This window comes from Engraulis encrasicolus, chromosome 7 (genome assembly GCF_034702125.1).
Source record: "Engraulis encrasicolus isolate BLACKSEA-1 chromosome 7, IST_EnEncr_1.0, whole genome shotgun sequence".
In the NCBI taxonomy this organism is placed as follows: Eukaryota; Metazoa; Chordata; class Actinopteri; order Clupeiformes; family Engraulidae; genus Engraulis; species Engraulis encrasicolus.
Window position 1 is genome coordinate 55,302,887 of NC_085863.1, and position 72,089 is coordinate 55,374,975.

General features: G+C 44.6%; 2 protein-coding genes and 2 long non-coding RNA genes across 4 annotated transcripts in view; all 4 read right to left on the reverse strand.

The window, feature by feature from the left end:
• Positions 1–2,970: 2,970 nt before the first annotated feature.
• Positions 2,971–8,695, reverse strand: prkrip1 (PRKR interacting protein 1). The gene is made up of 6 exons (XM_063204056.1): positions 8,374–8,695; positions 8,119–8,197; positions 5,375–5,475; positions 4,950–5,035; positions 4,401–4,465; positions 2,971–3,580 (listed from the first exon to the last, which is right to left on the reverse strand). Exons 1-6 carry the CDS (start codon positions 8,494–8,496, stop codon positions 3,483–3,485), a joined length of 552 nt encoding a protein of 183 aa, XP_063060126.1. The 5' UTR covers positions 8,497–8,695; the 3' UTR covers positions 2,971–3,482.
• Positions 8,696–9,706: 1,011 nt separating this feature from the next.
• On the reverse strand, positions 9,707–24,709 carry LOC134453224 (uncharacterized). The gene is made up of 3 exons (XR_010035565.1): positions 24,451–24,709; positions 10,196–10,304; positions 9,707–10,079 (listed from the first exon to the last, which is right to left on the reverse strand). It is a non-coding gene; the product is annotated as an uncharacterized LOC134453224 (long non-coding RNA).
• A 61-nt stretch (positions 24,710–24,770) lies between these two features.
• LOC134453226 (uncharacterized) lies at positions 24,771–27,182 on the reverse strand. The gene is made up of 3 exons (XR_010035568.1): positions 27,049–27,182; positions 26,780–26,902; positions 24,771–24,836 (listed from the first exon to the last, which is right to left on the reverse strand). It is a non-coding gene; the product is annotated as an uncharacterized LOC134453226 (long non-coding RNA).
• A 38,658-nt stretch (positions 27,183–65,840) lies between these two features.
• vps37d (VPS37D subunit of ESCRT-I) overlaps positions 65,841–72,089 on the reverse strand; it is a 34,783-nt gene continuing 28,534 nt past the window's right edge. The window contains exon 4 of the mRNA XM_063204048.1: positions 65,841–67,197. Within this exon, the coding sequence (XP_063060118.1) occupies positions 66,565–67,197 (633 nt within the window). The 3' untranslated portion in view covers positions 65,841–66,564. The remainder of the gene's footprint in view (positions 67,198–72,089) is intronic.

Genomic DNA, 72,089 nt, shown 5'->3' on the forward strand with positions numbered 1-72,089 from the left:
CACAGTCTGGTTGCCAGACGTGATGTTGCTGAAGTAGTACGATGGTGATGCCAGTATAACTGTGTTGGTGGCCAAGGGGTGTGATGTAGTGTGACATGGTGACAAAAAGACAATTCTACAAAGTATTCTATTGAAGGGGATCCAAATAGTGGTTGCCAAGAGAGCACTAATTCAAAGTTCTCGTTTTTCCAATCACGTCTCAAAAAATGTGTCACAGTAACAAGTAAATATGGCATCACTTTCGGTGGGAACAGGTTTTCATGCCTGGTCCCGTCTTGCCAGTAACTGATGTTTTGGCATCAAGTCACAGCCACAAGCCGAATAGTCACAGGTTCACAAGAAAATCGTGTGCAATACAAGTACGAGAATACAGGTTGTTCTGTGATGACTTGTTTTCAATTTGCTCATCGTTTCACATCATTTGACGTCCGATTCCAGTGTTACCATTTCTACCACCACCACCACAAAACTAAACAATAGCAACAACTTAACTTGGGCCTGTCTGGGCAACATTGCCAGTAAGTTTAGTATTGCTAGTTAGGCTAGTATTGTCCCAACCGTATCTCACGCCTTTCATGAAGTTTTCACGAAAAAAATGGGGCAAATAACTACAAAGGACGTGGTGCATTCACGTTATTGCCCATTTTTCGTGGTTGGACAACGCTTCCGCTGCCTATTCATTTGAATTGCCCGACTGCTGCCTAGCGTGCCTAGCGACTCGTGGTCGATTTACAATTGAGCCTCGTGGTTGATTTACGATATGCATGCGTTTGTCATTGACACAAACTCGACAGACAGTCATATGACATTAAATAAACGCTGCACCATTAGCTCCATTGTACCTAACAAGGTAGGTAGATTGTATTGTTACTAAAAAATACTAAAAACCTAACAAGAACCCACTACACAGTTGATCTAATCAGCGGTTACGTGGCGCTATTCCGACATGTCGCTATTCCGACATTGATGTCTATTGTCGGAATACCGGCGCGAGTTATGCAATTTCTTTGGTTTGTGCTACGTTGCTCAGCTTTTACCAGTTTAGGGAGAGTGCATACAGTTACCCTAACCCTAACACTAACCCTGACCCTGACCCTAACCCTAACCCTAACCCTACGGTATGTCGGCTGTCGGAATAGCGGTATGTCGGAATAGCGATTGCCCCCCCTAATCAGTAGAGTCAGCTGATTGCAAGACAAGTGGTTACTCAGATAAGTCACCTGTATTGGAGGGAAATTTAGTTTTTTAACTTTTATTTTTACTTGACATCTCTGAGTATTGTATAACAATCATTGTATTATCATTATTACCACCAGACTATGGGCAATTGTCAGCTTTAAAAGTGATTCAACAAATTGCAGTCCTCTTAAGATGACGGCCCTATAAAAAAGGTGGGTAGAAAGGACCTGGTGGAACTGAAGCAACTACAAGCCTCTTTAATTCTCCAGTGAAAGATCATACACTGTATATGGCAGTAAGCCATGAACCCTTTCGATAACAGAAAAAGTGCAGCAGTGCAGAGTGAGATGGCCTAGAGAGTAGTGGTTTTCCCCCTCCATGGTCTTCAAACCATGTGGTTTCAGAGCCTGCATATCACCCCTAGAGATATAAACCCTACAGACAGAAAAGCAAATAACACTTAAAAAAGGAGACTTTTTTTGAATTGCATATTATGTCCATCAAGTAGAGCATGGTAAAGCTGCTTTTAAATTATGATGGCTGAGAAGAGTAAAGCCCTCCGTCCTTTAAGCAGATCAAGAACAATTTTACAGCTCCTGCAGAGACACAGCTTTTAAATCATGCCAATGCCATCTGAAGTCTCTCCACCTCACTCACAACTAAGACACCCCATTAGTTAAATTAGCAGTGTTAAAAGTCTTAGTGGAGCATAGTGGAGATGTTTTTTTTTGTATTTTGCATAGAAATGTGTTCATTCATAAGCACAGCAGGCAGGCAAGCTGAGACATGCAGAAGAGATAATGGACAACCGGTTCCCTTTTGGCCTCCGTTTACTGCAGATGGCATATTTCAAATGCTTCATGCATGCTACTTTTTTTTTTTTTTTTTACAATGGAGGCCCTCGGAATACATATGTATAACCAAAAAAACAAACAGGTGTTTTTGTGAAGACATTGTAAGGCACTACTGGTGCAGCTGATCGCTTTTTAAATACAATAGTAAAACCACAACAAAACGAACATGCACACCGCAATAGCATTAATGTACAATTCTACTAAAAGCAAGGCCAAGGGCATGGTAGTTATTATGGCCGTGGGAAACACCTTTTGTCATTCGTCATTTTTATTTGGCCAGGGACCCTTACTTGAGCAGTTTCCTCCATCCACCCCAAGAACTCCCCTCATGACCACGTTTACTGTAATTTATGTCTAGGGTTGTCTTTTGTCTGTGCTATGACGGCGGGGATAATGAGTATTAAGTGTCTAAATATCACACAGATCCGTTTCAAACTGCTCTGCGGTAGGTGCAGTAGCATTGCCATTTGTTACATAGTACTGTAACAACCGTTTCAACTTTCCACGTACGCCTGAGAGCCCCTGCTCTACTACTCCCTTCATCGCCACAAGCTACACATCCACATCCTGTCAGAGTACAGCTGGGGGAGACAAAACCTGTGCGTCAATCAGGCTGTTTTTCATTGCACAGTTGGACTATTATTCATTCTACAATTGGACTAGGTCATCTAAAGCCCTGCTTTGGCCGGCTTACATTCAGTGAAAAGTAAATAGATCCGGAAGAAACTTTCAATTTTTTTTTCATTTTTTTTTGCATTTGTCATAATCCCTACAAATAATTACGTCATCCCACGCACTAAGCCTCTGCAGGATGGGGAGGCTTAATACCACACATCGCCATAACAACTAAATAGGATTCCCACACGATGTCTAATAAATTGAGGATGTTCCGCAGTGTCATACATGAAACAAGTGCAAAAAAAATATTACTGTAGCATCCTATTATGCAATCTTATTCAAAAACAATGTCTGCCATGTATTGTTCATACTCCAAAAGGAAACATGAAAAATATGACTTCATGAATATTGGTCTTTTGTTTGTGGTTTATTAAAAAAAAAAAAAAAGTACACACAATTAATATAAAAAGATCAAGTTGACTTCTATGCAAGAAACATATGGTGTTATAATTCCTGGCATCATCTTCCAAAGCCATTCACTTTCACTACACAAGGCAAATGATTGCTCCCACTGTGTCCTACAATTGAAAAAGAAACAAGGCTGTGATGAAGCTCCTTTCTAGACCACAGCTCTGCCAACGGTGAGACTGCTGTTTTTATGGATCTGAGACGAGACAAGGGTCCATTCCCAAAGGTATAAAAACTCTCGGACAGGTACTGAAGGTCCTGGGGTAACCGTGCCAGGGAGGTGGTTTGAGGACAAGCTGTACCCTGGCTGTGTGAAGCGAGAGCTTATCATCAGGGATGGGGGGGTGGACGCCTCGCCTCACATCACCTCTTCCCCATCACAAAGCTGGGCACCTCCGCATCATCATCGGCCTCCTTCGGCTCCGCCTCCCCCTCACTGGACGACGACGACGACTTAGAGTCTGTGCAATAAAATGACATTACATTACACATGGAAGCCCATAATATCCATGACTTTAATCAAACAGAAACGTCACATCACAGTGAGGTCACTTCAGGCAAATAGGGGACGCCTGGGGACACCTGACATGGGTATACCCACAGACTGCTCCAAGCCAGAACAATAAAATGACATTATATTACATTTAGCAGATGCTTTCATTCAAATGGACTTATAACTACAGCTATAAACAACATACAGTGAGTGGGGAGACTACAGAATACATGTGCATAACAAGATTTGTGCAGGTGAGTAGGGTTGTTTGTTGGAATATTCATCTACAATGGCCTTTAAAGGCCATAGCTTGTGGAGGGCCATGCTATACATGAATTTTAATCAAACAGAAACATTTCAGTGAGGTCACTAAGGACAAATGAGGAGGATGGCTGAGGACATCGGACATAGGTAGCCACAGATACACTACATGGATTACGCATTCTCATAAATATTACAATTTAGATAGAAATTAGAAAAGAGAAATGGATTGGGATGGAGGGGAAATGAATTGTCCTGTATGTCTGTTTGGACATGTGTTGTGGGTTTGCTTGATTGAAGAAAAAATCAAATGTAGGCAGTTGTTTTTTAATTTGGGGGGAAATTTTGAGCAGTTGTGACTTATGTTTAGGGGGATGGCAGATCAGAGCAAGAAAAATAGTGCCGTCTTGCATCCATGGTTGATGTGCCCTTGAGCGAGGGAACTAACCCCGCATTGCTCCAGGGACTGTATCTTGTACTGTACCCAAATAACTCCAAAGTCACTGTGGATAAATAAGTGTTCTCACCTTCAGTTTTCCGACTCTCCTGTTTGGCCTTCTTTGCCAACAGCTTCTTCTGTTTCAGCTTGTCCCTAGGAGATAAGAACACAAGACCATTTTCTCACACGGCTGAAATCGCTCAGCTGTTCTGAATCACTGGGTTAGTTAGTGCTGCTACAATTCATTTCATAAAGTTGCACCAAGCAATGTGTGGTAAAATGGGTTGATGCAGACATCTCAGTCAAAACTGAAAATGCACACATCATATGTTCCAACTTGTTCCTGTTGGAAGATGTTCATCAGCTTCTAGTAAGGGAATTAATGTTGATTTCAGCCATGTTTTATACTAAAATGCATTTGTCATGATGGCCCTATGCCAATCTAGCTACAAGGTTCTTACACTCTCTTATATACGGCTCTGACACTCAGTGTTTAAGAGCGCACTCTAGTGGCCAAAAATATGCCAGCACAGTTTTGTTTTGCTACTGGATCCCTTACAAGCTTACAGCACATCAGTTCAAAGAGATGTAAAGTGATAGCAATGCAAGGGGTTTGCTAATGAGACCAATGTCATACCTCTTCTTGCGGCGTTTGGCAGTTCTATCTTCTGCAGCTTGCTTGTTCTCCTCTATTTTGTCCAGGTAGTCCTCATCTTGCTTTTGCTGAGGCCCACCATTTACACCAGGGAGAACAAATAACATTTTAGGTGCCGGATTTACTGATGTCAAGAACATATTGGAACAACATCTTTTCATATAAACAATCACTTAACTTGCCATTTTTTGCAGAGAAATGTAAAAGCTAAATACACACATAACTTTCCATTATGTGTATAACTGCAGGTCCCAATAAAGTAAAATACACTGCTCTAGGGAGCAGGATGATGGTCGAAGACTAAATGGCCCGTTAGCCATCTCTTGGTGAACAACACTAAAATGTGACTGTCATGATGCCAGTTGTTCACCGTTATTGTATAATTGTATGGCACTGAGCTTTATCACCTTTTCTGACATTCGGTCCAGGTGGTCCTGTCTCTGGTATTCTCTTCGGCGTAAATGTCTGTAGACGTGAAACTCTCCACTGCCAGCACCCGCACTGGATCCTAGGGAGAAAAACATGGTGTTCAGACCAGACGCTTTTGCACACTCTCTGCTGTTCACGCTGATGACCCACGACTGCTGTGTCAGATTTGAAACGAAATCACATCATAAAATTTCGAGGTGACGCAACAGTGGTGAGCCTCATCAATGATAACTCAGCATACAGAGAGGAGGTACAGCAACTCATCAGCTGGTGTGAGGGGAACAATCTGCTTCTCAACGTCAACAAAACAAAAGAAATGACTGTGGACTTCAGGAAATAACAACCAACACACATTCCACTCATCATCAATGGCAGTGCAGTGGAGTTCCTTGGAGTGTACATCACAGATGACCTCACATGGACCACCAGGATTTCTTTACACTTGAATGACCACGCTGGTTAAAAAGGCGCCGACACGACTGCACTTCCTGCTGAGGATGAGAAGAGCCAACCTTCTCAAATCCGCACTCACCACCTTCTACAGGGGTGCCATTGAGAGCATCCTGACCAGCAGTGTCTCTGTCTGGCACAGCAGCTGTCTAGATGCAGACAAGAAGGCACTGCAGAGGGTGGTGAGGAGGTCAGCATCCTTACCAGCCATTCAGGACAAGTACACTTCACACTGTTCCAAGAGGGCATTGAATATAATCAAAGACCCCACTCACCCAGCATACAAACTGTTCGCCTAACTACAATCAGGGAAGAGCTACCGCAGTATGCAATGCCGCACAAGCAGATTGGGAAACAGCTTTTTCCACAATCTGTCAGACTCGTCAACTCACTGATGAAAACTACATGAACCTATCAAAGACACTGAAGAGCATGAACATTTATTTCACCATGCCTCTTGCACTTAACTGTCCACACCTTATATACTGCATCGATGTCAGGACATAACCTAGACGACCACCGATTGTACTCTCTGCTGTGTGTGTGTGCGTGCGTGGCGCGAGCGACTGTGTCAGAGACAGTATGCAAATTACGGGTAATGTATGTTCTTACTGCACTGTCTCTGTGTGTGTGTGTGTGTGTGTGTGTGTGTGTGTGTGTGTGTGTGTGTGATTTTTTTGAATGTCTTATATGTATGTTTAGTTTAACAGCACATTGGAGATTGGTCAAATGCAATTTCAAACTTCTGTGCTAACCCTGTTACATAGTTCTTTGACAATAAAGTACACTTAGCGTGACTTGACTAGCTGGACAGGTGCGTAGGATATTATCCCAGTGAAGCTGTCATTCAAGTGTAAAGAAATCCTGCGCACAGTCCATTCCACCCGCAAACATTAATACAATGTCTATCTAATAACTGAAGAAGGTTGGATGGCTGAAACGTTGTATTAAAGTTTGCTGATGTAATGGACAGTGTGCAGGACTTCTTTACACTTGAAAAAACATGGTGTGACACTGAAATGCATAAATGAAAAATAAACACTTTATGAGCATTTCTTGTGTCGCTGATGGTGTTCTGGTAATGCCACTATGGCTTCTTGGGGGTGGACAAATTATCAGCTGACCAGTATTTTAGCCCTGGTACTTCAGTCACGCAGTGTCATGTTTCAGTCCAGTCTCATATCCATCGCATTATTTTTCGATGCCATTTGGCCAAGAGACAATGTTGGACACCAAAAACACCGTTACCAAGACCCTTCCCTAAACCCAACAGTCAGTGAGGTGATGTTGCCATGTGGGTGTAGTTTTGAGTGGAGAGAAAACAGCTTTAGACACCAAATGGCCTGGTGCCAAGGAGTAGAAAAGTGGAATGTTGGAATGATACTGTGTGTGACTGTGTGTAACAATTACAGTAGATGGGTGTGTATAACCAGTGTTGCCAGATTGGGCGGGTGCTCGCCCAATTGGGCTACTTGGGATGAGCGTCGGCGGGCAAAAACGGGAAAAATTGGCCATTTGGCGGTTTTTTAAGCCGTTTTGGGCCCATAGAAGTCAATGTAATCTGTTGAATTTGGGCGGAATTTAGCGCATTTTGGCGGTTTTTGAAAACCTTTTGGGCGGGATTTGGTCAGACACATCTGGCAACACTGTGTATAACACTGCACTCAGGACTTTACTACCTGTCTCATACAGCAACAGTGAAGGTAAAGGTATTTTGGAAGTATGGTTGACACGATTGGGCGCGGAAATTTAATGAAATAAGCAATCATATATCTCAGTAAAGCATCTAATGCAGACCACAAGGTACAGGAATTAAAAGGGTAGAACGTTTGATGGCTCACCTAGACCAAACCAACTGTAGACTGGATACGACACATAATCTCTACCTACTGTCATTCTTATGTGTGACTCCAGTGTGTGTGTGTGTGTGTGTGTGTGTACTAGTCTACTGCATACACTGCACTGTGTCCAAACACTGATGGCTGTCCCAAAATAAGCTTCAAATAAGCATCATTCAAGTAATGTGAAGTAATAGTGCAAGTTCCATCACAGTTTTTTTTTTTAAGAAAGGGGCTGTGGTTCCATAACGCAGGGATACCACAGGCATTGCTTCCTTAAAAAAAATTGTGGGGATATCATGAAGAATGCACATGGTTGTAAACGATAACACAATAAGTAAGCACAATGAGGTCAATGGGTAGCTCTAAGCAAGATGGGCCAACCATGATTCAGTAAACATAGTCCACTAGCACGGTTGGACAGTGAAACCTACCCATAACATCTCGTACGAACTCTGGAGGAGCACGAGGATTCCAATCTTTCGGTCTTTCGGGGATAGGTGCAGGTTTGTCCTAGCAACAAATACGAGACGAAAAATGGACAAGAATAACTTTGGTTAGCTAGAATACATTCACCAGTGTCGTTAGTTGAAGAGTTGCAATGAAGCTAGCGCCGAGGAGTCATGCTATAGCAACTTGTGAAATGAAAACACACTGCTAGTCGGAAGAAATTTTGTTGCAAATCTTACAGGGTTGCGCATAAGCCTTTCCAACTTCAGTCGCTGTTCTTCTGCGGCATTTTTAGCAATAATTAGAGGCTGTGGTTCCTTTCCAGGCTTGCCTGGCTTGCTGGGCTTTGCATTGGCCGCCATGTTTCCTAGATCTCTACTTCTGCTCCTTCACTGACTCGCCATTAAAACCACATCGCCCTCTAGCGCTTAGATGGTGAGTTGACTGGCAGAAGTCACGCCATGTGGAATTCTCAATGGTACAGTAATTGGGAATTCTAGATGCACGCATTTTTAGCAGGCTTGGTTAGGCTTAGCTTGCTTGTGACCATATCTCGATTCTCGAGAGCTCTAAATTAACCTTTTTCATCACCAGCCAAAATGACTAGTGCATGTTAATCTTACTAGCCCAACAACACTGAGTCATGAGCTGATATTTTCTACCTGCCAAACTGAAATTTCACCTGCACCAAATTTCACCGGTTGGCTGGTGTTAATTTAGACAGGGCCCACACATAGGTGACATTTCATGAGGCAAATGTTGGCCGGCCTATATGAAATAAGACAATATCTCTATCCGTTTCTCTCTCTCCCATTTAGGACAGTCATGGGTAAGTCATCCTCCTCCACGACTGAGGTACCCTGAGCATGGTACCGTCCCGCCGCACTGCTCCCTAGGGGCGCCATTGAGGGCTGCTCCCTTGCACGGGTGAGGCATAAATGCAATTTCGTTGTGTGCAGTGTTCACTTGTGTGCTGTGGAGTGCTGTGTCACAATTACAATGGGAGTCAGAGTTTCCCAATGGGCTTTCACTTTCACTTATTAGTCTGAAGGCTACATTGTGCATGTCTGACAGACTGCATTTCACAATTTAGCGTCATTACCCCACTCCACCCCATTCCAACATATATTTCCAGGAATCTTTAAGGAATTAATTGAAATATGATATGTATTATTTAAATGTATATGACAGTCAGATATGTCACTATCATAGTCATGTTGATAATGAATTATAGGCTACTGTAGACAAGGCCTAAAATGCATCCCTACGAATGCGGCACGGCGGTCAAATCTAACTATATAATTGCATCCTCACGTTTCACTGCAGGTTAGGAGTAATGTCTAGGACCAGGGCTCTAAATTAACACAGCCAACCTGGCTGGTGGAGAAAAAAGTTAATTTAGGGCCGGCCCTGTCTAGGACCAACTGAAAGACAAACAGAACTAAAAAAGTTGATGAACAAGAGCAGTAGCACATGGTAGCTCAGTGAGGCATGTAATCTCTCTTTTCTAATTTTCATAAACACCCACTAACTTGTCTGCAATCTCAGTGCAGCTGGCTAGTGTCTTTTAACTTGCTAAATGTGATGGAAGAATTAGGTCTAAGGATGCTCCGCTCTTAGCGTGAGATGAAACGTTCATACATCTCCATACATCTTTATCCCCCATTAATGCACACACAGAGATTCACGTAATGGATATATATTTAATATTTAATGATGAAAAATAAATTATATGGTTGTATATTGATGATAGTAATTTGATTGTGAAATGGTGTGTAAAATCTGATGAGTGTATGTGTAATAATGTGGTGTATGTGCAGTGCAGTGGAGTGGACTCGGACTGTGGACGTGGAGTCGTTAGTGATGGAGATTGAGACTCTGCTGCTCTGCTTTTCCCTTGTCTTTGTCCCCCGAGCAATGTTGTGGTCCACAATGTCATTGAAGTCTGGGGGGGGAGTAAATTAGACTTAAATACACTGAAACAACACTGCACTGTGAAAGCCTACGTATAGGCCTACATCATTCACTTCATTGAAATGTTTCAATTCCAAACAGTTTTACCTCACTTCTTTCATCACACTGATTTGAGACGCGGCGCCACTGCCTTATCTCTTGTCTTTGTCCCCAGAGCCCGTGGTCTGTAAGGCCTCTGAAGTCTGTGTGGAACAAACTGAAATAGACTCACTAGGTTAGGATTGTACAGGTAGCTGTTAATATCTGCTGGGCATTGCTGCCTGTCGCACCTCCGCCGGTGCCCATGGGTCAGCGAGAGAAAATAAATAATAAGACTTGTGACACAAACATCTTTATTATATCAATTACTAAACAAACATAGGGAATACACATTCATAATGCATGCACAGGGGGTGCCTTCCTCAACCACCTTTGCAGGTAGCTGTAGCCTTACACCAGAAGCAGATGTCATCAGGTGGTGTCCAGCCTTCTCTGCTGTGTTTCGGCCCTGAACCACAACACCGCCCACTCCAGCTGGTGGGCCCACAGTGAGTGCCAGTCTCACTGCCCATCTGCTCCTGGCGTACAGCTTTCCTCCTCTCTCTAACACCAACAATACATATGATAAGCATACAAAAAACAATAATAACTAAATAAAAGACAGTTGAGCTGTTTGGTGTTCTTTGGCTGTTGGCTTTAACCCCTTCCAAGCAGCTGTGCTCGGGTGCGTTGGTTGCTGGAGCGGCAACAGTGTTGAGTGAAAGGTGCCAAATGCGCAAGGCGGTTGGGATATAGGCTTGCTGTTCCCTGCAGCTGCTGTCTGGGGGTTAGGTGTTCTTCCCCAAATTTCTGTCCTTTCTCCGCAGCCAGAGCCAAAAGCTCCCTTTCTCCGCCTCCTCTGCCAGTTCCTTTGTTACCTTCTTAAGCCTCCTTCAGGTGACTCCCACGTCCTTTAGGAGGCGTATAGTCGACAACGCCATAAAGCCTCTGCATCTAACCTCCACTGGGTAGATGGAACCTCCCGGCACTCAGCAGCCAGCTCAGAGTACTTGGCCTTTTTTCGCTCGAAGGCAGCCTCAATCCCTTCCTCCATTGGCACGGTGAGCTCAATGAGGGCCACCGCTCTTGCCTTTGTGGACAGTGTTGCCAGATGTAGCTGATGACTACCCGCCCAAAATGTGTTCAAAAACCGCCAGGAGGCACTAAAACCCGCCCAATTTCAATAGGGGCTCAGAAAGTCTTTTTGGGCCGATATATTGAAGTGAGTTGCGTCGGAGGCTGCTAGTACATACATTTAGGTGTATTTATTTGCTTTTTATAGCTTTGAAATGGCTAGTTAGTTGGTCTTTTCATCCAGTCAAAGCTGAAATTTCACCTGTATTTGGCCAGTTGGCTGATATAATTTAGAGCCCTGACGTTTGTAAAACTTGACTCCACATTGCAAAACAGTTGTACTTGTTGCTTGTATGTGACGACATAAGACCACTTTTGGGAATAAAATGACAAAGCAGGCAACAGTAGGCCTTCTAACCCAGTGTTTCTCAACCTTTTTTTTAGACGAGGCACCCTTTCAATTCATGAAACATTTCCAAACCAACTATTGCATCCGATACCACACAAGATTAGAAAAGTAACACATTTGGAGACGTCACGCGACCTACGTTTGAAGTTGCAGATGACTGGGACGACCTATATTTACTTTATTGTGCGTAAATGGCAAATGAAAGATTCCAGTTACTAGCATTAATTTATCAATTTAGACAAATATGTATTATATTATATAATTTATTTATCAGCCACGTTTCCGCGGCACCCCTGAGGGGAGACTGTGGCACCCCAGGGTGCCTCTGCACCCCTGTTGAGAATGAAAGAGTGTTCTAACCCATCACAATCAGTCAATTATTCCAGTACAGAAGAACAGAGCAGGTATCATGCCGTCAACCCATAACATGCCAGCAGAGATTCTTTAAGTATGCCAGCACATAACTGCACATACTAAAACAGCGAAATATAGGCCTATTCACTCAGCAGCCTGTGCTAATAATGGAAAAAGCCAGTGACTTACCCTCCACAGGCTGCGTGTAGCCTCAATAGCCTACATCATCGTCATAACTCCGAAATCATGCTGATGAAAACTGCTATCCAAGTCGTTGTCAATAAAGTCAAATACTTCCACAGAGCATAGGGTACGGTCCCCGTAGCAGTCAATTGAACGTCTCATCTGTAGACTCATCTGTAGACTGTAATCCGCGGAGTTCATGGCTAGCTTAGCCTCAGCAAAATTCGGTTGAATAGCCTTCCTTTCACTAGGTAGAAAATATTCCACCACCACCACGTTCGAAGAGGTTGGCATCTGTAACATCATCAGACGGTTCTTCAGCTTTATTCGGCTTGCATGTAAAATAGTAAACAACTTAACTAGAGGTGCACAAGTTCAGCTCGCTCTCTGCGCGCGCTGGCTGTGACTGTGTGTGTGTGTGTGTGTGTGTGGGACGTCTGTGTAACCTAGGAGACTACTAGACTCTACTACTACATTTTGCAACATTTCACATGGCGCTGCATATTTTATGCACCTTGTCAAAAACTCAGCTTTGGGCAGCAATCAAATGTTCGATTGCATTACAGAATAATTTGGATTTACTCAACACTTATCAAATTAAATGTCAAGTAGGCCAATCACCCTTTCCTTTGTCAAAGCTGTACGGTGGTTGGTTGTCATTTACTAAAGTCTAAAAAAACCCTCCGTTTACCCTCCGAGTCTCTCGCTACCATGACAACTACTCTGCCGCCTTCCAATCTCAGTTTAGGAACTTCAGGGTGGCCAGCTGACATGGGTGATGTAGCCAAGGCTAAATGTGTTGTCTGAACATTGGAGGGGGCACAGAAAGGGTAGAGCCTAAGCTACAGAGGGATTAAAAAAAAAAAAAAAACCGCCCAACTCATCTGAAAACAGCCCAATTGTTACACACCCGCCCAAGAGCGTTCCTTCCCGCAGAAACCAACGCAAAACCGCCCAATTGGGCGGGAAACCGCCCAATCTGGCAACACTGTTGTGGACCACGCCACTGTGGGAAACAAGAGCTTTCTGTCCAAGTCGACCTTGGGCCTTGATGTTTCTCTTTGCCCGATGCTTCTGATCCCTCCTTCCGCGACAAAGGTGGTGGGGTCCTCTGTCAGCGATGGTATTCTGCTATCCTGTCTGCACTCCTCCAGTACTTCGGCTAGCTTTCTCAAGACTTGGTCGTGGCACCATCTGTAGCGGCCTTGTGATAGCACGATTTTGCAGCCTGACAATGATAATACATTACATTACAATACAGCAAGGTATTGACATTAACTGTTTCGCTAGCCGGCCACTGTGTCTAGTGGTTTTCCCGAGTCCCTAGCCATCCAGCTATTCTACAAGCCACAATTTTTTAATCATGACGCTGTACATCTAACCTCAGAAGATGTGCTTAAAGCAAGAAGATGAGTGTATGGGTTTCGACATGGAAATAAAACAAACAAATAGAAACTGAGTAACTGAGCTTTTTGTTGAACTTAAATACAAACAATGATGCACTGCTGTAGTCGACAAGGCCTCTGGAGTCTGTGAAAAAAATAGAATCGGTTAACACACTATAACAACAATTCTTTGTACATTCACTTCATTTAATTTTTTTTTTTAATTCCAAACATTTGTTTTACCTCTCATGAGTCATTCCTTCCTTGGGAGTTGTCTCTGGCGTTTTGTGATGTTTTTGGGTGAGCTCCACGTAATGTTTTTTGCAAGCTAGCTCCGTTCTCCTCCAGCCAACCCACCCAGCAGGTTCTTCCCCTTTTGTTTTTCCTCATTTGAGTCAGTGACCCGTTCCAATCTCTTCTCTTAAATGTCCTTCTGAATTCTCCTATCAATCATGTTATACTTTAATAGATTCTTCCTGAAGATGCCCCCTCCTCTTCATTTCTCCTCCTATTCACTCCTCCTCTACCTCATACTCTTCCTCCACCTTCTCCCCTCCTCCTCCTATTAATTCGTTCCTCCTCCTCACTCTTCCTCATTTCCCTCTTCATTCCTCCGCCTGAATCCTCTTCCTCCTCTTCCGCTCCTCCTCCTCATTTCCCCTCCTCATTCCTCCACCTCCTCTTCATTCCTCCTTATCCCACTCTTCTTTCCTCTTCATTTCTCCCCGATACCTGTCTTTCAGCTCCTCCATTTCTCCTGTGTCGTCGTCGTCCCCCCCCCCCCCCCAATTTCTGCCTTCATAAACAGCCTCTCAACCTCTATACTAATGCTGCTGAGCTTCTTTAAAGGGATACTGTGTGAGATTTTTAGTTTTTTATTTCCAGAATTCATGCTGCCCATTCAATAATGTTACCCTTTTCATGAATACTTATCACCAGCATCAAATTCTAATTATTTATTATGACTGGGAAAACTGCACTTTTCATACATGTTCTCCATGGTCCGCCATTTTGAATTTCCAAAAATAGCCATTTTTGCTGCAAAAATGACTACTTGGACCATACTAGAAAATATGTGTTTATACTTAGATAACTTTCATGTAAAGATCAAATTTGGCAATTGGCAGCCCAGTTTCAATTAGTGAAGGGCATGGCGATTCTTTCCCGCCAGTTTGTTCTCTTCGTTCAGTTCTGCTGAGGAGACTAAACTATCACCTGAAACCTATTTTGCAGATTAATTTTATTTATTGAACAGTATCACCCATTAAAAAAAGTATAAAAGATCATTTACAAGTTGCATTACCAACTTGAAGTATGCCTTTGTCTCTACCACGTTAAGTTGTGTATTCGTGGTCATGGAAACCATTGGCTGGAGTTCACTGGCTCCTCGTTCACCAACGAGAGCTCAGCTCGTTCAGAGCTGTAAACTGTGGACTAGGTGAGCTGCTGAGCTCCAAACAGTGTTGCCAGATGTGTCTGACCAAATCCCGCCCAAAAGGCTCTTAGAAACCACCAAAATGTGCTAAATTCTGCCCAAATTCAACAAATTACATTGACTTCTATGGGCCCAAAACGGCTTAAAAAAACGCCAAATGACCAATTTTTCCCATTTTAGCCCGCCGACGCTCATCCCAAGTAGCCCAATTGGGCGGGTACCTGCCCAATCTGGCAACACTGGCTCCAAATTCTGAACTAAATACCTGGTATGTGTAAAAGCTCTGATAGTATTAAGCTATCACATTAAAAGATAAAGTGGCACCCCTTTGCGCAGATTAAAATGCTCATTGGACGACCACTTCTGCTACTGACTGACAATAGGATTCACGCATGAACGAAGTGACGAGAGGCGGGGAACTAGTTCGCTTCGTTCAATTCTAAGACTCGTTCAAAACGACCGGTTCGTTCATGAACGACACATTACTAGTTTCAATGAGCAGCATAGTTGCAGTACCTTTTCCTGCACAGTGTCCCTTTAAAGGGCTATGCCACTTTTTGGGGGGCATAACACAGTTAAAACTGTTGGCCAGAGTTTATAAAGGTAAGCCCATGTCTTGCTCTAAGACAAGTTAAAAGAGGGAGAATGTTGCTAAGCTAGTGAAAGTCAATGGATCCGTGTAGCTGATCCATTGACTTTCACTAGCTTAGCGACATATTCCCTCTTTTAACTTATCTTAAAGCAAGACAACACTTAACATAAAAAAGACATTTTACCACCTTTATAAACCCCATCCAACGATTTGAACTGTATTAAAAGCCACAAAATACTAGAGGTGCTAAACTCGAATCTTTGAGGCGTCCGGATTGATTGGATCATTCCAAGGAGGGTATCCGGATTAGACGGATCAATCGGATCACACGGATCACTTATTTAAAATAAATATAAATCAATAAAAATAATGTATTTTTTAAAAACGTTTCTGCCGTTAAGTAGCTATGCGCCTCGCCTTTGTTGTTCCATTTATCAATTCACGTTGATAAATCAAAGAGTAGGCTAAGATCAACAAAACTCACTTTATGAATGTAACACTTCCTAAACTCATGCTGCGATCCGACCCACCTGGGTCTCCTCACTAAACATGCAACCACAACTCGAACAGCCTTTGGCAGCAGTGAAACGGCATGTTCCTGATTTTGCAATAGCCTTAATACTGTGTGTGTTTGTATTTAAGAAGACTAAACGTCAAACATTTGGGAGCAGAAGTCTAGTTGAGCTGGGACAGTCAGGAGGCGAGCAGCAGATGACCACTCGCTTCGGCTGCCGAGTTGCCTTGCGACTCACACACTCGTGGCAAAAACGAAACTTAAGCGTTGATCCGATCCGTAGGGGATTCGCTGCTACCAACAACTCAGTCAGGATTCGTCTCACCGAGTCGCCGAGGGCGCCGCTGCTGAGTGACTCGGACGAGGGGAGTGACAGCAGCAGTGGCTTTAAAGACTACTACGCTGTAACGCAGTGAGTGATAGTAGAGTCATGTCTGTAGACTATAATTTCCCTAAGAGTAGCCTACAGACTGAGATGTTAAAGCGTTGGCAGAACACTATTAACATTAAAATGTAGACCTCAACAGAGTCAGAAGCACGCATAGGGAGCAGGGATCCGCGACTCAAACACTCAAATGGCCACAACGTAGGCTGGACGGATCAAACAGGCTCGATGAATGACGAGGCGGGAGTTGGTTCAGTTTTACTCAGTGAGTGTTCGTGACTGAACAGCATACTAGGGAGATTAGAGAATGGCTGTTGTAGTCAACTAAAGAGGATATATTCCGGTTTCACAATTTCTTGCGCTGTAACTGCCATTTTGTTGACATATTAATGAAATGCCGTCTGACCCGCCTTTGGCGGATCAATGCACGACAGCCATCCGGTCTGTTCGGATGAGGTCTTGACCCGGATCTCCAACCGGATCCTCCGGGTTTTTTATCATCTCTACAAAATACCCCTTTAACCGTGGGAAACGCTGCAGACGGCTGCGCAGAGTTACACTTATGTTGAAAAATAATGATTTTGTCATTGAAAATGAGTTTTAAAAAGTCGCTAGATGACATTTTCAGTTGCCAGGGACATCAAAAAGTCGCTAAATCCGCAACACTGTGCGGGTAAAGGCACGGGATGTCAGAGATGCTGGCTCTGTGGACATTTTAATTGTAAGGGCAGGCTATAAACATTCATGATCTGAAGATATCAGTGTTGCCAAATTAGCGACTTTATGACGTCCTTGGCGATTAAAAATCTCATACTAGCACAGCCCTTACAAGAACAGCCTAGCCACTCGCTATTATTAAGCCCTATAGTACCAGTTGTTTGTATTAGTTTGTATTAGTTCTATGGTTCGGAGACCAGAATGAATGGGACCCAATAGAGCTAGATGCTAAAAATTTTAATTTTCACCCAGGTCTCATCAACAAAGCTCAGATTTGAATGTCGTTCTGGAGATTTCAATAAGGGTTTCACTCAACAGTATAATAAAAAAGCACATATGTCCGTTTTATTTGTTACAGGAGGCGTTTTTGTTGCTCACTACTCGCTAGCATTTTATTTGCTAAGGATGTGACGTCATAGATACTTAAAAATCACTTTTTAAGCATATGCATGGCTCTAAAGATCTAAAACTCAGCCGTGGGTATTTTCTATATATAGTCTTTCGAAAGCAACATCCGAATTACACAAGAAAAAATCATATACTGAGATAAAGGCACCATGAGGGGTTTTACTCCATAGGACTCCATTCATTCTGGTCTCCGGGCCACCACGTGGACAAGGGTGGAACTGCCCCTTCAGTTCTAAATCTGCCATAGAACTAATACAAACCTGCCTCGTTTCGGCAACCGGAAATACACCGTGAAATCAACCAGTGGTCTCTTACAGAATCTGTGATACTAGCTCCTTTAGCGACTTTTTGAAATGCATGTTTTCAGTGACAAATGTATTGCTTTTCAATATAATTGTAAACCCAGAAATACACCAGCGGCGATCTGAGCGAGGCGAGCGACGGAAGTAATTGACTTTGTATTGAGTCGCGATTCTGGAGACTAGAGCGATTTACGCCACGAACGTGACAGTTTGAAGTTTATCAACTTTCTATGGCGCGGTTCGGCGACAAGCCGCGACAGCCAATGACTGTATAGAGGTCAGTGACCACAGCCAATGGGAAAGCTTGAAAGCTTTGCCTTCTGCCTGTACGGACACACTAGTCTCCTCAATCACTCGTATCGCTTGCTGCTGCACTCTGTCCAGTGTTGCCAGATTTTCTACGACTTATAAGCGACTGACGTTCCAAAAACGAGCCCAAGAGAAGCAACTGACGGGCCTCGTGAAAACAAGCCCAAAAGAAGCGACCGGAGGGGTGAGTTGTCAGTCGCGTGCCTAGTCAGGGAAGACCTTGCTCTTTGAGGGGGTCTGCGTGGCAGCTAAAATCCCCACAAGTGACCACAGAAAGTTTGAGTTACCAATGCTGTAGTAGGGCCACTTGCAAGGATGAGTGAGGAAAAACGAATTGACATTGAGAAACATGTCCAAACACATTCAAATCACCGGCAGAGCAGGAGAAAACAGCAACCCAACCCTGAAAAGAACAAGCCCAAAAAAACCGCAACCCGCGACTTACCAAATTTAAAAGCGACTGCTCAAAAAAAGAAGCCCAAGGTCGCTTATAATAAGCGGACTTGGCAACACTGACTCTGTCGCTTGAATCGCATCGCGCCTGGTCTATTCGCGCGGTAACTCTGCGCCGCCATCAGAAGTGTTTCCCACGTTTAAACGGGCCTTCAGATTAGCTCTAATCTTCAAAAAGTAGCTAGCACAGCCCATTTCTACTGTGGACGAAGGCATGTAGGCACGTTTTCTGTAGATCAGCGTGCCATGCATGACGCTGTGACATAGTACATAACGTCATGTCGTCATCTAGCGTCTTTTCAGCGAGCCAATAGCGACTTTGCGAATATGGTGACATTTTACATTTCGAATTTCAGTTTTACTTTTGTCAAAGCAGTGGTATGATTTTTTTTTTCTTCATACCACCATTATGACACACGATTTCAGCACCACAAGCAGTGTTGCCAAATTAGCCACTTTGTCGCTAGATTTAGTGACTTTTTGACATCCCTGGCGACAAAAAAAACCTCAACTAGCGCCTTCAGCAACTTTTTTAAATGTGCATTTTCAATGACAAATTCATTGTATTCCCACATAATTGTGACTCTGAGCCGCCATCAGAAGCACTTCCCACGGTTAAGCAGAGCAGGGCTGCATAGCAGCTCTGATCTCCAAAAAGTAGCTAGCAACGCCCATTTCTACAGTGGACGAAGGCATGTGGGCACGTTTTCTGTAGGTCAGCGCGCCATGCGTAATGCTAACGACTTTTTAGAGAGCCAATAGCGATTTTCTTTTGGCAACACTGACCACAAGCCTGGACAGCTCGCCGTGCCATATGGCTTAATAAGGCTGCCCCAGCTGCAAATGCTAGAGGGAGAGACTGACAGTGTTGCCAAAAGAAAATCAGCCAAAGTCGCTATGGGCTTGCTGAAAAGTCACTAACGTAACGTATGACGTCACAGTGCCACGCACGGCGCGCTGATCTACAGAAAACGTGCCCACATGCCTTCGTCCACAGTACAAATGGGCGGTGCTAGCTACTTTTTGGAGATCAGAGCTAATCTGCAGCCCTGCTTAACCGTGGGAAACGCTTCTGACGGCGACGGCGGCGCAGAATTATGAATCAGAGTCAGAATTATGTGGGAAAACGCTGAATTTGTCCCCTAAAATGCACGTTTTAAAAAGTCGGCAGATGCACCAAAAAGTCGCTAAAGGCGCTAGATGAGTTTTTGTCGCCAGTGCCCAGGATTCACTGCGGTCGGTGCGGCCAGCCTGCTAGTGCTCATTTAAATTTGTCATATCGGTATGCACGACGCCCCTCAGTCGCTTCTTTTGGGCTTGTTTTTAGGGCGTCAGCCGCTTATTTGTCGTAGAAAATCTGGCAACACTGGTATGAACATATATGAACAACTGTCTGCCAAGAGTTGCACTAGCAGATGTTTACATTTTGTATGCATCACGTCAAGTCTGCACCAAGCACAAATTGCACACTGCCTGAAGTTGTAAGCACTCCTCCAAGCAAGATCCTTTGCACTCTCCCCCTTTTTTCCCTCAATGTAGTGTACAAAAACATCGGAGAAGAAACCTTTTAGCTTCAGATCAAGCATGTATTTTACCAACATCAGTGTAGCAGCCCATTGACAGCATTCAGATCTAATGTCATTAGCACCGTTAATATCCTGCATTTTTCATAATGAAACCTAGACCTAGGACAGGCTCTAGTTGGCAAAATTACGATTGGGGATGGGTCAGGAGAGTGTCTACCGACCGTTTTTTATTTTAAAAAGAGCAACTAGTATAATAACTGAAAGTAACACACGTAGATTTAAACAGAGCGTTTATACTGTTTTTTCTATTGCCATAGAAGCCTTTCTGCCCCTTGTCGCCGTGCGCAGGGGCACTGTTGGTAAACATGAAATCTATCTATACTCCTATAATCTCTGATACAAGTGTCCTCCTCCTGTCATCATATATTATCCATCTTGGTACTGTCGCTGTAGTTTTACAAGTGAGCACCGTCAAACTCACCGTTTCAAAGGTAAATGGGCTTTGAGAAAGGTAGCCTCTATGGGAATAGTGAATTGCGTCCAGTTGCTAAACCCGTAAACTTATGTTTCGCCGTATTTGACGGCAATATGTTGGTGCTTTTTGTATTGGACCATAGTGAGCAAAAGGAACGTCTTCTGATTGGCTTAGCAGGTGTCCTTTATTCCCAGGTAGCAGGACACCTATGATGTCATGAGTCCAAGTTGCTTCTTTTCTAACTTTATGGCGAAGTGCCGTTACTAATTCTATCGCATCTGGTTGTCTAGTCAAGACCGCGTCGTTAGTTCTATCGCATCTGGTTGTCTAGTCAAGACCCCGTTACTAATTCTATTGCATCTCGTTGTCAAGTCAAAAACCCAGTCGTCAATTCTATCGCATTTGGTTGTCAAGTCACCCCAACATTCTGCGCGCATCCTAACATGCCTCCGATAGAGGCGCGTCTCACTAGATTAGGAAATGGTGCCCATAGCAACGTACCAAGCGCAGTGGTGAATCTACTTTCTCGCGAAGCCTTAGATCAACATATTGATAAATTAATACTTAAATGCTGGTAACCGGGTGATAAGCGGAATAGCGGCCTTCGAGGTGTCCGCTATTCCATACTTAGCAGCGAACTATATTTGGTTTCCCTTTGCGTCGTTTCATTTTAAGTGGGGAAAATAAAGCGATAGTTCGGTTCGGATGCTCGGAGTAGCCCACATCCGTAACCTACCATGACACCGTGTAAAGACATAGGAGAATACTGGAGTCGTGGGCCATTCTGTGAACAGTTAACGGGTCATAGCAAATACGCATGACTCCACGACTAGAACTATCCATCATATATATTCTCCTATCATCATGTATGTGCCGAACAGTGAACAATAACCAACTCATGGCGGCAAATGAGGGTAGATAGGCCTATTATGCAGAGAAGTTAAGAAAATAAAAATAAAAAAGAAGCGTGCATGCCCCTCCAAAGTTACAGTGGAAGTTCCAAGAGCAATGGCCATTAGCCCCCGTCCCTCAATCAGTGTTGCCAAAAGAAAATCAGCCAAAGTCGCTATGGGCTTGCTGAAAAGTCGCTAGATGACGTCATGACGCTACGTATGACGTCACAATGTCGCGCGCTGATCTAGAGAAAACGTGCCCACATGCCTTCGTCCACAGTACAAATGGGCGGTGCTAGCTACTTTTTGAGAGCTTATTTGCAGCCCCGCTTAACCGTGGGAAACGCTTCTGACGGCAGAAGTCATAAGTCAGAATTATGTGGAAAAACGATTCATTTGTCACTGAAAATGCACGTTTTAAAAAGTCGCTAAAGGCGCTAGATGAGTTTTTTTGTCGCCATGTGCCCGAGATTCACTGCGGTCGGTGCGGCCAGCCTGCTAGTGCTCATTTAAATTTGTCATATGCTTGTATGGTAGACCGAGTAAAGTTAAGTACAGGGTACAGTTTAGGTAAATCAAATATACCTGTGTAAACAACAAGACTGATCTAATTCCAAAGTATAGGCATAACATAAATAGAGCTTGAAAGTGACGTCACTTCCCCCGATTTCATGGGACCTCAACGGCATTTTTAGCCGAAAATCGTAGCATGTAATCCAATGGCGGTATTGAAATGATATTTCGATCCCGTTCGAGTTGTGCCACGAGCTCCATATATGTTGGTTCTGATATTTTTGCTTAATTTTTTGTACGAACCCCCAAACTTTTTAGAAAGCTGTGTTTCTTCACATTTTTCATGCCGATGGCCTCAGAACTAAACATAGATACTTCTGCATGAATAATCTTTATCTAGCCTCTTAAACAGCATATTTGTAGCCCAGCGCATATCATGACTGGGATCAGAAGATATTTACTCAGTACCATGTTGTTAAATGGTCAGCTTAGGTCCCGTGAAACGCGGAACTAAGGGGCGGGACATTCAAGCTTTATGACAGTCCCAAAACATTGTGTAATCTCGATTTATGTTGACATTCGGTTCCTGCCATATCTTTGTCCCATGTCGCTTGCCGTAGTCTCATACAAGCAGATGTACGTGCATGAGAATTCCTGTGCGTATCACAAAAGCTGCCACACTGTGGTGCATCATGTGTCACGTCTGTCTCTACCCGCCACTGGAAATGCATTGTGTGGAGTCGTGGGGAGGGACACTGATTTGCTTCTCACAAGACAAGCAAAATAGTCGCTAGATTCGGCCAGATTGAGCCTGAAAAGTCGCCAAATGTTTTTAGTTTTTTTTTGTCGCCAGAGGTGGTTAAAAGTCACATAATTGGCAACACTGCCCTCAGTAGAGCCACATGACGCATTTTGTACTGAATGAATGCAAGTGTGATTTTGATGTTAGCCCCCAAGGTAATAATAGCCTAGATAACACCTGACTATCTTTTTCTCTACTATCTGCTGATACAATATCACCTATTAATATTGGGGGATATGATGTAAGAATCATTGCAATTCAACTTTTTGTTCAGAAACATCACTGAAATGCCTCTATATTATACAATCAAATTATAAATTTCCCTACATGTACCTTCTACAGCCAAAAAAACAATCAGCAAATGCTTCAATTTCATACTCGCTTCCAGCTCCTTAACACCCAAGTGACCAAATGCTCTGTTTGGCTGGTAGGGCCTACATAGGATATAGGATAGCCACTTACTAGCCAGACTAGTGGTATGTTTAACTAGTAAGATTAACATCCATATTGGCTGGTGATCGGTAAAGTTAATTTAGAGACCTGAATTCCAGCACACTATATCATAGCATTTTATTGGTGTTATGGTGTGAAACAAAAAAAAACATCTTCCATGAAAGTTTAATAAAATATGGTAGTTCAAAGTACTGGGACGATTAATCGACTAATCGTGGCTAATCGACTATAAAAATTAATCGACAAGAATTTTCATAGTGGACTAATCGTGTAATCGTTTAGGACAGCCCTGAAGAGCAAGATAATCTGGTGAAATTAACTATTTGGCAGATACACGGACGTTAGGCTAAAATGCATTAAAATGCTGGAAATTCTATCTAAGAAACGCTAATTTTTCTGGGGGAGGACCCCTACACCCCCTGCCTGAATGAAGTGTCCCATATTTTCCCCCTTGACATTTGGCAACCCTAGGTGTAGGGCAGACTATGCAAAACAAAGTAGCCTCTCACATGGGTCCGCCGGCGGCCCATGGTATCGCGCTGCGTTGACCACATGGAGGGATTTGTTGAATTGCCGCGCCGCGATAAATTGCTCAATTTTTTTTTTTCAAGGTTGGCAGGTATGGATTTACTCATGATAAGGGGTGATGGCTCGTTGTGTAGCTAATATTTCATTTGCCAGGGTCAGTGTTACCAAAAGAAAGTTGCTATTGGCTCGCTGAAAAGTCGCTAGATGACGTCATGACATTACGTCACGGCATAGATGGGCGGTGCTGGCTACTTTTTGGAGATCAGAGCTTATCTGCAGCCCTGCTTAACCGTGGGAAACACTGACGGCGGCACAGAGTCACAATTATGTTGTGTAATGTACGTTTTAAAAAGTCGCCAGATGCACCAAAAAGTCGCTAAATCTAGCTAAAAAGTCGCTTATTTGGTAACAGTGTCCAGGGTAAAACTGATGCTATTTGTGATTGGTCCGTAGCCTACACTCCATCGTAATCTATTACTGAAGGTAATGCGTAATGTTGTAGTCGTGTACTGCTATCACAGTAAAGTATTTTCAATGACTATTACAGCGTTCCACTGGTGAAACAGTGAGCCTGCTGAAATGTTTGTGGTTTCCCGGGACATTGTACGTCTTACCTGTTGACGGTTGCCAAGGAACTCCGGGCAGATTGCAGACATGCTGCTGCGGATGGCGGTCAGCGTCATGCCCTTGGGCGCTGGTCTGCCTCACCTTCTGGAGCTCTGCCATGCTCCTACACATTCAAAGTCTTTGATTAGATTAGTGTTTCTTAATGTAATGAGTGGAGCGTTAGGAGAAGTCTTTTCAATGACTATTACAGCGTTCCACTGGTGAAACAGTGAGCCTGCTTAAATGTTTGCTGTTTCCCGGGACGTTGTGTGTCTTACCTGTTGACGGTTGCCAAGGAACTCCGGGTAGATTTTAGACATGCTGCTGCGGATGGCGGTCAGCGTCATGCCCTTGGGCGCTGGTCTGCCTCACCATCTGGAGCTCTGCCATGCTCCTACACATTCAAAGTCTTGGCCACACCAATTTAATTTGTTGGTTCTCGGATTCGCCGCTTGTATTTTGTATCAAAATGAAAAAAAAAAAAAAAAACGGTTTCAATACCCCAAAAAATGAAATCGCTTAAAAAAACCCGAAGACTGCATGTTTTCATGAACGGAGAGGTGTCTCTTTAGTAGTTGGAGGTCATGTGACGTAGAGAACCAATAAAACCACTCCTTTCAACAAGCCGATTACGACTAGCGAATCAGGAAACGCGTTACATTCAAATGGTTTTACAGACAAACATGCAATGGCAAGTTGAAGCCCCTGTGGGTAGTAGCAGCAACCCCCCTGGTTACCCGTAGCTTAATTTCTCCCCCTTCCTCGTTCACAGGCAGCCCGACGTTTCAGAATAGAATGTTCGACTTCGCTCAACTATCCGAGTTCACATGTGCCAGCGAGTTTTGTGTTCTCAACCAGGCGAGTTTTGCAACGGAGGAGAGAGTTACTATCACGGTAAAAACAGCAAAATGACTTGAGGATATTTTAAACACGAGAGAGTCACAATCACGGGGAAAAACTAAATGGCTTGAGCGGATATTAAACATTGCCACACAAAAACGCAGACGGGTGCAGAGCTGGCCAAACAACAGGTGACGCGCTAGTCTGTCGGGACTTCTGTGAGAGTTTTTAGATAGCGACTAGGGCAAGGCATCGTTCATGCACCTCGAGACAGCACGAGCGAGAGAGAGAGAGCGAGAGAGATGGAGAGAGAGAGAGAGAGCGAGCGAGCGCACTAGTGCTGTCGTGTCTGTTCGTAGCGCTTGCTAAGAAACCACACTCATTATGCAGAGGGAGAGCGCTCAAAAACGGGGAAATAGACAAAACCCAATTCACCTCAGATTCCACTGTAAACATAGGCTAGGCTATTTGTGCCTAATGATTTTAAAAATTATGACATTTTTAGCAGGGTTTGTTAAAAAAAAAATCCATCCATCCATCCATCCATCCATCCATCCATCCATCCATCTATCTTCATATTGTAACTCTGTACTTGTGCCGTGTGCGTTTGGGTGCACATACATTTTGTGCTGGTGCACCTAAAAAAAATGTAGGCTCACCAGTGCAACCAGTGCAAAAAGTTAGTCTGGAGCCCTGAAGTGCCAAGAAAAAGTCAAGAATCTGAATCAGATTGGACTGTTTGTTTTGTTAAAATTTAATTACTGTAACTTTTTCTGTTACTAGTAGTATTTTGTGCACATTCTGTACTCAAAGAAGAGTGAGATTACATTATTTTTGGTCTTTTATTTTATTGATTTTGGGACTTGTGCTTGTTGGTCACTGTTGTAAGTGGTCTAACATTCTAAAGTTGTACTTGTATAGCTTGTAATTCCATTGATATGGTCACAATGCTGTATTTGCTGTCTTGTTCAATGAAGACTGCGGTTTCAGACTGTTGAATCATCTCAGTTTATTCAAACCAGATTAATATAATAATTGCCCTATGAGCTAATTTTGTGCCTGGTCTATTTGGCTGCCTTAATTCCCTTCTACACTGTCCTTCTCCGTGTCCAGGTGTTTGCCTGTCTTGCACCTTCCTTTGGAGGTCCATGTGAGGCTGATATACAGGTGGTATAACATAACAGTCCCCTTATTACATCCGTGGCATTACCACACGACTAATTTTTTTTTTTTTTTTTTTTTTCGCCCTCTCGCTTCAACTTTTTCCTGAAAAAATCCGAGAACCAACAAATTAAATTGGTGTGGCCCTTTGATTAGATTATTGTTTCTTGATGTAATGAGGGGGGCGTTAGGAGCTCTATGGACTTTGAAACACAACTGCTACTTGATGGTTTTGGAAGGTGTACTTGTGAAATGTGTGTCTCTGTGTTATATCTCCTCTGAATGTGTGTGAGGAGGTGATTCGTCTCACCCAAGGAGGTCTACATAAGGTCTCACCTCAGAATGGGAGGAGAGCTACCATTTCCCCAGCAGCTGAGGACATCATTCGTGAACGGTTTTATCGCCAGAAGAGCCTGGATGGTGGCGTTCATGTAACAGGTTTTCGCCAGGTTGGGGAAACTGGAGAAAACACAGGAGTAGGAATCAGGAATTGACAGTAGGCCTATACCTTAGAAATCACTCTAGTCTTCAAGTCAAGCTGCAGGGATACTGTGTAAGACATATATATCTCCTCTGAATGTGTGTGAGGAGGTGATTCGTCTCACCTGAGAATGGGAGGAGAGCTGCTATTTCCCCATCAGTTGAGGACATAGTCCCGGAATGGCTTAATAGCTAAAAGAGCCTGGATCGTGGCATTCAGGTAGTAACCTATGTATTTCCCATCTTGGGGAAACTGGAGAAAACACATTAGTAGGAATCAGGAATAGAGCTCTTCAGCGTTGACGTCAACTTGTATGCGGCGTTTGGACTACCGGTTCCATGGCGATTTTTTACATTGCAAAACGCCATAGAGATTCAGGTTTGGCAAAAATATAAGTTGCACGGCAACAACGAACATTAGCGTGTCCCCACATCCCTTTCTCATTAGTGGAACGGATCGTATCATCATGTTGGTGTATTCACATGTTAAATCATGACGATTATAATTCAATCATTAAAACTTCCGAACTACATACTTTCCTTTGGTTGCCATGGGTACAACCTTCCGCACGTATATGCCGTTAGATAGAGGCGCCGCTTCTGTAGTCGCCAAAAGCTTCCGGGTTTAGCATATGGACGCAACATCGTATTTATGTCGAAGTTTGACACAAAATGATCAACCATGTCATACCTACAGCCTATTTTTAACACCCTCGACAGTTTGCGGGGGTTCGCTAAGCGCGTACTTGCACTCGGAGCTTATTTGAAATTTACCCCTATACATTCCCAATGGAGGCCGGAAGCCGATACGAACCAGTAAGTCCTTAAATGCTAACATGAAAGACTACAATCTACTACATGCTTCCGCGTTACTGAAGAACTCTATAGACAGTATACTTTAAAAATCACTCTAGTCTTCAATTCAAGCTGACCTATTTTCTGAAAGTGTTATGGCGTGGATGTAGGGACACTGTGTAAGACATGTATTTCAATAATGTGTTGTGTATTACTTACTTGTGACGTATTACTGTACACTTATTTATCACTTTAATCCAAAGTAACTTACAGCTACTTACAGCCCCTGAAGCAATGTCGGGTAAGGTGCCTTGTTCAAGAGCCATTACCTACTAGAGGTGTGTCGTTCATGAACGATCCGTTCTTTTGAACGGCTCTCTGAAGTGAACGATGGGAACCGGATCACAGCTGGGGGAGCCACTCGACCGTTATTTCGTTCATTTTTCATTCATTTTAAGCACGTGACCTCGACCAGAGTAATTAAATTTGGGAAAAAACACAATTGTTTGCCTCAAAGAGAGGTAAAAACGGTCTTTAGAAGCAGGAGAATAATCAGTTGTTGTTTGGACAACATTACCTTGAGGAGGAGTCAAAACATTACATTTTTAACACTGAATAAATAATTTTAAAAAAGAGCCAAAAGAGCCAGTTTTTTGAACGGCTCTTTGAAAGGAACGAGCCACTAAGATCCGGATCCCGAAAAAGAGCCATAAATCCCATCTCTATTACCTACTGGTTACAGACGAACGTGCAGCTGACTTTATTACGAAAGTAGGCTACAGATAGACTTGCAACATTGCCAGCTCTGCGCTTTCGCAGACATCACTAAGGTTGCCAGATGTGACATTTTCCAGTCCAATAAATGCTCAATAAACGCGTCCAATAAAAGTATGGATCAAATTCCTGCACAATTTTAAATGATTTCTTAAATGTATGTGGCAATTCTATACAAAAAAATGGAGGATTGTGTTAGTCAGATTTACACTGAAATATACCTGGATGCACTGCTGCATGGTTGAGCCCTGATGAACTCGGTTCAGGGAGCGTTCTACAGCTGTCACACACACATTTTGCCGTGTCCAGACCAAGAGCGAACTACGCTGCCTGGTAGCATGGGTAGCAGAAGTAGTTTCGCCTTGAATTCGCTGTATTCGCTCTAGACACAGCATTGACATACATGATTCAGCTAATCACATAACGGCTCTGGCTTGACAGGCTGGAACATTCCAATTGGTTTTCGCCGAACCGCGTCATTGCGAATTCACCTAAGATTAGATTTAGTTAATCGTTAAAATTCGCTCTGGTCGCTCAGGGAGCTTCGCCCCTGGCGAATTCGCTTTGGTAGCGCTGGTCACGTGCCCTCCATAGAGAAATAATGACTTCCGTCGCTGCATTCATTCGCTCCTGCTCCTGGTCTGTACACGGCATTTTACTTCTGTATTTGGATTGACAGATATACATTTACCATGGCACGACCCAAATTTGGCTCATGTGCTTTATGTGCACTAGATGAAAATAATGGCATTTAATCTGTAAATACGCATCTCCAGCACACTGCTCTCATACATACAGTACATCTCGTACAGACGCTCACTGTACTTACAGCATTCTGCTATTTGCATATGTGATTAGACGCTAAACTGCCTCTGATTGTATTTATGAATGTGTGTAATGAGAGTTGACTATTTATCACATCTGGTCTAATCTTAAACATGTCAACCATTCCATCCATATTACATTACACTTAGCCGACACTTTTAACCAAAGTAGTCAACTTGTAGTTACAGTCCCTGGAGCAATGGCACTTCTGCCATGGATGAAGGGTTTTTTTGAGAGGTCAGTTGAACCAGCAACAGTGTTGCCAGATGTGTCTGACCAAATCCCGCCCAAAAGGTTCTCAAAAACCGCCAAAATGCGCTAAGTTCCGCCCAAATTCAACAAATTACATTGACTTATATGGGCCCAAAACGGCTTAAAAAAACGCCAAATGGCCAATTTTTCCCGTTTTTGCCTGCCGACGCTCATCCCAAGTAGCCCAATTGGGCGGGCACCCGCCCAATCTGGCAACACTGACCAGCAACAATCTGATTTTAAGTCCAGTTCCCTAATCATTAGGCCACGGCTACCCTTCAATCTATCATCATCATCAGCAACACACTGACCTCTGGCACGTCCTTGCATAGGATAGTGTGACGGACACCTGCGCCGCCACAGGGCACCTGTATGTGCTGATGGGGCCCACGTCCCGGCCAACATCCTGCATGTTGTGCAGCAGCGCCATCAGGAGTTCCTGCGCATCCTGCCAAGTGGCAAGTTGAGTATTGTGCCAACAGTAGGTCCTACAGCATGTGATACTGACACAAACTGTAATAGAGCATGATCTCTCTTCCACTTGACTTCATAAAGACACACAAGGCCTTACTAATAGAAAGACCACCAATGCTAATCATCAAACATTGTTTTGCATGTTCTCTTCATGTTTGTACAGCAGGTTCTTACGTTTATTGTGCGTTGCCGTAAAATTGTCGGTTGCACAGGGCAACCTGGGCCTCCAGCTGACAAAGGTGAGTCACCTTTGTCAAAGGGTTAGGACTGGACGACTGTCCTAAGAAGGACCTGTTTTTTGTGGGAGACAATGCACATCGGTGGTCAGTGGAGATGATTGGAGTGGGGTAAAAATTAAGAATGAAATAGGTAAGATTGAAATATTTGTGGAGTGAACATGAGAGTAAGGAGTTGGGCAGAATGGTCATCAGCATTCACGTATGAATAGTAGTGAAAAGTGAACACCATGATTGTGTATGAGAGAGAGGGTGAAAGGAGGAAAAGAAAAGACAGCTAAGGCCTTTCCTACCTGAGGAGAATATGAGCCTCAGACTCGGATCTCCACACCTGCTCCTGCTCCAGTAGCTGGCTGCAACAAGGGCTGCAAACTCAGCAAACACTGCAAGGTGGCGTTCATGTAGCACGTGTTGCCAAGATTAGGCAACATAGAGTGGCACGGGTGAACAAGATGGCATACACACTACATTTATCAGTGACAGGTCCAACACTCTTCTACTCTCCCACTCTCTGAAGTCACTACAATCGTTAATGTGAATGATCTAATGCATTTGAGGAGTTCCATCACTGTGTGATTAGCAGTGTTGCCAGATGTGTCTGACCAAATCCCGCCCAAAAGGCTCTCAAAAACTGCCAAAATGCGCTAAATTCCGCCCAAATTCAACAACGGCTTAAAAAACCGCCAAATGGCCAATTTTTCCTGTTTTTGCCCGCCGACGCTCACCCCAAGTAGCCCAATTGGGCGGGCACCCACCCTATCTGGCAACACTGGTGACTAGAATAGCACATTTTTGAGTGCTGAATGTGATGTCCCCCTCCTACATTGTATGCTACTGATCATGTCCTCACTTGTACGTGGCTTTGGACAAAAGCATTTCTAGCACTTTACTTTACGGATCGCTAATAAGGTGATAATTTCAGTGTAATTTCATGATAATAACTGTTTGTTTTCAGTGCAATTACAATATAATTTCTAGTTAATAACAGCAAAATATATAATGTAATATAATTTAATTTGTGGGAAATTAATGTGACAGTTGCTCTGGTAAAACGTACCCCTTGCACGCCAGTTGCTGCGAGCAAGCTGCAAGCTCGGTGCGGAGAGCCTGGTCTCTAGACTCCTGCCTCAGTAGAGTCACTATTGACATACTATGAAACAAGCACAACAGATCAAGTCAAGTTTCGTCACACTGCATGGCTGTGGACTAATAGTTCGGGAGTTGGTCTTGTACATCGTACTACAGAACCTACCAGTCCATGGAGTTAATCAGCATCTCGCCAACAGCTCAATTTACAATACCTTCATTAAATAAAAAACCTATATAGGTTAGCAATAATCAACTTAAGAAATTTCACTGTGTGCATTTTGTGCTGTGTCACAATCCTTATGTTTACATGAGACATCTAAATCCGATTTAACTCACTTTAAATCTGATTAAAACTTGATTCCGCTCTAAAAATGCCATGTTAACACTTACCTAACCGGATTTAAGTTCATTCAGATGTAATCTTAAATCTGATTAAGGTAGGTGGTTTATTCCTCTTTTGAATCCGATTAAACACTTTCTTCTGTCATGTAACCTTTTATTCAGAATTAACAATAAGTCTGGTCGTTCCACACATGCTCGTTGGCCACACGATAGCGCCAATACCCCATGCTCCTTGATTCAGTGAGAAAAAATAGCAGACTTCCGGTTCACTTCCTACATGAAAGTTTTGCTTAATTTAAAGTCCCTAAGCGACTATAAATGTTGTAGCTTCCATATATTGATGTAAAAGTGCCCCACGAAGTAATGAAGCACAACAAAATTATTCCACATCACCCTATGACCTTCGTTTTTCTAAGATAGGTGGGTAAGCTAACTAGCATTTTGAAAGACCCAGCCAGTTACGGTTACATGCTGCCATTCCGACATACCGTCATTCCGACATTGACGTTCAATTGTCGGAATGCTGATATTGTCTTCAGAAATTAAACGTCCCCTCATTCCGAATTTCAATTTTTCTTTTGTCGGAATGGTGGTATGGTTTTTTTTTTTCAACATACCAGCATTCCGACACGCGATTTCAGCACCACACGCGTGGACAGCTCACCATGGAATAATAGGGCTGCACCAGCTGCAAAAGCCGAGAAAAAGACACGCAAGTCAAGCCAGAATGATCGCACCCACTCAGTAATTTAGGCTACTGATGATAAGGGGTGATGGCTCGTTGTGTAGCCGATATTTCATTTGCCAGTGTAAAACAGATGCTATTTGTTTTTGTGACAATTGCCTACACCGATAAACAGCGGCTTCCCTATGGTGCTTAACGTACAGACACACACATAATTGTCTTTAAAATAGAACCTAATTCAAGTTCATTGGCTGAATAATGATTCCCAGGAGCGCAGGATATTTTTTGGGAGAGAGACCGCTCGTGCGTCGGCAGCAATCCACCCCCTCCCTCCTTTTTTTTTTTTTACATGTAAAAAAATAATGATCCCCACGAGCGCAGGATATTTTTTAGGAGAGAGACCGCTCGCGCGTCTTCACACTTGACCGAGGTGAAAAGTGAAAAGCTGCCGAAAATAAAAAGCACAAAAGTGACAATTGCCTCAAGTTATTTTACCACCCAGAATGCTGTCAATCAAAATGAAGCCTCATAAGCTGTATTCAGGACAACGCTGGAATTCGGTTCGCTGACAGATGAACTTCAAATGATTTCAGCACCACATACGTGGACAGTTCGCTGTGCGCCCCCTCCAGCTGTTATAGGCTACTGACGAACAGCTGCGATTCACCACTTCCCAATTCAATGCCTTGTCACTGACATTATGTAGCCTAGGCATAGCCTATAGCCTACAGTTCTCCAGCAATGAAGCCAAAAGAGCTGCGGATCGCAAATACAGAGCACTAGAACACCAGTAAATGCAATGTGTAGCCTATGTCACCGTGAGAGTTGAGATGCAAAAAAAGATCTGAATCTCGGTTGGGCGGGTTGCTGTTTAATTCGATGTTTGTAGGCTATGACCTGAGCTGAATGCATGCAAGCAGAATGTTTGGAGTGTGAAAGTGGTTGAACTTGGCGTTGGTAAAGAAATGTGTATGAGATATAGGCTACCCGTTTCTTTCCATGGACAGCTCCCCTTAAAGGGACAGTTTGGTCAATTTCAACATGCAGTTGTAATGCTCACACTACCCTGGACTTGTCAGTGCCTGAGATTTTTTTTTCTTCTTCTTCAGCCGTTTCTGAAATCCTGGTCATTGTAATGGGGGCAGCTCTTTGTTTACATTTCAAAAAAACATTTTTATTTATTCCCAAAAACATCCAAAAGGTTATAAAACATCAGCAGACAACTAGCAAACAGCAGTACCTTTTGGGAAAATATTTGGAGTTGGCCTATGTTTCATTTTTTAAAAATGTAAACAAACGCTGCCCCCATTAGAATTGCTCATATCTCGGAAAGGGCTTAGCCGAAAAATGTGGCATCACCAGGTACTGACAAGTCAAGGGTAGCGTGAGCAATACAACTGCATGTTGAAATTGACCAAACTGTCCCTTTAAATGAAAGGGAAGGGGGACAGTCCCCGTGTGAAAGGTGGTCTGGCCACTTTCCACTTATGTTTAAGTCTTTGTTTTGGTTAAGTTTATTTGTAAACTTATGTATGCTATGCTTATTTAGGCCTACACCGGGAGGAGCGGCCAGAGCTAGACATTCGCTCGCACACATGCACAACACACACCGCTCGCACCACACAAGGAAAATAACATTCATGAAAATGTTTATTTTCCAGCGCATCCTGGAGAGAATTACGCACAACGGGCGGAATTCTCCCGTCTCCACTTAAGTCGGTTTTACGCGCTTTGATCCTGCGCATATTCTCCCCCCTGAAATATTACCACACCCCTCGCGCTTAACTCCGAAAAACAGCGCGTACCCCAACATGGGCGTGATATATGCTAAATGGGGGGATGAATCTAACCTCAGCTCATTTTCACAAACACAAGGCGATTAGTTGAGGTGAGATGACGAGATGGAACGCAATGTGTCCCTTTCGCGGGAACCCAGCTGAGCGTTTTGGTGCGCAACAGGTTGATTGAAATAATAACATGATGAAACGTTTTGTTAAAAATTGAGTTTGGTGTGTTGCCTAGACAATTCCGGAAATTAAAAACTGATTTAAAAGGCCGATCATTGCCTCTTAATTCCCACAGTAACAGCCACATTGTATTTGCTGACTTTTAAAAGCGCTTCTCCGCTTCTCTGTAGGCTTACAGTAACGTGGCATTAATATCATTGGATGTGGATCTCAGCTGTCCGCCAGCATATGACACTTACATGCATGCTGAAGAACGAACAAGGAAATTGATTGTCATGAAAAAAACTTTAAAGACTTTAAAGGCCTATTCTGTCGCAGACATGGGAATTAATTGGGCATGGGCATGCAACGCCAAGCCAGGATTTAAACACGCAGCTGAAAGGATGTAGGCCTACTAAAGACCTGAAGCGAAATGCCAAAGACATGCTCTGATATGTAGGCCTTCCTTTTTACGTTTAGTTATAATGAGATTCAGGAAATATTTTGTGTCTTACAAAAACATATAGGACAACCTAGGCTACCTAGGTCGTAGCTTTGTATGTCGGGCATCAGTTCAGAAAGTTTAATAGGCTTCATGCACATATGCACGAGTTCCAATAAATCGCAAAAGTTGAGGAGTTGCAATAAAAACCCTTTACTTAACGTGGCTACAGCATAGTAAAAAATGGTGAAGGTTCTTTTTGAATAGGCATACTTTGGGTGGCTGTTTGGACGACTGGAACATCAGTCATAGCCTTGTCAATTTGCGCATGGTGCAACAAGGTGTTTTTGGTTTTGGTTACCGTCAGTGGGCACAACATTATGATCCTCAAACTGATTAATTAATTAATTGCTTTTGTATGGAAATTCGCCGATATGTCCTCAGTACTATAGGCATCAGTTGGGTCCTCCGCATTGCGACCGCCGCTGCTGTAACCTGCATGCGCGCCCCTATCTGCACTTAATTGGATGTTTCCACCATTTCCCCCTTTCATAGTGGAGTCCCCCAGTCTTTGTTTTTACTAATCAGTTTCGGTATTTCCTTTATCGGGTACATGTGCCTGCTTATCAGTGTGTCGGTTGGGCGGGTTGCTGTTTAATTCGATGTTTGTATGACCTGAGCTGAATGCATGCAAGCAGAATGTTTGGAGTGTGAAAGTGTTGCGTGTGTTTGTTTGAACATGGCGTTGTTGTTGAATAAATGTGTGCGAGATGTAGGCCTAAGCTGTATTCAGAAATTGTTTAAAACATAGCTGCTGCTAAGAACTGTACGAAGTGTCACTTTTGTGCTTTTTATTTTCGGCAGCTTTTCACTTTTCACCGCGGTCAAGTGTTAAGATGCTTAAATAATAAATAATATTGCGCTCATGGGGATCATTATTTTTTTGCATGTTAAAAAAAGGAGGGGTGGGGGTGGTGCCTGGATTGCTGCCGACGCACGAGCGGTCTCTCTCCCAATATCCTGCGCTCTCTCCCAATATCCTGCGATCATGGGGTTCATTATTCAGCCAATGAACTTGATTTAGGCTCTATTTTAAAGACAATTATGTGTGTCTGTACGTTGTACTTTGTCAGTGTCACTTTTGTGCTTTTTATTTTCGGCAGCTTTTCACTTTTCACCGCGGTCAAGTGTTAAGACGCTTAAATAATAAATAATATCGCGCTCATGGGGATCATTATTTTTTGCATGTTAAAAAAAGGAGGGGTGGGGGTGGTGCGTGGATTGCTGCCGACGCACGAGCGGTCTCTCTCCCAATATCCTGCGCTCTCTCCCAATATCCTGCGATCATGGGGATCATTATTCAGCCAATAAACTTGATTTAGGCTCTATTTTAAAGACAATTATGTGTGTCTGTACGTTGTACTTTGTCAGTGTCACTTTTGTGCTTTTTATTTTCGGCAGCTTTTCACTTTTCACCGCGGTCAAGTGTTAAGACGCACGAGCGGTCTCTCTCCCAAAAAATACCCTGCGCTGGTGGGGATCATTATTTTGTTTACATTTAAGAAAAAGGAGGGGGGGGTGGATTGCTGCCGACGCACGAGCGATCTCTCGCACCCTGACCATGGACAGCTCCCCACAAGTGTCGGAATGGTGACATTAAATTGTCGGAATGGTGATACCAAAATGTCGGAATGACGGGATGTCGCAATGGCGTCATGTCGGAATGGTGCTATGTCGGAATGGCGAGTGCCCCCCCCAGATACGGCCCTTGGACAGCAAGGCTCTGCCCCCCCACAAGCCCCTTGAAATACTGAATTGTTTTTCAGAATTTTGAGATAAAAGTACGGGTTCCGAATCAAGCTGAAACGGCACATGGGACGTTAAAATGTAGGAAATTACATGAGAACCTCAATGAATTGTCCCGTATTTTTTTCATTGACAGTCGGCAACAGTAATATGTACGGAAAATTTGGGCGTACGCGTTGGCGTTCCTGGGTGAAAGATAAGCAGGGATTGGATTGCAACAGAAATAACGCAACCTAGTGCACACCTTCATTTAAAAACAATAATCAACTCAAGGAATTTCACTGTGTGCATTTTGTGCTGAGTCACAATGACAATGGGATAGTGGTACTCGTCCTTCACCTCTGTTTTGTCATGGATGGGATGGGAGTGCATGGGTGACAATTTCCACCAGGATGATCTCTGGAGTCACTGGTCCTCCTGGTCCTTCATTTTTTCCTCCGTAACAGTCGCCAGATCCTTTTCATGACTGGACGGTTCCTGGGTGAAAGACAAGCAGGGATTGGATTGCAACAGAAATAATGCTATCTAATGCTAATGCAAGCTAATGATCATAGAGAAAGTTCCTGAACACTTTACACAGTCATAATGAATAGGCCTACATAGAATTATATGGTGGTGGTAGTAAGTATTGGTTAAAAGGGTAACGTGTGAATGGGCAGCATGGATTCTGGAAATAAATGACATATTTCTTCTTATGGGCTTTTTGTACCTTTATTGAGGATAGGACGGTAAAGATTATAACAAGAGGGGGGCACTGTGGTGTAGCGCGCTAAGCCCCCCACATTTGGGCTTGCATGCCCACGGGGACCCCGGTCCGAGTCCAGACGGGGTCATTTCCCAATCCCACCCCGTCTCAGACTGTCCTATCAAATAAAGGCATAAAAGTCCCTAAAAATATATTTAATAATAGTAAAAACAAAAATTAAAAAATAAGGCGAAATGGGGCAGGGTTAGGAGATTTCCTAGGGTCGAACGATGGGCATGCACATTATGTGGGTGGCTCAGCACACAACGCAACACAGCAACCTCCTTATCTATCAATTTTAATATCTATTTTTCATAAATATTTTCATGATTAAAAAAAATGTCTCACTTATCCAATGTTCTATTAAATATGATCCCTTCTGTTGCATTTCTGTGATGCTTCTGAGATGGGACAGCGTCTTGGGGTAGTGGCACTGTAGGTGGTGGCCCTGGGCGGGCTTTGTTCTGCTGGAATTAATCCATAAAATAAAAGATTTCAATGCATTGTAAAAAAAAATATAAACAGGCCTATACAATGAGATTTCCAGGCATCCTTTCTAGATACTTGGGCAACAACACATAATAAACACAAACACTGCTATTTCACAGATGGTTGTTTGATGCCCCCCTCCTGCTCTCACAAGTGTTTACACTTGTATACATAATATGTAAGGGTTAACGTTCGGCGAGAAGGTCGCTACCGTGGAATAGCAGCACGACAGAGAGAATCTTTAGACCCCGACGCGGAGCGGAGCGGAGGGGTCTTGTTCTCTCTGAAGTGCTGCTATTCCACAAAGCGACCGACTCGCCGAAAGTTAACCCGCTTATTATATGGATAGCCTATACTTAAATGATTCACACATGCGGGGACATTTCTTTAGACCTATTTAATGTTAAGATTGTTGCTGCGCAAAACAAAACAGTGCCGTTGTGGAACACCGCTAGGCAACAGCTAGGTAGGCTAGCCAGGACAACAGGTGTTGTCTATCACAGCAGCTGATTAGAGTGACAAAAGACCGGACCCCCTGCGGAGTGATATGAAACATTCGCTTTAGCCACTGACTTGTACAAGCCAGTGGCTTTAGCAGTGAACGTCTTGTTGCCATTGACAGCGGTAGCCAGGACAACGGGTGCTGTCTATCACAGCAGCTGATTAGAGTCTTGTTGACAAGTCGCTTTAGCAGTGAAAAGTCTTGTTGCCATTGACAGCGGTCTGTTATAGACCAACCCGTCCGTTATCGAAAAATAACAGACGTCCGAACGTTGGGGAGCCCCGTTGAAATGAATGGAGCATTCGACAGATGACGTCACAACCATATAATATATATATATACTGTATATTGCACATAAATAACCTGTGTGTGCAACATAGTACTATGGTACACCATAGTCATTGTCTATGTGTATGGTATAGGCCTCTATAACTCTTATATTGCATTATACACATTGCCATTGATAAGTAATGTTATGTTACAAAGACCTATAGGCCTATAATCCACACACACACACACACACACACAGTGTGTTTCCTATAGCCCTTATATAATTGTAAGCCTATACATAGGCTACATATACACAGACAGACCTTATGGCCTGTAGTATACCATCCCGAAACAAGAACAAAACCACATTTCACTTTTTGTATTTGGGTAACTGACTTTATACTGTCTTCATTAATAATAATAAATTATGCGGTCACATGTGCTTTTATAGTCTACTGCCTTCAACATAGGGCTGCACAATTAATCGAAAATAAGCGAAAATCGTGATAAAATCGTGAAATCGAAGTCCTGATTTCAGTCGTGATTTAATCGTGGCAATAGTGACCTACCTTTGAGAGCGTCCTTGAAGCCAGAACATACTGACAGGCTGGTGTTTCTGGCCAAAATCATGAGCTAAACTTTTGCTAAACTATGAGCGTGTTCCATTCTCTACACTCTGCACTGTGTACTGTGATACAGTGCACTTTCCACCCTCAACTTAACGGCTAAATTTGAGGATGAAGTGCAGGTCCAATTCACGTTCTGTCTGATACACTTCACGGAAATGACGGTTGTCGCGTGTCATCAGCGTTTACCAACCGCCAATATACAATTCATCACGGAAGACACTGTTCCTTATGTTGACAATTTTTAAAAGTTACCCCCTTCTCTTATACACATGGCTATTGTCTTTTGAATCAAAGCTATGCTGTCATCACAGAGATTCGGCAGTTTGACCAATCTGACACTCAACCAGAGAGGAAACTACGTAACAAACATGGCGGCCGTTGAGTGCGAAAAGTGTACATAACTGCACACTTCAAAAAATGGCCGATTTGAGGGCGTTATCCGGGTAGTTTACAGTACACTTCACCGCCGCGATTAGAAATGGAACTGCCCTGCGTACCCAAACACAGTGCGGGAAGGGCGGACAGTACGAAGTTTGGAACAGCCTCTATCTCTGGACTTGGCTATATCGGCGGTTGCAACACTCTTTAAGAATGGCGTTGTTTCTAAACAAATGGTGGACTACCAAAGTTCTCTATGCCTTTTACATGTCAACAACCCTGCAACTCTACAGAATGAAGTATTAAGCAACTTTAAGCCTCGTAAATGGGTGGAAAGTAGACATTTATAACGATGGCTAGGCAGGTGCCGGTCCATCACAGCAGACGCTAAATTTCACCTAGCCCTGGAATTTTGACTAGCACAGCGCTCTGACTTTGGAATGCAGGGGTTTGGAGGAGAGGCATGAGGCAAAAGTTAGGGCTCATCATCAAGTTTTAACACAACGTAAGCCATTTTAGTCGGGTCAGATTCACACAAATGCAGTTCTGGGCTAGCCTGGGCGAATAGCCGACTGTTGACTCCGTCAATCAGTCTGGCAAAAGCCATGAGGAATCCGTCTCCGTGGACGATGGGAGATGGTCTGATCTTACTCTATCATTTAAATTAATTAAAGTTCCAAACTCAAATCAAAACCCATATTGTGCTTTATTAGCATGTCTGTTACGTTATAGCGTCGCAAAAGCATACAAATAACAAAACGAAAGTGTGAATATAGTTACTTAACCAATCAGTAACGGAGCTCGCGGGTGAGTTCTACGTCACCACTCTCAACTGTTTGCTGATTGGCGAAACACTGAGAGAACCGAGCTCGAGGCTTTTGCCAGACGATGTGCGGAGCCAAAATCTTTGGGTGGAGTACAGAGGATGGCGTCGCGAGGCTAGTTCTGGGCAGTGTTGCCACAAGAAAATCAGCCAAAGTCGCTATGGGCTCACTGAAAAGTCGCTAGATGACGTCATGACGTTACGTGTGACGTCACAGCATTATTCTCGGCGCACTGGTCTACCGAAAACGTGTCCACATGCCTTCGTCCACAGTAGAAATGGGCGGTGCTAGCTACTTTTTGGAGAGCAGAGCTAATCTGCAGCCCTGCTTAACCGTGGGAAACGTTTCTGACGGCGGCGCAGAGTCAGAATTATGTGGAAAAACAACGAATTTGTCACTGATAATTGCACGTTTTAAAAAGACGTTATATGCGACTTTTTGATGTCCCTGGCAACTAGAAACGTCATCTAGCGACTTTAGCAGCTTTTTGGTGCATCTGGCGACTTTTTAAAATGCGCATTTTCAATGACAAAATCATTGTTTTTCAACATAATTGTAACTCTGCGCCGCCGTCGGCAGCGTTTCCCACGGTTAAGCAGGGCTGCAGATTAGCTCTGATCTCCAACCAGTAGCTAGCACTGCTCAATTGTACTGTGAACATAGGCATGTGGGCACGTTTTCGAGGGATTAGTGTCTTGTTTTGCGGCGTGACATCATATGTAACGCCATGACGTCGTCAATCAACTTTTTAGAGAGCCAATAGCAATTTCGGCTGAATATTTATTTTTATTTTTATTTTTTTTTTCAACACTGATGTCATATCATTACATCTCGGAAATATCCAACATTGCATTGAAAAGCACATGTAAGCAATGTCACATTTTGTTGAAACAATGAGTGCCACTATTTCTACGGATGAAATGGTTAAGTAACACTCACCTCTTGCCAATTTCATGCAAGACACCGACATATGAAGTTGTACATGTGATATCAGTCTGCACTATGTTTTGCACTTCACTTCTGGTTGCATGGGATGCTAATAGCTCACATAGCTAACTAACACAGGGCCATTATGATACAATTCCGCAATAACAAACAGAACCAAACAGATTTTAATAAACGTTCACAAACTACAACTCAATAGCACTCCAGTAAAATAATTTTAAAACATGTCAGACGGCACATATTTACATTTTAATCTGCTACAAGGGTGCTTTATCGCATAGTTTCCTCCAACTGCAATCCAGTGATTGCCACCATTGCACAATCAAAACAAAGCGTGCATATCTCATGATGTCACTTCCGCCCATGACCCCAGCGCAATATTAAAAAGTGCCAACCATCTAACCGCACGAATAGACTGGCCATGATATACAGTAAGTGATTCCTGCGACGGAAGTAATATTTACTTTGTATCGAGTCACGCGACAGAAGCGATTAGAGAGACTAGAGGCGATTCGCGCAACGAGAGCGACGGTTTGATGTTGAACTTCTGGAAATATTATGCAAATTAGCTATGACGTGGTTTGGCGACAGCCGGCAAAGCCAATGGGAATGTTGGAATGCTTGCATTCTGCTTTTAAAGGCCAACTTCCGATAAAACTCAGTTTTACTCACTCCTTTCGAAGATCGGACGGTCACCCCAAGTTAAACTCACTTGCAAGGCTCTCATAGCGGTGCGTCAACTCTCCTGGCTGTGTTTCCCGGTGTTTCCCAATTTACATAAATAATGCAGAGAAACGAGCGAATCACGAAAGCCTTTCTGTGTTTCGTCACGTCGAAAGAAGGCGTTGCCCACAAAGGTTTATATCGACCCATTTATCTAAAAACATGTCGAGTAATTTTTTTCTGCTTGTTTTCAAAACAAGAAACGTCTGGTGGCCCGAAACATAGCTTAGCTTAGCTATCAGCTGGTTGCTACTCTCAGGTACACACACAGCACAAAGCCTCATACATAAAGCCAGCTCACTCTGGTTGCTCCGTGCCTGCTGCTCGCCTAGGGGTCGCTGTCGAAAGAGCACAGCCCTGAATGGAGCCTGCACGCCTCCGTTGGCGCCCCTATAGTGCAGTACCACCCGGGGAAGTGGCGACTCTGTTTCCCATTACATTCTTTCCAAGAACTGGAGGACTGAGCCAATCAGAGACGCGTTTCTTCGAGAGCAGGAGGAGTGAGCCAATCAGAGACGCATTTCCACGAGAAACACGGAACACTCTCTCGTTTCTCCACAAGCCACCTTGCCAGCTTGCAAAAACGTCTTGAAACAAAGCAACCAGAAAGTTTTTTAATACAGGACCAAGGCGTAACACATTCAATAACAATGGGGAACACGGCAATATTAATTAAATGACGTTGAGAGGCCATCTTTAATGGACATACTCTAGTCTCTTCAATCGCTCATCGCTATTGGGAGGGAATGTAATCTCATCGCCCCCTGCTGGCAACGTTCCAAGCCCCTGCAACAAATGAATGAGTTTTACTTTGAAAAATTACATCCCGGCCCTGACGACGAAGTAGAAGTAGTGGCAGTCATATTATAGGCATGTTGGCCCGTTTTATCGAATCAGGTGGTAAAATGTTCGTTTTTTCACTGATCTGAACTGATTTTAATATTCTTTAAAAAGCTAATACAGAACTACACTGACTGGCATGTGTGACGTGTTTACTCCATGTAATTAGCATAGCCAAATTAGCATAGCCAAACATGAGCCAGAGAGGTGGTTACTCGTCACCACAGAAGCCATCATATCTACTAGAGAAGTTAAAACCAAACCAAAATGATCGCGTGTATATATGTGTAATAAGAAGACAATGTGGAACTCACAGGCTTACAAGAATGTGAAGATATGCGAAGAACTTGCGCTCATTCGCGTTCATTTGTTTCTCTGTGTTGTCAACGAGGCGCGAAGCACAGCATGCTGGGAGCTGTAGTCCGTTTCCGACCAGATTGGCACAATTTCTGTTTTTCTTAAAAGGGCAAAAAATGACTTAAGATTTTCACAGGTAGTAGTTCATCCTATTGTGTACGCTGAAAAATGGATTTTTTAAAAATAACTCGTCTATGGGAGTTTCAATAGGATCGCCCTGGTGTTTGGAACGTAACCGCTAGGATCGCTGTTTTCCACTTTCCCTCCCAATTGCTGCACAGAAGCAATTCTTTGTCGCTTCAATCGCGTCACGGCTGGTCTATTCGCCTGGTTAAACAGCCAAAGCCGAGGTTGGTAGACCACTACATGGCCTACAGTAGGCGTGTGTGTTCAGAACTGTAATTGTGGGGCAGATGTAGGGGAAATCTAGCCAACTGAAGCCCCCCAAGGCACATAGCGCATGCTCCAAAGGGAAATATGCTGTCTTCTTATGTCCGAATGCATGGATGCATTGCATTACATGCATGAGCAGCAGACGCATCATTAACGGTGTGCATATAATGTGGAGTTAAACCCATGTACAGTATAGCCCAGTTCTTTGACATGGCAAACATTGAAATATGCTTTGATAAGGTCATTGCACTTGCATGGTAAAAACTGGCAGTGATGGGGAATATTGAATGAAAAAAAACAAGGAGGCAGGATGGTTATATTTGTACATCTTATTCGTGGAAATATACATTATTCTGATTGAGATGAAGAGGGAACACTCGTTGACTGAAATAACTGCAGGGGGGTTGTATCCATGAATTCTTTGTTCCAGATTCAGACCTTGAAGCATCTGTGTGTGTGTGTGTGTGTGTGTGTGTTTGTGTGTCTGATCATTGTAGCTTATGTGTATTTGGCTGTACCGGTTTGTTGTATTTGGGTGTGTGTTCATGCATATGCATACTTTGTGTGTGTGTGTGTGTGTGTGTAAAACAAGGCTGGATTTCAAAGAAATTGAGATTTCTGTGAGTCATCCTTGCAGGCAGGCACAGTCACATGCACAATCACTTGGTGTACAGTTTTCTGTGAGTGTGTAACGATCCCTGGAGTGTGCTGAATTAGCCCAGTGGAATGGTAGTGTTACTCTGGGCCGGTGACAGCTTTTGCTGGGCCTGGGACAAAGTCATCTGAAAGTTCTCCTCTTCCCCCCCCCACTCAACATATGCAATGTACTGAGGAACTGATTCTGGGACCTCCTCCTCCCTGCTGCCTGGGCCCCCAACTGACCATGTCCGCTTCCCTGGTCGTCGTGGTCGTGGTCAGGACGGCTGACAGATTTTGCGGGGGGCCTGGGACAGTCAACTGAAACTAAGGTCCCCCCACCCAACACATGCGATGTAGTGGGGACCATGATTGCGGGCCTGAGACAACTGACCCCTGTTGTGCCCCTCCCCAGCACTGTCAGCTGCCCTGGTAGTGGTAGTAGTAGTGGTGGTAGTAGTCTGTGTGGATGCGACCTGTCTCAGCCTGTTTGCTGTGCTGGCAGGCTGCTCATTAGCGCTGTGATGATCCGCAGTGGCAGCGCTCACAACCGCTCCCCTTCTGCTTCAGCTCACCGCACATGCACATGCACATGCAGGGAAGCTGACAGGGGAGGGGGACAAAGGGGTCAATTGCCCCAGGCCCAGGGGGAGAACGGCTGCCAGATTTGGACTCTCATTACATTATATGCATTGGGTGGGGGGCCCAGGTAGATGACTTTGTCCCGAGCCCAGCCAAAACGGTCAGCGGCCCTGTGCACATGCGCTGACCATCCCTGTGGAGCACACAGCACCTTATACCGCTCTCTCACACACACACACACACACACACAGAAACGCGCACACATACAGGCACGCTCGCACACACACCCACACATACAGGCACGCGTGCACTCACACACACACACATGGAAACACGTACACACACACACACACACACAGGCACGCATGTGTACACATGCACCCACACACAAAGGCACACGCCACACACTCGTGCACAAGCAAACGCACACGTGCGCGCGCACACACTGACCGTACCTTATACCTCCATCACTCCACAGTTCACGCACACACGGACCATCTCTCTGGATCTAGTAGCGCACACACACACACACAGACTGAACCCTGCCCCCAATGCTGACAGCACCTTATACCCTCATCACTCCACATGCGACGGCCATCTCTCTGGATCAGACAGCACCTTACACGCATAGTGACTCAACCCTGCCCCCACACTGACCGCCGCACGCTTAATACAATCCCCTCCCCCCAAAACACACACACATACATACACTGGCACACACACAGGGCCGCTGACAGATTTGGGCTGGCCCTGGACAAAGTAATTTGAAGGGCCCCCCCACCCAATGCATGCACTGTAGTGAGGACCCAGATCTGGGCCCCTCTTCTGCCTGGGCCCGGGACAACTGACCCCTTTGTCCACACCCTGACAGTTTCCCTGCACACACGCACGCACGCACACAAACAGCACCTCATACTGAAAACAGTCGCTCTGAACCCTGCCCGCCACGCTGATCTTAGTTATCACCATTATCATGCACTGACATCTCTGGAGCAGACAGCACATTATCCACACAGTGACTGTACCAAGCACTCCGTGTTGACCACGCCTCCATCATCAGCAGCATGCTTACCATTTCTGAAGTAGACAGGACCTTACTGACACACTGTCTGCCTGGACCCTCCTCCACAACACTGTCCGGACCCTACTCCACAACACTGACTGGACCACGGGCGTCACCAGACCTTTTTTTACAGGGGCACATGCCTGGGTATTGATTTGCTATGCCCTGGTATGAGTTTCACATAAAAAAACTTGGAATTTAGCTCAAGTTTAGCATACGGAGTAATGTACAGAATGTGCACAAAATAGTGCACATGCACTACTTTGATTTACAAGCTTTTTAAAATAAATAACTGCAACAAAACAATGTTTGCTCGTGTGCTTTGCACGCTTACATTATCTCTTGGTGCCCTACTGTGCCTTGGTTTAGCATAGAGGATGACATTTTTCGGGAATTCCCGGGGGTCCTGCGGGATTCCCGCGGGATGGGAGTCAAAATGTTTAAGATGAACGGGAGCGGGCAGGAGCGGGAATAAAGATGAATGCTCGCTTATTTTTTAATTAAAAAAAGCCTACGTTTTTTTTTATGAAGTGGGAGTGGGCAGGATTGGGAAACATTCTTTTCAGGAGTCGACGGGATGGGATTTGGTTTTTTTTACTCCAGTCCGGGATGGGACGGGATGAAAATCCACTCCCGTGGACGAAAATCCATTCCCGTGTCATGCTCTAGTATAGCATTAGGTCTGCTGACGCCGTTGTACTGAACCCTACTCCACACACTGACTGCTCCTTATACCCCTTATACCCAACACTGGCACACAAGTGCACAGACACAAATGTGCCACCCACGCGCACACACACACACCTGTCATCGTCACCCACAGCTTTAGTCAAGTCAAGTCAAGTAGTAGGCCTTGAGCCGCAGCCCCAAATTTTGGCCATCGGTGCCATCTGGGGGGGGAATGCTAACATTTTTTTTTGGTAAGGTATATCCCCCCACTACTAGAAAAAGCCTGATAGCAGTCACGGGGTGGTAGCGAAACCCCTTTTTTCGGCTCTTGAAGTGACTACCCCCCTCTATTAAATTCCATTTTTGAATTCGGATGCATGTCTAGTTCAGGCTCATTTCGTGGGGTATTGCCAATACTCTATACCATGGTGCCTGGTATTACTGGAAAGGGGACCTTTCAGGCTTTCATTTAAGATCATTGGTGAATCTGTCTGACATACACAGAGGTCACAGCACTTCATTAAATCAGACATATCTAACATTTTCCACCAACTCTTGGCTAAACTGTCTGCTTTCGTTTATCTCTGTGGCGTGAAAGAACACCAAGGACACAAAATTGGACAACCTCAATACTCTTTGGAGTCTGCTGATTCAGAAAAATGTATAATATGCCCATACAATTGTTTTGTATGCGTTTGTGAGAGCGTTAAATTTGAATTGTGCAACCAGCAAAAGTCTTCAAAATAATAGCCAATACATGCAGGTCATCTGTTGGAAGTATTGGGCCTTTTTCCTTCCAAAGTTTTCTGCTTGGCATCACTGCTTGGCATTAGGCCTTCATTTAAGATCATTACTAAATCTGTCTGACATACTCAGAGGTCACAGCACTTCATTAAACCAGAAATAATAATAACAAATGTCGCCTAAACTGTAGGCTTTCTTTAGTCCCTACGTACTGTAAACCATGGGAAAACATCAAGGACACAAACCCCAACCATTTCAATACTCAAGGCACTCTGCTAATTCAGACAATGCATGATATACCCATACAATGTATTGTGAGAGCCTTACAAAAGGCCATAATGACCATTAATATGTGATATATTTTAAGTCCAATTCTGTCCTATCTCTTTATAGACGTAAGGGAAATGTAAGGAGACATAAGAGTAAGGAGATAAAAGAGATGAGCGGGGGCATGGGGAGGCACTGTATGTACAGTAGATGTAGAGTTTGGGGGGGGGGCAAGGGGAGAAGTAGGGGTGAGGTGAGTGGGGGTAATTGAGGGGGAGCACTGTTGGGTGGGGGGCAATGCCAGGGTAGTGGAAGGTAAGTGAGTGGAGGGCACTGTTGAGTGGGGGTAGGTGACTGGGGGGGGCACGTGGAAGGTTGGTTGTGTAGTGGGGGTAGGTGAGGGGGGGCACTGTGGAGTGGGGGTAGTGAGTGGGGGGGGGGGGCTTAAAGGAAAGTGAGGGGGGTTTTGGGGAGATAAGACACTGTAGGGTGGGGAGAGGAGTGGGGGTGAGATACTGTAGAGCAGGTGGGGGTAAGGGTGATAAATGTTTAATGATAAATATATTTTGGAATAGTTTCAGAAACGTCTACCATATTGAATGTTGGAGGGAATTTGAGATGCCCTATTTTCAGCAGTGTTGTGGTATATGTTCAATTTGAGCAATTTTGACCACTTTCTTTAGGATTTGTCAAGGTGGCAAAATCGAAATTCACCTTCTATTGTTCAGCCATGCTCATATCGGACTGTGTGACAACTAGCCTAGAAATCTAGACGCCCCTAGGGGTTTGGCGTGGCCAGGCTATGTGACAACATCAGCATCTTCAAAATGACCCGTAAATAGTGGCTGAAAACAAACCAGACCTGCTCCTATTAATTAATAGTATAAACATTGTTTTACTCTGGATATATTTGGTGTTTGTGGTAAAATGTCATGTCTACCGTAATGCAGTATTGGTTTTTTTATTATGGCTACCTGCCTTAGGACTACGGATGACATTTGGCAACTTTGCAAACACCAACATATTTATATTGATGTTTTTTTAACTGATGTATTGATTAGTGTGTATTGTCCTAATCAAATGAAAGAAAGAATTAATGAATGAATACATTTGTCCATTAGGCAATAGGAAATAATTGTGCTAAAAAAAGGAACCGTACTCATCAATGAATATTATAGGCTTACGTCATTGCAAGGACCATAGGCCTAGTTCTTTCAGCAGTTGACTGTCTATGTGCCATTTGACCATTGTAGGAGGACTATTCTCTGCTTCAAGGAAGCAAAATCAAACTTATTTTTTGTTTGTTTAGTCAACCTTTGGTAAAATATCTATAAGAGAATATAGAATGTAGTAGGCCTATATTATGGCCCCACAGTATTGAGAAAAATGCATGAAAGTCATCCATTTTGGGAAATAGCAGCCATATTGAATTTTGACACAAATTTCAGATGGCATCAAGTTTGAATTTCTTCTGCTCGCGCACACGCACGCACGCAGTCACGCACGCACACACACACACACACACACCTTTTCTCTATGGCAAAAATGTAGCCTTTGAAATTATCATTTGGGGAAGGGCTACCATATTAAATTTTGGGAAATATTTTTCAATTTTCTTCTTTCTTTCAATAAGCTTTTGGTCAGTAATCTGTGAAATGTCTGGCAGGACAATAGGTCTATTATTAACCAGTGCTGTATGTGCAATTTGATCATTTACTGACAACAGTACCATTTCAAAGCGGATTTATACATTCTTATGCACATACATTCATACTGTATGTATATACACTATACATACATATATTCATTCATTTTTCTTTTTATCCAACATTTGTATGTATGTCTGTAAGGAGATATTACAGAATTGGTCAGAAAATAGGTCATTAGGGCCTTCATTACGGCCTTTTAAAGGCTCCTGCAAATATTGTATGGGTACATTATACATTTTCTGAATCAACAGCATGCCTAGATTTTTAAAATAATTTGGTTTTTGTGACCCTGATGTTTTCCCATGGTATAGGGACAACATAAATCATACAGTTGAGGTGGAATTTGTGAGATAATTACTGGTTGAAAGGATAACGCCAGCCAATTTCAACATGCATGTAATGCTCACACTACCCTGGACTTGTCAGTACCAGAGATTTTTTTTCTTCAGCCTTTTCCAAGATCCTGGTCATTGTAATGGGGGCAGGTGTTACCTTTTGGGAAAATATTTGGAGTAGGCCCATGTTAAGATTATTTTTAAATGTAAACAAAATCTGCCCCCATTAGAATAGCAGCATGCAGCATCTCTCCGGGTACTGACAAGTCAAGGGTAATGTGAGCAATACAACAGCATATTGAAATTGGCAGGAGTGATCATTTAAGTATTTGGGGGGGGGGGGGGGGCTTTTCAAGCCTTTATTTTTTGTTTATATGAGACAGGACAGTGAAGGAGGTGACAGGAAGCGAGTTGGGAGGGGGAGATGGGGGGAGTGTCGGCAAAGGGCACGGTTTCAGAATCGAAACCCGGGTCAGCCGCGTAGTAGACCAGTGTCCTACCATTAGGCCACGATAGGGCGAGAAATTATTGGTTTAATGACCTCTGTGAATGTCAGGAAACATTGGCAGGAAAAAAGGCCTGATATTTCCAGCTAATGACCTGCTATATTGGCTACTATTTTGAAGACTATTGGTGGTTGCACAAGTCAAATTTTAGGCCCTCACAAACATATACAAAATAATTGTATGGGCATATTATCATTTTCCGAGTCCACCGAGTATTGAGGTTGTGTAATTTTGTGTCCTTGGCGTTCTTTCATGCCACAGAGATAAACGAAATCAAACAGTTTAGCCAACATGTGTGAGAAAATGTGACCTATGTCTGGTTTAATGAAGTGCTGTGACCTCTGTGTGTGTCAGAAACATTCAGCAATGGACTTAAATGAAAGAATGCAGTTCTTTCGTGCAACTGCACTACAAAATGCTCTAGCCATCATTGTGTTTGTCTGGTAAATGGCCTCAGGTGCACAGACATGTGTAAACTGAGAGTGTGCGGAAACCAGGCAACCATAGACAGTTCAGATGAAGGGGATGACATGGAAGATGAAGAGTACTGACGACAAAATAATATAAATCTACATGAAACTATTCTTTCATTAAACATATTCCCTTTGCAACATGTTTCTTTATTGGCTTGTAACCCCTTGTATAGGGTCTCAGTCTATTTGTTTATGAAATAGCCTGTATGAAATGTTGTATATGAACATTTATCTAAATTCTGTTAATGAGATACCATATCTGAGTGGTTTAAGTAAAGTGTTACCCAATGCCCTATCATTCCAGGGCCTACCATCTAGATTGTATTTCTTCACATACACTACAACAGTGTTTCTCAAACTTTTCGTGCCATTCCTCCCTTCAGAGGAAGGGTGTCTGTCTGCGCCCCCCTCAAGCAAAATGGTTACGAAAATACAAATAAATAGGCCGTCGTGAAGTTTATTAGAGCCTTATATACACGTACAGTATGGCCTATGTTCTCTAAATATTAGTGACTTAATGGCAAAGCAGAAAAGTATTAAAAAAGAAAAACCTTCTGACTTCACGCGCCCCCCTAGGGGGGCTTCCGGCCCACTTTGAGAAACACTGCACTACAATAATTGAATACTTTAACAACTTGTGAATGTTATGTACATTCACATATGAACTACAGTATAAACAAAGTTTGTTTAAGTAAAGTGATACCGGCATTGTATTAGTCCATTCTATTGGGTCCTATTTTGAAGACATTTTTGCTGGTTGCACAAGTGACATTTAAGGCTCTCACAAACATATACTAAATGATAGCATGGGCATATTATACATTTTCTGAATCGGTAGAGTGCCCTGAGTATTGAGGTTGTTAACTTTGGTGTCCTTGGTGTTCTTTCATGCCACAGATGTAAACGAAAGTGCACAGTTTTGGCACAATTTGTGTGAAAATGGGAGCTATTTCTGGTTTAATGATGTGCTGTGGCTTCTGTGTATGTCAGACAGATTCATTAATGGGCTGAAATGAAAGCCTGAAAGGTCCCCTTTCCAGTGATAACAAGCACGATGGTATAGGATATTGGCAATACCCCCAACATAAGCCATAACTACATATACAGCCGATATTAAAAAACAGTATTTATTATAGGGGGGTAGTAACTTCAAGAGCTGAAAAAAGTGATTTCGCTACCACCCCATGACTGCTATCAAGCTTTTTCTACTAGTGGGGGGATATACCTTGCCAAAAAATATTGCTAGCATTCCCCCCCCCAGATGGCAACGGTCGACCCCTCGGCTCATAGCCTATATGTTTTATTGTCAATTTCTTTACATGCACTGGTCATACAAAGAATTTGAAATGACCAGTGCATGTAAAGAAATTGACAATACCATTAATACCACAGCTTTAATACCATCGCCTCAGCTAAACATGATCTTACAGGCACATCAACTTCACTATTCTTGACAGCGCCTAAAGCAGACACTACGTGACACACCACCCACAGTGAGCATGTCTTAAAGCTGGAAGCCCTCATCACCCACTAGACTTACCCTGTGCCTAAACACAGCATACCATACGGACCCTTAGCCCCCAGTGCTGTCCTTGTCCTACTGTAAAGCAGACAACACCAAAGCACAACTACCAGGCTTACCATCGCCTAATGCAGGCAACACCTATACAAACCATACCCCACACATTGACCATGTCCTAAAGCAAAAATTCACCTTAGTCACAAGTGGCCACATCACAGCAACCACCAGCAGCGCTATCACAGACTCATAAAGGAGTGCACACATTGAACTCCGTAGAGACCGCTAAGCTGACTAAAGCAGAGATCATCTTATACACCCCAAATCCAGCCCAAAGCTAACGCCCCACCTTCTGACCTGGCCGTGACCCAGAGCAGACACTACATATGGAGGCACCCCCTGAACTGGCTGACCCCCCACCGCTGACCATCTTTCTGCAGCAGACGTCACCTTATGGTTAGTTCCGGGGGCGTATCAGCAAATTGTTAGCCCTATGTACAATCTGCTACAATGTGCCCCCCCTCCCCATGCATATTATCGGCATAAATTGGACTCTGCGTGTGGGCCCCCTATATAACGTGCATGGGGCCCTGGTGACTCAGGCACACTTTACCGCTCTGTACGACACCCCTGGTTAGTTCAGATGGGGAAGCCAGCAGGGGGGGACAAAGCAGCTAGTTGTCCAGTTGGGTCCCTATTGTATTTTAGGGGCGGAAGGCTTTCAGATGACTTTGTCCCTGGCCTGGCCAAAGTTGTCAGCGGCCCTGAGAAGAGACACGTGATTGAAAAAGCAATTTTATCAGGGCGCTATCGGCTTGTAAATCACAGGTACAGTTGCAGGTCGATCACCAGTTCATCGGCAAGCAGAAGTTTCGGGTTTGAATTTGTTCTGTGTGGCGATTCAGCTAAATTACAGCTTGGCTGAAAGCTTGTCAGATCGTATTTGGCATGCCAGATCATTTGAGATGATTCTAGGAGCAACAGCCTATCAGAGACTATCTACAGCAATACATATTTCGCAAATACATTGTAAGTATCCAAAGACAGTAAAACAATCGACTGGATCACAGGGATAGATATGGAGTATGAAGGAGCCTGATGTCAAAGTGGAAAAAAAACCCACTTCAACCCAAGTCCCCAAAAGGTGCACTGTGTAGGATGGTGGCCAGAGTAGGTAGGTACTGCAACTATGCTGAGTATAGTAAGCTTTGGTGCTAAAAAAAAATCTACTTCTGGTGGAAATTCCAAATGACGGACATGGAGAAGATTCAACATTCTGTGTCTGCAAACCCCAGTGCAGTGTGTGTGTGTGTGTGTGTGTGTGTGTGGGGGGGGGGGCGTGTGACATCTGATTTTGGGTGTTTTTCCCCAAAGGAAATTATTTCCTGCCTTGCCAATAAGTAATACATTTTAAGCCCTCACCAACAATATATTATAAATGGTCATGAATGTGAATATCATATGAAATGAACACACGTCCCTCTTTGTTGATTCTGCACAGCGCAGCGATCGTAAAATCAGTCTGCGCGAGTACTGCTTTTGCTTGGGGGGGCTCGGAAGCATCCAGACCCTCCGAAGGGTGGAATGATGGGAAAAGTTTGCACTGAGTTTAAGTAGAGGTAGAAGTACTCTTACCAATGTAATTACAACATTACTGGTATGACAATACATAGTTTCAATTTTTGTAATATCATACCACTAGTGTTGTAATTACATCTGTAAGAGCTCTTCTACTTTATACAACTGCTGAACGCCACCCCAATCGCTAACATCCTTAACCCCATACCGAGCGGCTCCATGTCCTGAAGCATACAGTGCCATGTACCGGGCAACCCCCACCCCATGTCCTGAAGCAGGGAGCACCAGAACCATGGAAGTTAGAGTGAGGCCAATCCCACTGACCTCCGCGTTCCCGTTTTACACAAAGATGGCGGCGCATGGAGCCTTTGACTCACACATCGCCATTGACATAGTTCCAAAATAGTTACAGGAAGTGGGCGTTGGACACAGAAATTGCATTAAAGGTAAATGTTATTAATTTTAATTCATTTATAAGTCACCTTTGCTTGTAGAGGCCATGTTTTGAACTCTAGCATAAAGAAAGCCACTGTCTAGAATTATTGGAATCTACGTGAATCATGTCACCAACGGACATCCTGTATCCCCGGTTGTCACAACTCTGAATTCCATGGCCCTGGGGAGCACCTTATACACAGTAATCCCTGACCCCTCCCCCCTCATTCCTCTACACTGAGCTTTTCCTACAGCAGACATATCCCCCCATCACCACCTCCAATCCCCCCCACCCCACACACGCACACACACCTCACGGCACTACAGTACACTACACCCCCATTGCTGCACACTGTACATACAGGACTAACAACCCCCAACCAAGACGCACACGCGCATGCGCACACAACCATCCACGCTTACACACACACACACACACACACACACAACCTCATGATGTTCTGCGCTCCTTGTTCTCTTCACATGATGGGAGACTCGGGGGAGTTGTGAGGATGCAGTGTCTCAGACTCTCACCCATGCCCATAACAGGACAAAACATCATTACCAGCACAAAGAGGAGTACATGTATGAAGAAGAGCACAGGCCAGCATGTAAGTCATATGTGACTGGAGCCCTTTGATGGATGACACTGTCAAGAGAATACTACAGGCAATAGAATGAGACTGTCACACACACACACACACACACACACACATGCCCAGACACAATCAGTAACACACACAATCACACACACACACACATACAGACACACATACACACACACATGCACAGACACACTCAGTAATACACACAATCTCACACACACACATACAGACAGACACACACACACACACATGCCCAGACACACTCAGTAACACACACACACACACACACATGCCCAGCCACACTCAGTAACACACACAATCACACACACACATGCACAGACACACTCAGTAACACACACAATCACACACACACATACAGACACACACACACACACACGCACATGCACAGACACACTCAGTAATACACACAATCACACACACACACACACATGTCCAGACACACTCAGTAACACACACGATCACAGACATAGACACACATGGACACACTCAGTAACACAATCATACACATACTGACACACAAACACACATGCCCAGAAGACACACTCACAGTCACACGCACATACATACAGACACACACACACATGCATGTGTACACACACTCTGAGAGTAACACACACACGCATACCCACGCCCACACAAGCACACAAGCATGCACGCACATAGAAACACACACATGCACACACACACACACAATTTTGACTCTGGAGATATGTAACAAAGGATCTATCTCTGAGACTGGGCAGATTATGTAAATGTAATTAGCCCGCTGCTGGTGCTTTTCAAACAGAGAAATGGAGAGAGCAACGAGATTGCCTCCAGAGAGATGGAGAAGGTGATCAAGGCTTCTTTGGAAAGCAATTTGTCAGAGAAGATCAAAGACTTACATTTAAAAAAAATATACTACATCCAGACCGAATATCATCTTCGTCCCCCGAAGCTGACCTAAAAATTTTGCTGGCCGGCTTAGCGATGAACCTTAAAAGAAATTGTCATTCCACGCTCATGGAAAAAGGCATATGGTTCGATCCAATCAAGACACCTGAACATGACCGTCTTTCTGGTGTCAGAGTGCTTTCATCTTCAACAGCTGATGAAATGTCTTTGAACACAACATGGGTCCTATTGCCAGAGGACTGGAAGAATGAGAATCAGAGTTGAATGAAATGTTCCTGCAATGGGGCTCGACCGCGGCTCTAACGGTAGGGCACTGGGTTGCTACGCCGGCGACCCAGGTTCGATTCCGAGCCGGGGTCCTTTGCCGAGTCTTCCCCGTCTCTCTCTCTCTCTCTCCCCACTCGTTTCCTGGCAAATCTCTCACTGTCCTATCATAAATAAGCTAACAAAAGACCAACAATTATTGTTTAAAAGTACTTGTGATGGGATAGCTGAGGGTTAGAGAAGGGTGGTTTGGAATTGTAGTCTTTTCATTCATGTTTTACGGCTGCATGGTACTGTGTGTGACCCTGAATACTAAATGAGAGAGGAATGAATGGAAGGGATTTAAGTCATGTACATGTACATCAAATGTTCAAACTGTATTACATTATGCTTCCTTTTTATAATACAGTAAATCTAAAAAAAAATCAGCTTTTCATTCGCTATTTCTTTTGAAAATCAGAAGCGCACGTGCAGTCATATAAGGTATGGTCACAAAGCTTTCTCTGTTCTTGATCTGAGAGGTAAACAGTTAATATTTTGAGTGTGTTGTCTAATAGATTTACGTCCAGCCAGGCGTAGCGAGATGAGATGAGAGTGCTTATAGCTATAAATCCACAGGGTTTCAGGGCTGAGATCTCCACAGATCTCTACCGTACCGTGCTCATGCAGCGTTGCACTGCAGCCAGATAATTATAAACAATGTGCAGGCAGGGGGCGTAGCAGCACATTTTGGGCCCTATGTACAATCAGCTCCAATGGACCCCCTCAGCCATATACATAGCCTACTGTACATACATCAGGCTGTGTGTGGGCCCCCATTATACAGTACATGGGGCCCTGGCTCATGCAGCGTTGCACTGCAGCTAGATAATTATAAACAATGTGCAGGCAGGGGCGTAGCAGCACATTTTGGGCCCTATGTACAATCAGCTCCAATGGACCCCCTCAGCCATATACATAGCCTACTGTACATACATCAGGCTGTGTGTGGGCCCCCATTATACAGTACATGGGGCCCTGGTGACTCAGTCACACTTTACCCCCTGTACCACAACCCTGTGTGCAGGCACAGACTTGATATGAAAATTGCCAAATCATCACAGCTCCAGATGCGTCATTCGTTAAAACCAGCAAAGACGGAGGTGAGAACCCACTGGAATTCATTACCTCTCCCCATTTGTCAGCCGCAAACGAAATCAAATCATCGCCTGGGTCCCTTCAGTTATGCCAAATATGTTAAGTGGCTGCACGTTTATGACACTTACATTTGTCACACTACATAAACACGCAAAGATAGCACTGAATAAACACTTCCAAAAAGGTCCAGGGGTGCATTTCTCGAAACCATTGTTGCTGACCACGTTAGCTACTTTGCTGTTTGGAATGCAATTTCCCATGGGCAACTACCCAAGTTGCTCACTGGCTAACAACGTTGTTGAGAAACGAACCCTGACCTCCTCGAACGCCATCCTGCCTGTTACGTGTAAACATCAGTAAACAAAACAAATCCACAGCTGTTCGTTATACTGCAGACCATGCGCCAAAAAGATGAATAATTGCTTCATTGAGACACTCAAGAGACAATCTGTTGCCAGGTGTTGTGAAAGTTTGACCATTATTTTTCCATTATCAGGTGGTTAGGTTAAGAGACAAGAGACCACCAGAGGACCTTGTGCTGTAGAGAATGTGGGATACTAGCCAGGGATAATAACCGCAATAAATCTGAATTATGATTTATGGTTGTGGTTGGCAATACAGTACACACACACACACACACACACACACACGTGCATGCACGCAAGGACGCACCCACGCGCGCACACACACACAAATATCCTATCCTACAGCAGACCTATCTCCTGACCCTACAACACCCTCACTGTTGTACTGTACGTACAGTACCTACCGCCAATCAAGACACTCACTCACACACACACACACAATGGCACTCACACACACACAAACACACAAATGCACATAGACACACAAGCAAACACACACAAAGGCACACAGACACACACACACACGCCCTGTCCTACAGCAGACCTATCCCCTGCCTCCACAACACCTTTTCTGTTGTACTGTACATACAGTACCTACCCCCCATCAAGACACACACACACACACACACACACACACACACACACACACACACACACAAAGGCGCACACACACACACACACACAAGTAGTATACCATGAGAGTACGCCCCGCCACCCCCCCTCCAGGCCCCAGGTGGTGCATGTTCACTACTCTCTCATCTCCCTCGACGCTGATCCATTTTTAATAGTGTCGGGTCATCGGTAGTTCACTACCTACGTTAGACGTCTATCCAGATTGACATTTCCTCGGGGTAGTCCGCACACTTGGTAGTCACCCCCCCGTTCCTCCCGTCTCTGTCCACACTACGTTCGAATCAATTAGACTCGTTTACATTTGTGAATAATGGCCACATTGCACAATCAGAAGTGATGGGGCCTTGTTGCTGGCGGCTGTCGGGTGAATCGCTGACGAATAGCGAGCTGCATGCCTTATACGCGCAATCAAGCCAATGATTTGTGTTGAATTCACAGGGCTGAATGTGTGAGAAACAGTGGGGGAGTGCTAGTGCAGAGATGAGCGTCTAGTCTAGCAGCTGAGCAGACGAAGCCAGGCAGGGCGGTTTGGAGGTATTCTTCTTCCTCGCGCGCCTCACTCCCCCCTGGGCCTGAGAAATATGTTGACAGACAAAGCCAAACACAGCAGGGGAGAGAGGAATTATGGGAAGACGGAGACTCTAGCCTTTCGCCATAGTTACAGCATTGTAGCGCACTTTCCAACACCCCATGGATGTACGCTCAGTCCCTCAGACACACACGCAGAAAGCGATGCACACTCATATACACACAGCTGTCTACACATACACCTACACACACACACACGCTCTCTCTCTCTCTCTCTCTCTCTCTCTCTCTCTCTCTCTCTCCCTCCCTCTCTCCCTCTCTCTCTCTCTCTCTCTCTCTCTCTCTCCCTCCCTCTCTCCCTCTCTCTCTCTCTCTCACACACACACACACACACACCACACACACACTTCCCCCCAAAACACACACACAGACACACAGAGAGTGTCACACGTGTACTGAGGCCAAGGCCTCGAGGGAAGGCAGGCAACAGGATCTCTGCTATCAAGTTCACGGTCACCTTCACGCCAGCTGTGCAGAGGGCTGGGTGGCTCTTTCCTTTCCTCTCACTCTCTCTCTCCCCTCTCTCTCTCTCCCTCCTCTGCTCTACCAGACCAGGTAGCAACACAGTCTTGTCTCTCGATCTCCTCTCTCTGTCTCTCTGTCTCTCTGTCTCTCTCTCTCTCTCTCTCTCTCTCTCTCTCTCTCTCTCTCTCTCTCTCTCTCTCTGTCTCTCTCTCTCTCTCTCTCTCTCTCTCTCTCTCTCTCTCTCCCCTCTGCTCTACCAGACTAGGAAGCAACAATCTTCTCTGTCTCTCTCTCTCTCTCTCTCTCTCTCTATTTGGACTAGCAAACTTGTGTAGAGATGCCTCTCGTGTCGTGCTTTCATTTCATTATCTTGTCTCGCAACATAATTTTCCTTATTGGACTTTCTTTCATTCTTTCTTTCTTTCTTTTTTCCCCTTTGGATAACCTTTTTTGTGGAATGTTTCAATGTTAAGCCTAAACGTAATTATTTTCTGACTGAATGAAATGCAGAGTCAGATAAGCAGGGGGCCAGCAATTGCAGACAGACTTTGCAGGAAGAGGTGATAAGATGTAGAGGGAGGGAGACGGGGGGCAGCGTCCTTATAGTGAAGACTTTCAAACAAACTAGGAAAGCTACAGTATACAACCTGACTTATGTCGACTTACGATCACTATTTTTTACCTTTTGGCAAAATATGTTGACCAAAGTTGTGATAGGCCACCGCTCATCTGTTTAGAAGGTGAAAGGATTCAGTAGAAATGTCTAAAAGGAGACAATCCATACACTTCAGGTCTTTTTTTGTGCAAAGAAGCTTTACTGGACTTGCAAGCTTTCGGTCCTTAGACCTTCATCAGGTAGAGGCAAAATATGTTACACATCAACCATCTAAAGCAGTGGTTCTCAACCTTTTTATGAGCAAACGCCCCCTTGACCTCATCATAAGCCTGCCAACACCCCCCTTCATATTGAAGTATAAAATAGACTAATGACACCCACTTAGTATAACTAAGCCCCGCCCCCACGCAGCTGTATCCTTCTCAACGCCCCCTAGGGATCCCCAAAGCCCCCTGGGGGGCTGTAGCGCCCCATTGATAAACACTTATCTGAAGCAGCACAATCAGGTGCTTCATCATACAGTATTTGCACAGCAGTCTCCAGAAGGCTTTTACAAAGTGGGTGGCTGGCAAACACGGTGGCTGCCTGCAGTATGGCAAGACAATGTCGTTTAATTTACTATGACGCTTAAGCCTGTGTTTCGCATTCTGGCGTGTCATTTTGTCTTCATGAATAAAACGAACAGGAAATTCATTTTTAATCAATATTGGATTTGATATTATCTAGCAGTCGACCACCAGCCTCCATTTCACAGAGCACAAAAATGTGACAAGAGCAGGGAGTATCTGGGACACATCCTGCTCAGACAAAGCCGTCATGAAATAAGAATTAGGAAGCTCTAAAAATATTCCGCCTAGTCGCAAACTTATTTTTATACATTAAAGTGTGGAAATACAGTTGCAGATGTGTGTTCTCTCTTTCTAATTGTGTAGTTCTCTCATTACGCCAACGTTTTTCTACCCAGTTGAAAACACCTCTGAATATGCAGATTTATGTGAATACTGCTTGAATTAACTCTACCCTAGTGAGTCCAGTAAAGTGTTCTGTAAGGTTCTCCTCCAAGCTTAGGCGACACTGTAGAGAGTGCCTATTTGTTTGATGGGTGTGTCCCCATCTTTCATTTTATTTTCTTATTTTATTTCTTATTTTTCTTTGTCTTAACTTCTCTTTGTAATGTATTGACTGTTGTCTTGATATGGACCATGTACTTTGAGTCTGAAGTAAATAAAGAATTGAATTGAATTGAAATACTCCTTCCTCGTTCTTCCTCTTCTTCTTCTTTTTTTTCTTCTTTACATCAGAGCACATTGGTCGAAGGCACGTCTTTCCTTTTGTCTTGCTTATGTTTTAAAGTCTTGTCTAGAGATGCATATCATAACAGAAACATCCTCTTGTTTGCAGGTTTCCTGTTGTTCTGACCTGGTGACGCACACCAAGGGTATCAATCTAACATAACACACATAGAGAACGCTGGGGAAAATGGAAGTTGATTTTAGTATATTGCTGCAGACCTCCATTTTTCCTACCATAATGAAACTAAAAGTACATTTTATAAATACATCATTTTTGGGGGGAGTTAACAAATCAAACAAAGTCTAGGGCAATTCTGTTATTCTGACTGATCAATAATGTTATTTTAATGAGATTGGCTTGGTTTTCGTGTGAGGGTGGTCGCCCTAATTACAAAGTTTTTGCTGCATTTAATGAGATTGAGTGGTTTTATACCAACACTGTGCTCATCCTTTGTTGTGGCTGTGAGATGCAGTAACTCACCATGGACAAACATGATAATGATCATGGCCTTTTGCCAGTGGCCTCGTTCGCCTGCCCGCTCTCTCTCGCTCTCTCTTTCTCTCTGTTGCTACATAAAACAATGTTTCCCATGCTGTGGGCAGGAACAAAAACAAAAAAAATGAAAGCTTTATCAACCAAAATCCCCTCCCAGTGCCGTTTTCAACCTCCCTCTGCGTTTTTGGCAGACAAATGTTGTTGGCCAACATCAGTGTCAAAAGTAGGATTTCTGGGCACTTGGACCAGCAGATGGATGGAATGAAAGGATTGGAAGAGTTGTAGGTGAGAGACAGGGAGGGAGAGAGAACTGGAGCCAACCTGTCATCAGTACTCGTAAACTCTGGCATGGTACAGACACACACAGAGAGGCCTGAACTGGGACCAAAAGCCAGTCAGGGCACCTTTTTTGTTATAGACCAGCCCCTCATCCTTCACTATATTATGATGGACTGAGTCCACTGTCTGTATTAAAGATGGATCAGTGGGAGGGCCACATCTAAATTTTGGGTCAATCTCTAAAGGGGGGAAACAACAACAACAAAAGAAAAAACAGAAGCATTGGCCCCTGAAGACTGTCGGTCCACCAGGAATATGCCCTGTATGCCATATTACCAGTCCAGCCAGCCAGACCTCAGCAAGAGTTGAATGTTTTCTGATTCATCAAATGCTCCTACAGGGAAACGTCTGCTGTCCGTCACCACAAAACAGAGCTACTGACTGGAATAACATCAGAGTCCACCATAGCAGGCTGGTGAAATTAAGTGATGCATTATTATGTGGAAACAGAAGACTACTTTGTACGTCGCTAAGGGTTCTTGTTTTTGGTTCCAAAGTGAGTTCCAACAGAAGGGTCTTAGGTATGTGCTGTAGGCCTACAGTATATGTGGGCCAGTTTTGAGTACCTGTAGTTCTTCCAAATGTTCTATTTCTGTAAATCGCATGCAGCATGTAAAAATTCACAGGAACGCCCCTGAAGGAATGAGGTACATTATGCTCAACCATTGTGTCAATGCATGATAGCATCAAGCTTTACATACAATGAGATTATTTTTATATACAGTACATTATGTAGTATGAACACGTCACCCTATCCCTTCACTAGTCCCTGAGGGGCTACAAATAAACAGCAACAACCATGTTGGAGAATGAGAAGGTTGGATACAGGTATATAGGCAATATTTTAGCTTTGAATGACAACCAAGTCACATGTCACACGTTAGAACCAGGCTTTGCACGCTTAGAAACACAGCTGAGGCAGTTCCAAAAATTCTGCTGGTTTATTGGAATCTGGGGTGTTGTACCAGGGGGGTAAAAGTGTGACTGAGGTACCAGGGCCCCATGTATATAGGGGGGCCCACACAGAGTCTGGTTTATGTACAGTGCCCTCCATAATTATTGGCACCCCTGGTTGAGATGTGTTTTTTAGCTTCCAATTATTTTATTTTTTTTCTAAATAATATGGGACCTTAATGGAAAAAAAGAGAAAAATCCAACCTTCAATACAAGTGCATTTATTCAGTGGGGAAAAAATCCCACATAAAGAAATAATTATTTGACATCAAATAATGTGTGTCACAATTATTAGCACCCCTTTTGCCAACAAAACAGCACCTAATCTTCTCCTATAATGTTTCACAATATGGGAAAAGACAGAAAGAGGGATCTTCAGCCATTCCTCTTTGCAGAATCTCTCTAAATCATCCAGAGACCTGGGTCCTCTCCTCTGTACTCTCCTCTTCAGCTCACCCCACAGGTTCTCAATGGGGTTGAGGTCAGGGGACTGAGATGACCATGGGAGGAGCTTGATTTTGTGTCTGGTGAACCATTTCTGTGTAGATTTGGCCATATGTTTAGGGTCATTGTCTTACTGAAAGACCCAGTGACGACCCAGCTTCAGCTTTCGGGCAGAGGGCAACAGATTTTGATTTAAAATGTCCTGGTATTTCAAAGCATTCATGATGCCATGCACCCTAACAAGGTTCCCAGGGCCTTTGGAAGCGAAACAGCCCCACAGCATCACTGACCCACCCCCATACTTCACAGTGGGTATGAGGTGCTTTTCAGCATGCGCATCTTTCATGGTACGCCAGACCCACTTAGAGTGTTTGTTGCCAAAAAGCTCAATCTTGGTCTCATATGACCAAAGCACACGGTCCCAGTTGAAGCCCCAATACCGCTTGGCGAACTCCAGACGCTTGCGTTTATGATTGTGAGTGAGGAAAGGTTTTCTCCGTGCATGCCTCCCAAACAGCTTGTTGGCGTGTAGACAGCACCTGATGGTTGATTTGGAGACTTTGTGACCCCAGGATGCTACCATTTGTTGAAATTCTGTAACAGTGAGCTTTGGAGATCTTTTGATTTCTCTTACCATCCTCCTCACTGTGCGTGGTGGCAAAATAAACTTGGGTCCTCGTCCAGGCTTGTTTACCACTGTTCCAGTTGTTTTGAACTTCTTAATTATTCCTCTCACAGTGGATATGGGCAGCTGCAGTTGAGTGGCAATCTTCTTGTAGCCTCTGCCTGACCTGTGAAGGTCGACGCACATCTGCCTCACTTGTATGCTGTGTTCCTTTGTCTTTCCCATGTTTAAGAGTGGATAAGAGAAATGGCCTCGGTGTCACGTCATATTTATACCCCAGGGAAACAGGAAGTGATGAATTACTAATTCAATGTTCCTACATACTCTGGTAAACTTTGTAAACTACTGTAGAAATGACAGAATGCTTCAATTATATTTATTTCCTGGGAATTGTTAAGGGTGCCAATAATTGTGGAACAGGTGATTTAATGAAAAATAATTATTTTTTGGTCAGGGATTTTTTTATTTTCTTACAATTCATTTGAGTTGAAGGCTACATTTTCCTACAATTTTCAGTGTGACAGTATTCTTCTGCAATAAACACTGAATTTATTTTAAGGCTTTTAACACATCTCAACCAGGGGTGCCAATAATTATGGAGGGCACTGTATATATACAGGTATATCCGTTTGTGTGTGTGTGTGTGTGTGTGTGTGTGGGGGGGGGGGGTCTGTTGGAGCTGATTGTGAATAGGGCCCACAATTTGCTGCTACGCCCCTGTCTGGCTGACAAAAAAACATGCGATGGAGCCCGTTTGTCTCTCCCATTAGTATAGCTGCACTAGAGACTCCAACAACAACATATCCAGCGAAAAATGATGTGCTGTTGACTGTTTGGCTATGAGGTTAAGTGGCCTCCACACTCGAGTTAAGCATGTTTGTGGAAGAGGTCGCAACACAATTTTGGGAGGACACCAAGACCATCTTACATCCTTTCGATTTCTCTGGTCCCCAGAGATTAGGCTTTAATTTTGGTCCGTTAGTTACAGTGCGCTTTGGGCCGAGGTTGACGCGAGCCACACAGCTCTGTAATCCTGCATCCATAAATATCTCATCACTGCAATCAGGCGGACTCTGAAAAGAGGCGAAATTGCTACGAATAATAAATCACAGCATGACCCCCTTTACCGCACTATGCCATTAGTGTATGTCTAACTAAACTACGGCATTTAAATTTCAACTCAAACTTGGTCAACCTAGAAAAAAAATAGCCCATTTGTCAGGGAAAACAAAGGCTGTTTGAAGTTCCAAGTGTGTGGTGAATTTTCAAAACAGGATTTTTCCTGTTCATCTTTTTGCAGTGTTGTGAGTTTTAAAGAAGCTGATGTAAAAAAAAAACAAATGACGAACGTTTTTTTCCATCTTGTTCTGTGTACACAGATCTTCCACCACATTTGTGAAACTAAATCCACGCTGGCTAAAAAGGCGCTCGCTGACCTTCGAAACAACAATCCCTGTTTTTTGTCAGGAGTCCAGAGATAACAGTGCGAACAGGGTCTTAGCTCCATTATTAATGATAAAGCCCGGGCTCTGCAGTAGCCCTGCCAGTGTATTATCTACCAGCTGTATAAATAATACATATGGCCTCGTCTGGATGGGAAAGTGCATTTCCATATACACATTGTAGAGTATGGTATTGTACATACGTAGTACATTAATGCAGAAAGTATAGGCCTACATCAATGAGGGACGACAGGCCAGTGCATGATCTTCACTCAATATTATACTATATTACATTATAGGAAGTGATATTGCTTTATATAGCAATGCTATAATAGCATTATAATGTTTTACTGTGTTATACAGTGTTGCCTTTTTGTGATATCGTATTGCATTGTGATATGTGTTGCATATTGGTTACATGAAGCAAAATCATGGACAAATGACTCATTTTGATGTTTGTTTATAAACACACTGAATTAAACTTTATTTTTGACCACCATATCAAGAAGGCTCGACGCCACAAGCAATGGCCTGCTCACTGATGCATCATGGGAGTGAGGAGGACTCTGCTCGCGTGTCTGCGAGTGTGAGAGACGGCGCAAGGCAATAATAAACAAGTCTCAGTCTCATTTCACAGTTCTTCCCAGTGTCCTGTTTTCCTGTCTGAGAGAGGAAAAACTCATCATCACAGACCACAGATTTGACCTCATGGCTTTAACAAACAAACAAATCCCTTTTTTTTTCTCCCCTTCTCCTCCCCCTTCAATGGGCCTTTTTCACGTGACGTCAGACATCTTCGAACACTGAATATTTCAATGTATTCTAAGCAGATATAAGTTGCCCCCCCATCGCATACACACATAGTACAATGTACACATACGTAGATGCCACTGTTTTCTGCCTGAAACCGGTGGTTGTTTACACCTGTTTTCGCTTCCAAACGAAACATCACTGGCGTCACGGTGAAAAAGGCTAAGAACGATGATGACAGAAATATACTGTATACGTAGAAACAGGGGGCTTCGACTCCTAGTCACATAGCTTTGATGTGCTTGTCAACCCCCCTCAAAGCAGTTTTTGAATAGCAAAACTATGGATATGGCTGATGGTCGTGTTGTTGTTTGTTTGTTTGTTTGTTTGTTCGATCCAATCCCCGGTGTATGGCAGCACCACAACTCTGGGTGTTACCGATAGGGGGGTTCAGTCTGGTGTGGGCTGGGCCTGTACAGCTGCTGCAGCCTAATTGGCCGGTTTGGCGCGGGCCAGCCAGGGATTTGTCCAATGACCCTCAGGCCCACGGCCTTCCCGGGACACGGGTGCGGAGCAGCAACGGCAGACATGATAGCAGCGGCGGTGGTGGTGGGGGAAGTAGGCCCTGAAGCCTGGCCCTGTCCTGACCGTGAGTCCGTGGAGAGGGGCAGGGAAGCAGCAGGAGACAGGCTGATGGCGTGGGTGGGGATCGAGGAGGAGGAGGAGGAGGTGGGCAGGGGGAAGTGGGGCACCAGGATGGCGGGGGTCAGGCCGTAGCGCAGCTGGAAGACGCGCGGTGGGCCCTGGGCCGTGGAGATGCCGTTGGGCCTGGGGGGCTCCAGTGGGTAGAGGATCTCCCCTTTCTTGCACTCCCCGTTCTCCCTCTCCCTCTGTCCTCCCCCCTCCTCTCCCTCCGCCGGGCGCTTGTGCTTCGGTTCTGGCCGGGTGAACTCCTGGATTTTCTCGGCCTGGGCCCGCCGGATGTGGTAAACCTTCCTGGAGCTTTGGAAAGAGTCCAGGAAGCCTTCCAGAGGCACCCTGCCCTCCATGAACCTCTCCAGCAAATCCTGTGGGGAACAGAAAAGAGGCATTAGAGCCCACGCACACTTCCTGTGGTACAGTGGTTCTCAAACTGGGGGGTCGAGACCCCTAGGGGGATCGTGGAGGAATTGAAGGAGGGTCGCGGACAAAAGAGACATTGCATAAAAACTGGAAATCCACAGGTCAACGGCTAACAGCTAACATAATATGTATCGGTAATAGATGTTGCTGTCCTGTGGATTTCTAGCAATATTAGCGGACAAACTATTAATGGCAATATATCTAGCAATATTAATGGACAAAAAATTGCTGAAAATATTCTTGAGTACAAAAGGGGGTCCCCACCCGAAAAAGTTTGGGAACCACTGCTGTAGTATATTACCCTGGATAATACACTACTTAAACTATTCTGGACAACCTTACTGCACTAAACTCTAGACAATCTTTCTACACTACTGTAAACTTATTTTAAGACACATTTTGATAGCTAAGCAGTAGCTAAGTGAATGTGCAATGTGTATTATATGTATGTATGTATGTATGAGTGAATGTACGTATGTAGGCACTGTTTGTAGACAGATGTGTAATTTGGGGACATGCTGGATCTATGCAACGTGCAATACTGTATGTGTACACCTTCATTTCCCTCAGGATTAATAAAGTCTCTCTACTTTAAAATGTAATACATTCCAAAACACATGTTTGCGCACACGACAGACACTCAATTCAAATGTGGACACGACTATGCAAACAATGAAGGGGGAAGAAAGCAACCACAGGAGAAATCCCTGAACAACATTTTAATATTAATGCTCCACCACACTGCATATGTAAATCTGAAACGCTCTCCATGGACAGCCAGCAGCTGAGCTAAGCAGGTTGCAGGTCTCTCTCTCTCTTCATCAGCATGGAGAAACTGACTCTCATGGAGGCGAACTAGACAAGACTGGCACAGTAGCTAAACGGCACAGCCAGGACGCTAATGAGAAGACATATGTTGGTAATCAGTAGGGGGAGCAGGTGGCACCTCACCCTCCACCTCCACCCCACTAACACCTCACCCCATCTCAGCACCATGTCTCTCCCCCCAATACAGAGGACTGAATTATTGATGACGTCTCGTCTGTGGAAGGATCCCCCGGCACTTCACTTCACTCCCCAGAACCAGCCCCGCCGGCCATTAACCCACTCTCCCCCACACACACTAACCTTCACCAGCCCTCTCCTCCACCTCTCCATCGGCCCTGCTCCCTGGCTGCCACCCTCCACCATCCTATTCTCCATACACTATCACCCCACCATCCAATGCCCATCACACCATCCACCCTGCCATGTCACCCCACGAGCACTCCAATAGTACACCACACCCCATCCTCCACCTGCCCACTCCCCACACACCAATACCCCTTCACTCCTCATGGCTACCCCACCAACCTCCCCAACTCTCCATCACTCACCAGGACCCAATCACCCCACCATTACTCTTACCACCATCCTACAAAGCAGGACCTGATATCGCCACCATCCCCCTCTACCAGCCTGCAGTCAGCAACCCAGCCCTGGCCTACACCACTCATCCAGACCCCACCACCACCACCCTGCGTTAGTCACCACCCTATCCTCCACCACCAGCCCCCCAGACGTCCTCTGGAGCGCCCCCACCCGAAGTATAAACTCCCCCCCCACCACCACCACTCTCCCTGGGCCTTCCACCCCATCACTGCCTCATCACCTCTTACCAGCCTCCAACGCTCCACCAGTCACCACCCTACACCCATCCTCCACCAGCCCTCCCCGCTTTCTCTGGAGTGACCCCACCCGAAGCATTAACTCCCCACCACACCACCGCCACTCTCCCCAGCACTCTTCCACTCACTAAGTCCACTGCCTCCATGACCCCTTACCAGCCTGCAACCCTCCACCAGTCACCACCCTACACCCATCCTCCACCAGCCCTCTCTGCTTCCTCTGGAGCGACCCCACCCGAAGCATAAACTCTCCACTACCATCACCGCCCTCCCCAGCTCCACACCGCTCACCACCACCCTACGAGAACTCTTGTCAGCTGGCTAATGACCTCCTACCAGCCCTCCAGGCATCACCCCACTCATCATATTCCTTGCTGCCAGTACACAGCTCCCTCCACGCTCCACCCTCCCCTCTCCAGCCCTCAAGGCGCCACACCTCTAGCACCGGACCCCATGACCTTTCACTACCAGCCCGCTCGACACCACCCCTCTCCTCATTGCACTCCCAGGACGCTGTCGCACCTCCCCTCCACTCCTCATCATATTCCCTCCATCAATACACCGCCCCACCCTTCATCCTCCACAATCTACAGCCCTCAGGGCACCACACCCCCAGAACTCCATTGGCTATTCGCCCACGCCCTTCCACTACCATGCCTCACAAAGCACCACCCTACTCCTCACTGCATGCCCTCCTCCCCTCCATCCTCCACCCTGCCCACAGCATTCCAGGCACCACCCCAGTCTTCAATGCATTCACAGTACGCTGCTCCCTCCACCTCCCCTCCAGTCTCCTGTCCCCACATCCTTCCAGGAACCAGTGCTACCCCACTCTTCGCCACATTTCCACTACCACCAGTACACTGCTCCCTCCACCCCACCGCCCATCATCCCCACACTCCCCACCACAGCTCTCCCGCCAAGCTAGGCTTCCTCTACACAGACCACACCCCAAGAGCAAACAATGTACGGTAAGCAAGCAAAAAAAGGGCCTCTCAAAAAAAAGGCCCTCGGCTAATGGAGAAAGGGCAGCGAGCGAGTCAAGTGCACACAGCACACAGGCTACTACCTGCACTTAAGGCAGGACTTTCTACAACTACTAGCATATGCACGAGCGAGCAGGGGAGAGACCTGCAGCGAAATGTGATCTTATTCAGCCACCAGCTGCTACACCTTATGGTTATTTGGGTTTTTTACCTCCCCCGACCGACCACTTTCTTCCCTCACGCTGGGAAGTTTCCACATGGGACAAAATGGGTAGTTAAAAATGAATGAATGGGAGCAGAGAAAGAGAAAATAAGAGAAAGAGGGAGAGAGAGATGGATGAAATAAGAGAAAGAGAGAAAGAGAGAGAGAGAGAGGAGAGAGCTGAGAGCAAGAGAGTAGAGGCTGCCGGTTGTTTCTCCTGTGGGAGAGTGGTGGGTGTGTGTATCGAGGTGGTTGAGTCGATAGGATTAATTCACCCAGTAAACAAATGGGTCAGGGGGCCATCAATTTCCTCTCTCTGGTGCCACTGCCTCCCATCAGAACCACCCACCCGACCCGACCCAGACAATCTAGCCTCGCCTCCGTCTTGAAAGCCAGGCCGTGCTCAGTATTCAGCAGCGGCGCGGTGGTTATGAGTGTTCCGCGGCCGCCCCATCCATCAGACCCCACGGCAGCCTAACGACTTCTAGTCACCCAAGCCATCGATTGGCGCCGGCAGCGGCTGAGATGGGCCACGTATTTATGGGCCCCGAGGTGCAAGCACACACACACACGCATACACAATCACACACACACACAGTCAGAGTGTGTTGCAGCAACCCAAGGCTGTGTGTGTGTGTTTTTGTGTGTGTGCCTTTGTGCGTCTGCACAGAGCATGCATACATGTGTGTGTGTGTGTGTGTGTGTGTGTGTGTGTGTGTGTGTGTGTGTGTGTGTGCCTTTCGTTTGTGCGTCTGACCAGTGCATGCATACATTCATGTGTGTGTGTGTGTGTGTGTGTGTGTGTGTGTGTGTGTGTAGGCTGCAGCCTCTGGGAACACAAGCATTCTAATGAAAATGTGCTAGACAGGGCAGTCCATACCGCTTGTCGTTTAACACATTCACACTTTTTTTTTTTAAAGGATAAGTTGATTAGGGCTAACATGATGCTACAGCGCCTGCCTGTCAGGTCGACTAATGCAATAGCACTGCTGAAGACTCCGGGAATCTGCACAGTGAGGCTCTTTCAAAAACCCGCAGCACGACATAACTGCTGCCGTGGTCCAAGAACACAATCTTCTGGCCTTTCCAAAAGCCGCAATTTGAGGCTGTGCTCCAGAAAATGTGGCCGGACAAGAACGGGGTGACTGAAAATGGCGCTGTGATTTCACATTGCATTAGCTTAAAATAATGCTGCTAGATACATGTGTATATATACGGTAGTACATATACTGTACACAGCTGCAGTTAGCTGTTTCCATTGCAAAAAAACACACATTCCACGCAGTGATAAAGAAATGCAGAGAGAGAGAGAGAGAGAGAGAGAGAGAGAGAGAGAGAGAGAGAGAGAGAGAGACTGGGAGAGAGAGACAGAGATAGTGTGGAGCCACTTGACAGTGGGATATGTGTGTGTGTGTGTGTGTCTGAGCAGTAGGAGGGTTGGAGGGGGCTGATGAGGTGGCTGTACGCTGCAGTGGTAATTAAAAGAATGGGCCGCTGTAGGTGTTCCACCTCAGGGATCAGATCCTCCTCGGCACCAGATAATATCACACAGCAGCAGCACCACCAGTCACTACCACCCCCACTCCTCCTCCTCTCCTCCACTCCCCACCTCCTCTTCTCTCCTCTCTTTCACTCCTCTCCTCTCACCCCCCCACTCTCTTCTCCTCAGCACCAGATAATATCACACAGCAGCACCACCAGTCACTACCACCCCCACTCCTCCTCCTCTCCTCCACTCCCCACCTCCTCTTCTCTCCTCTCTTTCACTCATCTCCTCTCACCCCCCACTCTCCTCTCCTCAGCACCAGATAATATCACACAGCAGCAGCACCAGTCACTACCACCCCCACTCCTCCTCCTCCTCCTCTCCTCCACTCTCCTCTCCTCAGCACCAGATAATATCACACAGCAGCAGCACCAGTCACTACCGTCCCCACTCCTCCTCCTCTCCTCTTCTCTCCTCCACTCTCCTCTCCCTCCCA

Coding starts and splice junctions, on each gene's coding strand:
- prkrip1 (XM_063204056.1), bottom strand. CDS start 8,496: ATGGCGGCCAATGCAAAGCCCAGCAAGCCAGGCAAGCCTGGAAAGGAA. Junction 5,476..8,118: donor GTTCGTACGAGATGTTATGG/GTAGGTTTCACT, acceptor TTTTCTCCCTAG/GATCCAGTGCGGGTGCTGGC. Junction 5,036..5,374: donor TGGACCGAATGTCAGAAAAG/GTGATAAAGCTC, acceptor GGTGGGCCTCAG/CAAAAGCAAGATGAGGACTA.